At 37.3% G+C, this 72,089-nt stretch overlaps 1 protein-coding gene and 1 long non-coding RNA gene across 2 annotated transcripts; one reads left to right on the forward strand and one right to left on the reverse strand.

Annotated features, from left to right (window-relative positions):
* The first annotated feature begins 16,318 nt into the window (after positions 1-16,318).
* On the forward strand, positions 16,319-16,917 carry LOC135587580 (uncharacterized). Its single transcript, XR_010475916.1, has 3 exons — positions 16,319-16,418; positions 16,550-16,662; positions 16,787-16,917. It is a non-coding gene; the product is annotated as an uncharacterized LOC135587580 (long non-coding RNA).
* Positions 16,918-17,151: 234 nt separating this feature from the next.
* On the reverse strand, positions 17,152-25,731 carry LOC135677776 (vacuole membrane protein KMS1-like). The gene is made up of 8 exons (XM_065190169.1): positions 25,501-25,731; positions 23,694-23,905; positions 23,382-23,460; positions 22,588-22,893; positions 19,886-20,040; positions 19,486-19,602; positions 17,763-17,948; positions 17,152-17,631 (listed from the first exon to the last, which is right to left on the reverse strand). Exons 1-8 carry the CDS (start codon positions 25,550-25,552, stop codon positions 17,467-17,469), a joined length of 1,272 nt encoding a protein of 423 aa, XP_065046241.1. The 5' UTR covers positions 25,553-25,731; the 3' UTR covers positions 17,152-17,466.
* Between the last annotated feature and the right edge of the window lie 46,358 nt (positions 25,732-72,089).

The raw sequence follows: 72,089 nt of genomic DNA on the forward strand, positions 1-72,089 counted from the left end.
CATGGGTAGGGCAGCCCCAAATCTTAACAACCTAAAGATCAGGCTTCTTCCCTTACCATATCTCATATGGTGTAGACACTACCGACTTAGTTGGAACTCTGTTCAGAAGGTAAGCTGCGATTTCTATGGCATATCCCCAGAATGAGATGGATAGGTCAGCGAAACTAATCATATACCGTACTATATCTAATAGCGTACGATTTCTCCTTTCAGAGATACTATTGAGCTGAGGTGTATAAGGAGGTGTCCATTGGGATAATATCTCATGGTCCTTGAGGAACTGAGTAAACTCTGTACTTAAGTACTCACCTCCTCGATCTGATCGAAGGTAAGCTGTTCAGAAGGTAAGCTACGATTTCTAGGGCATATCCCTAGAATGAGATGGATAGGTCAGCGAAACTAATCATATACCATACTATATCTAATAGCGTACGATTTCTCCTTTCAGAGATACAATTGAGCTGAGGTGTATAAGGAGGTGTCCATTGGGATAATATCTCATGGTCCTTGAGGAACTGAGTAAACTCTGTATTTAAGTACTCACCTCCTCGATCTGATCGAAGAGTCTTGATACTCTTTCCAATCTAGTTCTCCACCTCATTCTTATACTCTTTGAATTCCTCAAAGGCCTCGGACTTGTACTTCATTAAGTACACATATCTATACCTTGAGAAATCATCAGTAAAGGTAATGAAGTAGGAGTAACTACCAATGGCATGAGTTGACATGGGTCCATATACATCACTATGTATGAGTTCCAATAACTAAGTGGCTCTCTCTCTAGTTCCACTAAATGGAGAGTTAGCCAGTTTCCCACGAAGGCAAGGCTCGCAAGTTGCATATGACATATAGTCGAATGGATCTAGATATCCATCATTTAACAACTTTTGAATCCTTCTTTCATGGATGTGACCTAGCCTACAATGCCACAAGTATGCACTGTTCATCTCATCTCGTTTCCTCTTGGACACATTTACATTCATGATATGTGGAGTAGTGTCTGGCATAAACAAACTCTTGGGCGCCCCCACGGGCGCCGCCGCCTCCGTGAGCGGTTCTACCGGCGGGGCAACTCCCGCAAGCGGTGCTGTCCTACCGGGCGGCAGCCCCTACGGGGGGGTTTTGCTTGCGGGAGTAGCGGCGATAGGCACCGCAGAACTGCGGCGCCTCACCCCGCCGGAGAAGCGGCCGTAGGTGCCTCTGCCCGCGGGCTGCCAGCTCCGTCGGACGCAAGACTACAGCAAGCAGGCCGTCGGCCGGCTGCTGCAGACGTAGCCCTTGTGCTGCCTGCCTGCGGCTACGCTACACGCACGCAGATCGAGGGTAGCAACTGTTACTACCCTTTCTCGCTTTTGCGTTAACGATTTTGACGTCAAAAGTTTCTTCAAAACACAACACACGCAGTTCAAAACCAATCTATCACACGAACAACCAAGCTCTAACACCACTGTTGGGAAATCTTGGGGGCAACATCACATGCGCAGCGGAAGAACAAGAAAACAAAATCCATGATTCTCAAAGAGATGTTCATCGTCGTGCGAAGATTGGTGCGCAAAATCCGCGAAACTGAAAAACTGCGTATAGAATAGATTATGTTACCTAGGGAGATTGTATATCCTAGTTTTCTTGCAGATCCTTAGGAGAGGGTGAAGGAGGTCAAGCGTCCTTCTCTCTAGCGGTAATCCAGACAGCAGGGCTACGACAACGCTCCTCAAAACTTCAGGCCTACTTTGAGGTGGGGAGGGGAAGGAGAATAGGAGAGGCAAGCAAAGGCTCTAGCCTATAAGGCTCTGAATCCCTCTTATTTATATAGGTCCCTTGTCAAACCCTAATGGATCCTCGCCTAGTGGATATTGGATCTGCATCCAATAACCCAAGCCTTTTAGACTAGTAGATCTCTATCCAATAATCTCTCATGGGCTCTTATTGGATCTCGTCCATAGGATCCAATAATTCAGGGGCTTATTGGATATCCAATAAAACAAGGGCTCCATCGGATATCTAATATCCGAACCTCTACTCATCGTAATGCCTACCATATGTGTGTGACCCTCTAGGCCCAATATCGAGCTAGCCATGAGTCATGCCTGTCAGAACTCCTTCTAACTCAGTGAATTATTATCTCTGTAATAATTCACTTGACTCATCGACTACGAACGTACTAGGCTACTACGCCGTAGTCCCCAGACGATACAGGGGAATTCAATCCATTGGACTTGTCTATCCTCAGTTACCATGTACCTATATTCCCTCATCCATCTAATATCCTAGAGACCGTGTATCGAGCATGGTGCAGTTAGACCCATATGGTTTCTACTCGAGTCTCGCTCTAATCGGATTCTCCTGGAGAACTCTTTCTCTCTCAACCCGAATGACCGTGGCCAGGGATTTGTCTGAGCAAGAACACATAGGATATTCCTCTCATGACGCCGAGAGTGGATGATCCTCTATCGACACTCAATAGCCCTCGTAAGGTCGACTATCACTTCCAATGACCAGTTGTACTAGATCTGGGACAGCCAAACCTATAAGTCTGGTATCAAAGAGTGGAGCACTCATACAGGACATCCTTGGTATCTCAAGTCTAAGGACCAGATACTCCACTAGGACTACGGAATCGCTGTTTGACAAAAAGGCATCATCAACCATCCAGCATTCCGAAAGCGGATCAATCAGTGAACTCATTCTCCAATGTGCACCTGTACTGTATCCCTAGTGTCTCTACACGAGCAGCTATGAGACCCGCTGCATCCATCATATGGACGGGTATATAGCACATCAGTCTATCCGGTTATAACAATGTCCCTCTCGAGTAACCTATGACCGGGATTATTTAGGATATGTGTTTAAAGGTAAATCGATCTCATTTTCGTGATCTCATCACGATCCGATTCCCATTGCACAAATCTAAGGACATCACAATATATATATATATATATATATATATATATATATATATATATATATATATATATATATATATATATATATATATATATGCAATAGTTATAAAGTGATATATGCCAAATTATAATAAGCAAAATGATTCTGTATTAAGTCACATGTGCCATCACTCACGTGATTGGCTTGCTAGGCGCCTATGACTAGCAATCTCCCACTTGACCTAAAGCCAATCACCTATGTGTCTGATCCCCATCAGACCCCTGTGACGCTAAAAGACAATCTGAGATAACGGCTTCTAGGACATATCCCCAGAATGAGATGGGTAGGTCAGCGAAACTCATCATGGACCGTACCATGTCTAATAGCGTACGATTTCTCCTTTCAGAGGCACCATTGAGCTGAGGTGTATAAGGAGGTGTCCATTGGGATAATATCCCATGGTCCTTGAGGAACTAAGTAAAATTTGTACTTAAGTACCCATCTCCTCGATCTGATCGAAGAGTTTTGATACTCTTTCCAGTCTCGTTCTCCACCTCATTCTTATACTCTTTGAATTTCTCAAAGGCCTCAGACTTATACTTCATTAATTACACATATCCATACCTTGAGAAATCATCAATAAAGGTAATAAAGTAGGAGTAACCACCGATGGCATAAGTTGACATGGGTCCACATATACATTACTATGTATGAGTTCCAACAGCTTAGTGGCTCTCTCTCTCCAGTTACACTAAATGGAGAGTTGGTCAGTTTTCCACGAAGGCAAGGCTCGCAAGTTGCATATGACACATAGTCGAATGGATCTAGATATCCATCATTTAGCAACTTTTGAATCCCTCTTTCATGGATGTGACCTAACCTACAATGCCATAGGTATGCACTGTTCATCTTATCTCGTTTCCTCTTGAACACATTTACATTCATGATATGTGGAGTAGTGTCTAACATAAATAAACCATTATGCAATGTTCTTTTCGTGATGATCTTATCATCTAATAATATCGAACAACCATTGTTCTTAAAAACTAATTTATATCCACTAACTGTCAAACACGAAATGGAGATAATGTTTTTGATAATAGAAGGAACAAAATAACATACATCTAATGTAATAAAAGCTCCACCAAGCAGATGTAGGGCGACCTCGCCAACAGCTACTACAGCAACTTTTGCTCCATTACCCATCTTGAGGTCTATCTCGCCTCTCTCTAGTCTCCTAGGCCTTGCCAGAACCTACAATGAATTGCATATATAATAAGCACTACCGGTATCTAATACCCATGTGTTATCATAAGAGTCTAACAAATGGAAACTGATCATGAATGTACCTAAAGCTTCATCAAGCTTTTGTTTCACCCTTTTTGTAAGGTACTCTTTGTAGTTCCTCTTCCAGTGCCCATCTTTACCACAGTGGAAGCACTGGCCTTTGTCCTTTGTTGGGTCTTTCTTAGCAACCTTTGCTTTACCTAGTCTGCCCTTGCCCTTTCCCTTCTTAAGGGACCTTTCTGCTTTTCTTTTCTTTCTGGTCTCACTAGTGTAGAGAACTGGCTTCTCTTTCTTAATAGTACTCTCTACCTCCCTCAACATATTGAGGAGCTCTTGGAGAGTCACCTCAAGCTTGTTTATATTAAAATTCATTATGAACTATGAAAAGGAATCTGGTAGGGACTAAAGCACGATGTCCATACACAAGTTATCCTCTAGGACCATTCCTAGACCTATGAGTTTCTCTATCCACTCAATCATCTTTAGGACATGGTTCTGAACCGGTGTCCCCTCAGTCATCCTAGCGCGGAAGAGGCTCTTAGATATCTCATATCGCTGAGTCCTTCCCTATTCCTCAAATAATTTACGGACAAGTAGGAGAATGGATCTGGCATCCATCTTTTCATATTGTCTCTGTAACTCAGGAGTCATAGAGCCCAACATATAGCACTGAGCAAGAGTGGAGTCATCAATGTACTTCACGTAGCGAGCGATCTCATCCTCGTTTGCCCCTTCTTCGGGCGTAGGCATCACTGTATTAAGGACGTACACGATTTTCTCCGCTGTGAGAACAATTCTCAAGTTACGGAGCCAATCCGTATAATTTGGACCAGTGAGGCGGTTGACATCAAGTATGCCTTGTAAGGGATTTGAAAGCGACATTTTCTGAAAATAAGGATGTAGCACAAATGAATAACATACAGATTTTGTAAGAAATAAACTATCAAGATATGGACTTCTATCTTAATATGCTCCCACTATTTTACTAACGAGTCACACGACACCCTCAGCACGTGAAACGAAAGTCTCCGGCAGACTTCTAGTGGGGATCAGGATCCAATCAGTGTCTTAGTGTAACCTCGAGGGACTCGACCAATCACACTAAGCCTAAAAGGTAGGCAACTCTTGCCGATCACAACTCCTTGTGATTCCCGTCCTGTTCGGCCTCCGAATCACCATGGCCTCGAGGGACTCGACCAACCATGATGCTCGGTTAAGTCAACACCTTCGTTACAAGATGAGTTTGATTTGATGATATACCCTCGAGGGACTCGACCAAGCATACCATGTCCTTATGTCACCGGTGACATCTCTATGTCATAAGCAAGATATCGAATCGTGATATAGGTGAGTCTCGAGGGACTCGACCAACTTAACCTACACCGGGAATCGGTTCCTACTTATAACGATGGAAGGCCATGTGGGTCAATCTAATTGCCTCATGTTTACAGACTTAATATTATCAAGAGAGATGTTTTTATGATTTGGTCTCCTAATATGACATGTCACACATATATATATTTAATATATATCTATATCGCATGTAAATATATATACATATCTAGTATGTGTATAAGCAATCACACTAGATGATCATAGACCACAACCTAATGTGATTAGGCCCGAGCCAGTAGGCCTAATCACTCACATCAAGATCTATGTGTGCAACGGTGCATCTCCATGCCCTGTGATCGTCCATCTTGTCCTCATCGGTTCCGTCGACATCTCGATGCATCTTCATGCATCACGATCGTCCGTCTTATGGGTCCTGCTATTGCATCCACACTCCTACTGCGCCTCCTCATGTGATTATAACTTAATAATAGGCACACAGGCCTAACAATAAACGAGAAATATAATGGAGGCTCGCAGACTCCAATAATAATAATCACAAATACATACATCACACGGTCCATGATCATCCGTCCACACATCATACATCACGTAGGACTACTAGATAATAATAAAAATAATAATCAACTAAACTTTTTAATTAATTAGTATTTTATGAAATCAGGGACATATAGGAAATTTCTTAATTCCTAGGGGTATTTTTATAATTTAGACAAAAGACAGAAACTGAAATTTCTAAAATTTCGAGGGGCAAACCTATCTTTTGCCCAGAAAACCCTAATGCCCCCATCCTCCCCTACTACTGCTGCTACCACCGCCTCCGCCACCCTACCGACGGCGAGCTGTGTGGTGGAGGGCGGGGTTGCTGCCCTCGCCTACAGGTGGCACGCCCACTGGCGACGCTGCCCCTGCAGCTGGGCGTCCCCACGAGCGTCGTCGCCTCGGCAGGCGGGCGCCCCTGTGGGTGCCGTCCTCTTCGCGGGCGGTTCTGCCTACTTTTGCATCAATGATTTTGACGTCAAAAGCTTCTCCAAAACACAACATATGCAGTTTAAAACCAATCTATCGCACGAACAACCTGGCTCTGATACCACTGTTGGGAAAATCTTTGGGGGTGACATCACATGCGCAGCGGAAGAACAAGAAAACAAAATCCCCGATTCCCAAAGAGATGTTCGTCGTCGTACAAAGATTGGTGCGCAAAATCCGCGAAATTGAAAAACTACGTATATAATATATTGTGTTACCTAGGGAGATCGTATATCCCTGTTTCCTTGCAGATCCTTAGGAGAGGGTGAAGGAGGTCAAGCGTCCTCCTCTCTAGCAGTGATCCACACAAAAGGGCTACGACGACTCTCCTCAAAACTCCAGGCCTGCTCTGAGGTGGAGAGGGGAAGGAGAATATGAGAGGCAAGCAAAGGCTCTAGCCTATGAGGCTCTGAATCCCTCCTATTTCTAGAGGTCCCCTGTCAAACCCTAATAGATCCTCGCCTAGTGGGTATTGGATCTGCATCCAATAACCCAAGCCTTTCAGATTAGTATATCTCTATCCAATAATCTCTCATGGGCTCTTATTAGATCTCGTCCATAGGATCCAATAATTCAGGGGCTTATTGGATATCCAATAAGACAAGGGCTCCGTCGGATATCTCATATCCGAATCTCTACTCATCACAATGCCTACCATATGTGTGTGACCCTCTAGGCCCAATATCGAACTGGCCGTGAGTAATGCTTGTCAGAACTCCTTCTAAGTCAGTGAATTATTATCTCTGTAATAATTTACTTGACTTATCAACTATAGACGTACTAGGCCACTACGCCGTAGTCCCTAGACGATACAGGGGAATCCAATCCATTGGACCTATCTGTCCTCAGTTATCGTGTACTTATAGTCCCTCATCTATCTAATATCCCAGAGACCGTATATCGAGCATGGTGTTGTCAGACCCATACGGTTTCTACTCGAGTCTCGCTCTAATCGGATTCTCCCGGAGAACTCTTTCTTGATTTGTTTGAGCAAGAATATATGAGATATTCCTCTCATGACACCAAGAGTGGATGATCCTCTATCGACACTCAATAGCCCTCGTAAGGTTGACTACCACTCCCAATGACCAATTGTACTAGATCTGGGACAGCCAAACCTATAAGTTTGGTATCAAAGAGTGGAGCACTCATACAGGACGTCCATGGTGTCTCAAGTCTAAGGACCAGATATACCATTAGGACTACGGAATCGCTGTATGACAATAAGGCATTATCAACCATCCAACATTCCGTAAGCGGATCAATTAGTGAACTCATTCTCCAATGAGCACCTATACTGTATCCCTCGTGTCCCTACACGAGCAACTATGAGACCCGCTGCATCCATTATATGGACGGGTATACAGCACATCAGTCTATCCGGTTATCACGATGTCCCTCTCGATTAACCTATGACTGGGTTTATTTAGGATATGTGTTTAAAGGTGAATTGATCTCATTTTCGTTATCTCATCACGATCCGATTTCCATTGCACAAATCCAATAACATCACAATATATATATATATATATATATATATGCAATAGTTATAAAGTGATATATGTCAAAATATAATAAGCAAAAAGATTCTGTATCAAGTCACACGTGCCATCACTCACGTGATTGGCTTGCTGGGCACCTATGACTAGCACTTTCGATATTTGGCACACTCTTGAAATCACACACGAAGGCACTAGTAGAGTAAAAGACTCTAAGATAAACCTTTTGATGCATGATTTTGAACTTTTTCGAATGAAGCCAAGCGAAACCATTGTTGACATGTACACCTATTTTACGAATGTCGTCAATGGTTTAAAAGCTCTTGGTAAATGCTTTTCTTATTTTGAACTCGTTAACAAGATTTTACAATCACTTTCTAAAAATTGGGATTTGAAAATAATGACAATATAAGAATAAAAGAACTTGAACCATTTTCCACTCAAAGAGCTAATTGGGTCTTTAATAACCTATGAAATGAGTTTTATGACATATGTGGTATAAAACGAACTTGAGAATAACCTTCCAAATAATAGGAAGGATTTCAGATTTAGAACAATCAAAGACCACTCGAGCATAAGCTCAAGTGATGGTGAACTTGAACTCCTCACTATAAAATTTAAAAAGTTCATGAAACAAAAATTAAAGAACAAAAAGAATGCAACTACTTGCTATGAATATAAGAAGAGGGAAGCACTTTAGGATGAATCGAGTTTTTCCGAAGACGAGGAGAAAATCAACAAAGGCAAGGTGGCAAACTACGCCTTAACGGCTTTCTACAATGAGGTAATCAACATCCCCTTAGTTTACTTTAAAATTACTTGATGTTCTTAATGAGTTATTTTTAATTTAGTTTTTTTAAAAATTATATAATTTTTTTTTTGAAAATTACATGTTTAATATTGAAAGTTTTAGGATCATGCTTATCTTTCTAGTAATTTTGAAAATTATAATGATAATTATATATTTTATGAAAATATAATAAAATGTAAATATGATGATTAATCCTATGTATGTTTTTAAGAGAAAAAAATGTGTATCTAAATTAATTATTTCTAAATATGATTAAAAAATACTTCATTTTTAATGAAATCATGCTTAATGGTTTAATAATGAAATAATGTAAGTATCATGCTTGACGATTTTATATTTAATTATGCATAATGATTTAAAGTAATTTTTGGGTAATTTATGGTTTATTGATCTTGATGACTTTCATGATGAGATTTGCTCTTTCGATGATGTATGGTTTTCATACGAAAAACATGAGCATGCTTATATGAAATCAATCACTTGAAATAAAACACAGAAAATATATTATCATTGGAATTAAAATGGTGAATCAAATCTCTTGTTTAAAGAAGCTTTATGTTTAATATGTTATACTTTTTTGGTCTCGATGAAATTTACTTTTCGATCCTAAACATGATGCATGGTTTTGACATAAGAACAAATATTTGGGCATGCTAATATAAAGTCAATCACACAATTGAAACTAAGGAAGTTTAGATATCTTTAAGAATCATTCAACATTATGTTCAACGAAACCATGCTTGATGTCTTAATGAAAATGTAATGATGATTTGAAAGCATGCTTAACAAGTTTATATTTTAAACTTATGCATGATAGTTTTTGCAATCTTTTGAAAGTTCTTTTTCGGTGTTAATGAATGATACATGGATTTGGCATAAAAGAAAAAAACATGCATGTATGAAATCAATCAATAAGTTGAAACAAAAAGAGGAAAGCATTTTTCTTGAAAACTTCTCAATCCCTACCTTATCGATTTTTCACTAAGAGATGATTAAAATTATTTATGCCATGTTGAATTTCTTGAAAGTAATGTTAAGATTTTGATGATTTTGACGATTTGAATTTGAATGAGTTTTATCAAAATTAAGATCTTGGTTTCTTAGAATTATTTGAGATTTTTTTCAAGATCTCTTCTTTGTACTCCTACGATTTTTTCTTGGTATTTTATTCAAAGAAGTGATAAACTATATGAATCATATCTTTTGTTATTCAAATGGTCTTATCTTTCATGACATGATTTATTTGTATTTATGACTTGTATACCTTATAATGATTGAAATATTTTATACCATTATGTTCTTCCCTTATTCTTTCTTGTTTACAATGATAAAAGGGGGAGAAGTTATGATTATGCATGGTAGGATGTACTTTGACAAATTAATACCATCATGATATGAAATATTTATGACTCGGAATGATGCTTGTAATACTTATAATTTTATTATGATGATGTATTTGATATATTGCATGTCATGTATGAGAATCATGATTAAAATTGCTTTGACTTGAATTCAATTTGAATTGAAGGTTTATCTCAATTATGGCATAATTTTAAAATTGATGGAATGGGAAAAGTTTTACACTATTATAACCACCCCTTCTTTTTGACATTGACAAAGGAAAACTTGCTAGCTTGCTCATCTCAAAAGAGAAACAAAGATTACTAACTTGTTTTGAAGAACCAAAAGTTGTTTTCTTGAACATCAAAAATACTGCTAGCTTACATTTTTTTAGAAATAATGTAAAAAATTTGCTAGCTTGAATGATATAAAACTTGCTATCTTGAATATTACCAAGACTTGCTAGCTTGCAAAAGAAGCAAAAGTACTATCTTGCCTATCTCAAGAAGATGCAAAACATGCTAAACTTGCACATCTAGCAAAATTTACAAACTTACAAAACTCAAAATAGTTGCTTACTTGCAATGATGATAAAACTTGATATTATGTTTATTATTCAATGATTTGAACTTGTATGTATAAACACTTCTCCTTTTTGTTGATGACAAAAGGGGAGAAGTATGATGTTATGCGTAAGTTTATGATAATATGTTGCTTGGATTTTTGAATCCAATAGTTCTATCAATATAGCATATTGATAGGGGGAGTTTGGTTAAACTCCAAGAGTTTGTTTAAACTCCATCATCAATTAGTTGTCATCATCAAAAAGGGGGAGATTATTGAATCTCGGATTTTGATGATGAAACCAATTGATAGTTTTTATGATTTGATATGCATTTTGAGTGATGCAGGAAGCTTCGATCAAAGAGAGACAATTGAAGTAGGAAGAATCATGTTGGGTCAGAGTAAAGATGTCAGAAGATTAGATCTCGGGCGGAGGATTGGTCGACGTATCAGTAGAAGGCTTCGGGCCGTGAATTCGAGTATCGGGCCAAGAAGAGTGGATATTACGCTAAGGATATCGGAGTTGCAAAGGTCAACTGGCTGATTGGGCAATAGGCCGCAAGAGAGGACGATGCGGCGAAAAATCGAACGAAGCGTTGATGAACCAATGATATATCGGACAACATGATTCAAGCTTTGTAATAATTATCTAGATCAAAGTTGGTTTTTATGTGTGCAGGATTAACTACGATAGCAAGGCATAAAGCAAAATGAAGTCCCGGAGTCAAGAACATGATTTTGTTGGGAGTTCGAGAGTTCGTCGGAAGTTCGGACGTTCGTTAGAAGTTTTACCAGAATTGACTAGGAAATCCTAGAGCTTGCCAAAGAAGCTCATCGAAACTCACTAAGAAGATCGTCGTGAAGTCCAGGAGCTTGCCGGGAGTCCGCCGAAACATTGCCGAGAGATCATTAGAAGTTCGTCGGAAGCTCGCGAGAAGAAACCTAGACTTACAGACTTATTTAGCTTAGTAAATATCTTAAATTTCATAGTTAGCACATAATTGGAGTTATGATTCAGAGGTAATCCTACTAACTTAATTAGGGGCCAATTGGGCCCTTAACAGGGCTAAATTGGGTCGGATTGAATAGCCCATTCAGCACGCCCAATCGACGGTGGCATTGCCTAGGAGACAGTGTCTCAGGTTGTTTGGGCGGTGGTACTGCCCAGACTAGGCGATAGTATCACCGACAGTAAATGTTGCCAGCAATGGTACCGCCCTTGTCAGACGATGGTACCGCCTAGTGTCAGATCACTAGTAGTAGTACTACCCAATAATGACAGTGGTACTGCTAGTACCCCGAAATCCATCGATGTGACACTTTGTCTCCAATTTTGAAGTCATTGGGGCCTACAAAAACCCCATCATTTTCTGTCTGAAAGGGAATAAAAAAGGGATAGACATAATCTTGAGTTATTGGGGTGTAAAAGTGTTAGAGTCTTCCTCCTCCGTTTCTAAGTTTTGTGATCATTCAAGAGAGGTATGAGACTTGTAAGGGTTCTCTCATAAGCCTGCAAAAGGATAATAGAGTTGTAAGAAGGAGGTTGGTCTTCGCCTATTGAAGAAAAACCGTTAGTGAATGCCGATGGCCTCGACGGAAGAGGAATCGGTAGAGTGGATGTAGGTCACAACGATCGAATCACTATAAATCGGTTTGCATTTCATTTGTGCAATTTACAACAAATCTCCTTAATTTTCTCTTTACACTTTTACGAAAACTTTCAAATTCAATTTCTTACAAAATGGATTAAAAATCATATTTTATCATACGAAGATTTTTCAAACCAACGTTTTTACCACTACACTAATTCACACCCCCTTCCTCCCTTTATTGCTGCTCTTGATCCTAACAGTTCTCTAGTTTACATTTTGAGTAAATTATATATTTTATCTCAATTTTACGTCAAATCAGATTTAGCAAAAACAGTGACATTCAAATCATAAATTTTGTTCTTTAAACAATAAAATCTTATAATTAGATGATTCTCCTGCAACCAAAACTGGTGCTGGGAATGGCCCTAAGGGGACCGGACTGCTTGGTGCCATGAGCCCAGACTTTACTACAAGTATTAATGAAGGCTGGAACTTGATGCGTTACCATAATCATTTAGATCAAGCTAATGATGCTTGACTCATCGAGGTATTGTGAAATTTCTTAAATTCACGATTAACAGATTCTTCTGCGAAAAATCTTGTTAGAAGTCGTGAGAAATTGTTTTTTTCCGTCTCGGAAAAGTAGACGAAGCAAGCCGTTGTCATCTACAAACCCAGTTGGAAAGAAGCTCGTAGGATATTGTGGCTTTTTACAAAGAAAGAGAAAATATATGTGATCACATTTAACTCCTTGAAGGCTGGGAACATTCACGGAGGATCATTGTGCTACTCGTTATATGATGAATCTGCAACTATTGCTTGTTATTTCCTAGAGGGTTGGTGGAATATAGCTTCCTTAGCTGCCCAAAACTGGCAAATGTTTTCTAAATAGTTTAACAACAATCTGCCAATTGCTAAATAATATTAATCCTCAATTGAAAGTTATACACTAACCATATGAATATAGACAAAAATAAAATTGCAAGCCCCAATTACCAACTGTCGTTCCCTCCTCTGTAATATATATATATATATATATATATATATATATATATATATATATATATATATATATATATATATATATATATATATATATATATATATATATATATATATATGTATATATATATATATATATACATATATATATATATGTATATATATATATGTATATATGTATATATATATATGTATATATACATATATATACATATATATATATGTATATATATATATATATATATGTATATATATATATATATATATATATATATATATATATATATATATATATATATATATATATTACAGAGGAGGGAACGACAGTTGGTAATTGGGGCTTGCAATTTTATTTTTGTCTATATTCATATGGTTAGTGTATATATATATATATATATATATATATATATATATATATAATGCCCTTGCCGTTCTCTCGAAAACCGTTTCAAAACTCGTCGTCTCCGATCCCTAGCAAACAAAACACCCTCTCTTTCTCTCATGGCGATCCGATTCCTGATGGCTGCCACGGCCAGCCCTCCCTTCGAACTCTCGAAGCCCTCGCTCTGCGCCGTATCCACGGTCTTCTCTCGGTTTCTGGGAGCGCGACAGAGGTCGGCGCCAATGATATGCGAATGTGCCAAGCTGGATCTCTCCAGCACCAAGTTCCCCTTCTTGGAACCGCCGCCACCCGTCCGCACTTCCCATTGTGTGGAATCTTTAGCAGATGGTGATCTTTCATCCTTTCTTGGTCCTACTTTTTTTTTTATCTTTCTGGCATTCTTCTCTTCGGTCTTTAGCTTTCTCGAAGTGAAGTTGATGTCCAGTTTTTGCTGATTCGGCGATGATAATGTGGTTGTTGTGATTGACCATGTTACCACTTGTCCTGGTGTTGATCTGCTGATGTTTCGCAGATTAACAGGAACTCGAGAGCATCTCACCATCGTAACATTTGCCATCTTTGAAGTAGTAGACTATTAAAAGCTGATGGTTTCTTTGATTGGTTTTGTCTATCGGCTTTGTTCCTCCTCCAAACCTAGCAGATGGTGTTATCTAATTCTTTCTCTACGATCTTTAGCTTTGTTGAAGCGATGATAGAGTCCGTTTGTTGGTTTTGTAAGGGCCTTTGTAAACTAACAGAAGTTAGGAGCAGTTATTTATCTTAGGATTAGCAATCTTTAACAAGTAAACAGTTAATGCTGATGGTTTGTCCACCAAGTTTGACTGAAATTAGTGAATAAGAAATCATCTATAATTTGAAAATTGCTTTCATGTTTAAATCTCTCTCTCTCTCTCTCTCTCTCGTATTGCCACTTTGAGTGATTCTGTCAAAAATGACAATTGATTTACCGTTTATCATGTTTCTGCCTTCACCGTGTGCATTAAAATAAAATGTGCTTTGTTGATCAAAGGATTTTTGAACACTGACTAAAAGCTGTCTGATGTACACACACAGATGCCAAAGTTGTTGTCCTATTCTACAAAAGTGATTGTCAAAAATGACAATTGATTTACCATTTGTCATGTTTCTGTGCACTAAAATAAAAATGTACTTTGTTGACCAAAGGATTTTTGAACACTGACTAAAAGCTGTCTGATATACACACACACATATGCCGAAGTTCTTGTCCTATTCTACGTTTTGTACTTGGAGTTAAATTGAGGCATGACAAAAAACAGTGCGAAGGTATTTTACTTTGACTGACTTTTGAAAAGTATTGAAAATCAAACTTAAGTTTTAATTAGGAGGGTTAGCTAAATGAAATATAGTTAATCATTTTTGTGTTTGTTATTTATATAGATAAGGTGTGTCGGTGACTTATTTATGGAATTTCTTAGGAATTCTTGAAACCTAATTGGAGGAAATCCTGTGTCCTTCCTAGGTACTTTTTGAAACTTGTGGAATTGCTTAGGAGCTATTTATTTAATCCTGTAGTTTTTTCTACAATAACCTGTTATCTTTCAGTTCCTTGGAAGTAAATCTGCACTGAAACTCTTCAGCACAAACCAATACATTAGATGTAGCACAAGGAAATGGTTGATGTTGTTTAATTTTTCTTTTCCTGAATAGATCTTGATATGTTTACACATTCCCATGCTTTTTAAGATCCAGTACATTTTTTGTGTCCAACATATGATAAAATCTTTTACTTTTTTGTGCTCGGCATTAGTTGCACTGTTCTATGGTTACATCCTTCTAATCAGCTCCACCTAGTGCCTAAGTCATAATGGCCATTCGCTTGATTGCTGAAACGCCCTATTATCGATCGCTTTATTCCTGAAAAACAAAGAAAACAAAATGTCTACCACAATCTGCCATCAAGTGTGTTTTCTCAGTAAGTTTTTTTTCAAATACTTTAAATATGCAAAAAAAAATTCACTCTATGATTTAAAGGATTGTAAAGAACTTAATCATCATCTTAAAGTTGTCCCTTCTATGTTAGTCGTTATTGATTTGCTTCTTGATGATGTACTAGAACAGGCATGATATATGGGTGTGTGTGTAGAAGGATGAATTTAGTAGAGCTTGTTATACATTAAGAGTCCAATTATCACTTTGTTATGTGAAAAAAAGACAATATAATGCACAAATCCCATTAATTTCAGAATTTGGGGAGGACTAATATATGTTGTCTTACCTTGCAAACAAAAAATATTATTTTTGGGACTCCAATAATGATCACTCAATATGGATCAATTTAATTCTCATTTTCCCCATGTTGTTCTTGTAATGTTTGCTCTCACACAGAATGATTTTTTTGCATTTGGTTCGAGAATGACTAATGCATGCGAGTTAAATCAGTGTGAGTTAATTTCTTAATAGCTGCGACTGATTGCACATGGCAATTCATGAAACAACATATTCTATTTGTCTTCTCTGGCCTTAGCATCCAGTGGTCTGTCAACAGAACTGATTGATCATCATGATAACCTCCTGACCTTGATTTGATTCTCTAGGTGGTCATGAGCGAGGGCATAGGAAAAGGATAGCAAATCACCATGGAAATTTCTACAATATTTTGTTGATCAGCGACGATCGCCATAATGAAGTGCTTGGTAATGAAGCACAGATGGTTCATAGCCTGTAACTTTCTTTTCCATTGGTAGATTGCATTAGTCCAAAATTCCCTATGAGCATTATCTAATTTGCAGTCACATATAATGAATGGTCGACATCTTGTGTGCAGTGGCGAAGGCCTTGCCAGAAATTTTTCCATCACTCACCACCAGCGATGCCAAAAAACTGTTCTGGAAGTCACAGGAGAACTGCTATGCAATCATCTTTGTCACGCATTCCAAAGTAATCCGTATCTCATACAAATTTCCAGATATAGTTTCTTATACGGATCGAAGTCTCAGATATTTACTAAATGATGAGTTTAGGGTGCAATTAGAAGTCGGTCGATTAACTTTCTGATGCACAGGAGCTTGCTGAGATCTACGTGCGGAGAATGATGTCATGGGGACTGCACGCGGCGATGGAGCCAGAACTTTTCATACGGGCCAAGTGAGTTGAAGGTACTGCAGTCATGCTAAATTTTGTTCCACACGTTGACGTTTCTGTTCTGGAATTTGTTTCGAACAGCCATGCATGAAGTTTCCACCAATTAAAAACAAAAACGAGAAAAAAAAAAAGTGACATTCGAGCCAAATGTCCCAATTATAAACAGAGTGTAAAAGCAACAAAGGCATGAGCATCGATACCCATTACCCGTATCAGCACATCAGTTTTCTGCTTCATTAAATTTCTGTGGTAAACAATAAACTCACAGCAAAAGAAGCACCGACAAAAATAATGGGTACTGATCCTTCGATCTCTTATGAAAACAATCAATGGTCAGATAACTTGAGAATTAGCTGCTGCTGCTGCTATTGCTAAATTCTCACGTTTCAAAAATTAAAAGGAGCGGAATTGAATGCACAACGTGCTCAGGCAGGTGATAAAAAAGGACCTGCCATCTAATAATACCGACCCTGTACAACTTATAATTTTCTTGTAAGACAGTGAGCTTCACTGAGGACATGGAACAAAAAGCAGCTGTTGAATCTTAACATAATGTTGCTTGACCGGAAAGAAATTGGTGAGAAAAACCCCATGCTTGACTCAGGTAGATTTTAGTGCCAGTTTCTTTTTGGTCATTTCCAATTCTTGCTGCTCCTTGAGGTATCCTTTTGCTGTAGCAGTCACTATTTTCACAAAGAAGCTCATGAGCATAAGCCATATGACAATATTCCATATCATAGTGACGGAAAGGTTCCACTGCTTTGCCTAAAGGATAAGAAAGATCAGATCAATATGGTATCCTGATGAAAGTGCTTATTTGTGTTGAAATAGAATAACAAGAAGGCAAACAAGTGTGATGGCTGGGACAAGGTAACTCCTATCCTAAATCGGCTTACCCTTCCATCTGTGAGAGTTGGTTCTGGGACTGGAGTTGACAAATACTTCTGCTGAACCATGTGCAATTTGGCAATTAAATTGGGCAGCACAGAAGGGAGACCCGGGATGAGACCAAGCACCCATATCAACTCATTCTCCAACCATTCCAAGAGTTGATTATTGCACAAAGAAATAATAAAAAGTGTCTGCAAAAGCATATAAAAGCTTTGTACATCCAAACAATACAGTACAGGGCAATGCTAAAAAATTATCTACAAAATCAATTACGAATGCTGATTAAAAAAAGCATATAGCCTATAGTTATAAAAATTGTGCAACTCATGCTGCCATAAATTTAGGTGCGTAAGCTCTCCCATGACTTTAAGCTTTGAACAATTATGAGCTTGTTTGGATCACCTAGAATTTGCTTGGGATCAGGCCTGCTGGGGACAAAAAACAAATAGCTAGGAAATAATTGATTGGATAAAACAGGGTTACTATGGGAAAAAAGACCTCTGGCCTCTTTTTCTGTATTTCTGGGTAGCAAGTTAATGTAGGACTAGTTTCACAATAAGGTCGCTCCTCTACAATCCAAGTTATTGGGATTGAGTCTAAGAAATAACCTGTTTTTTGTGACAGGATAAAGCTGCATATATTGACCCACTTAAAATCCAGCATTGTGGAAGCCTTAGCCACCAGGCAGCTGCCTTCGAGAATACCATGTTGAGTGTTCATCAAGGATTTTCAAAGTTGCCTTCATCTTTGGTCACCTTCCATAGACATTGCTCCAACACTACTCTGTTGATCTGTCACTCCATCACTGCCATTCAACTTCTTTGGAAAGATTGCAAGGCAGTGACATAGGGGACAGGCAAGGTGTCGGAGCACATCTGGATGAGTTTTCCTTCATTAGGTTATGCATTTTGTGACGCTTGATGTAACTCTTGTTGTTGGAGGAAGATGTTGTTGAGAAAGGGGAGGGAGGTGGTGATGAAAGGAGGTGGATGGAGAGTACACATTGGTAAGGGATTAGGAAGAAGAAGAGTTTGGCACATCAGATGTCAGAGCACATCTGAAGCAGGTGTCAGGCCCAACACCATCATTAGTGTTCATGGCATAGGAGGCAGCACTGATGACAGTGCTGCAACATTGGACCATGGAGCAGCATGCAATGGAGACGGCGTAGTAGGTGGCTGAGATGATCGGCAGCCGTAGAAGGGGAAAGATGGTTTGTATGGAGCAGAGCTCAAACAGGCAATGAACAAAATGCTCAAGCAAGGATAAATGGAGTACACCTCTTCTCCACTCTTGAGGCTGTGGCCAGCCAAGGTACATATCATCGTGCCTCTGAGACCGCAGGTCATGTCTTAAAAATTTTCTCTTTTTTTAATTTAAATACATTATACATGGATCGGGTTAACATGTTCGATTAAATTTCTGCGAGATGCATTTGCATCCCATGGACTGATGATGAAATTCCATCGAAAATGTTCTCAATTGAAAGTTCTCCCTAAGTAGTCAACCATACCCTAAAAATACATCATAATATATGGTGAATGAGAGAAAACTATTTCACTGTTCTTGATAAATATTAAACAGAAAGTTCATGAAACAAAGGATAAAAAGTGAATGAAGCATGAATGTCATCAAAGGAAGAAAATGTTCACATATTTTATATGAAGAGTGCAACTACACTCCACAAAATGCTTGACAATTCAAAATGATCAAGGGTCAACGACTTACCTGAATGTGAGTCTTTATCAATGCTTTTCCGATCAAGGTAGCCAGGAAGAATTTCCAAAATGGGATTCCAAATTGCCCACACATTATACCAGCAAGATCAAAAAGTGGGTTTGGTACCTGAGTTGCATTGAGCACCGATCATGAAATAGTGATGCAATATTCACATAATAATTATGTCTACAAATTGAGCAGCTACATTTATAAATACTAAATTTAAAATTTGAACTAACAGAAGTAGCAGAAGAAAAGAAGAAAATTTATCCTCGATGGAAATAAAATGAGACCACAAGTTACATATTCAAGATCTAAAAGAAACAAAAATTCAAATTAGCATTGAGGAGAATATGCAACAGATGAAATATTATACTTATATTATATATGAAAAAGGAAGAAAGCTTACTGAAGCAAGCACTAATATTGTTAAAAAGTTAAGATACTGGGAGTGAGTGAGGAGCCAGCATTTAATTTGATTCACATAAGCAGACAGAAAACCATCTTCTTCTGATGAAGCTGCATTAAATTCCTCCATTTCCAATTTGTTTCCAGACAAGCTTGCTGCATTGCATTTTGTGTTATACAAACAAATATCAAACTGACTAGTCTAAAATTGGAAAGAAAAAAGAAATCAGTAGAAAAATACCCAAAAAAATTAATGTCAAATAACTTCTAAATACTTAAATGACCATAAAACTAGATCATAGAATATAACAATAAAAATGAAGATTTTGTTTAATGTAAACTAGTAAACTAGAAAGAGAAAAGCAATGGTGTAATCATGGAAAGATGCAACAGATCAGATATTCAACTACTAAATATCACCCATTCAGCCCCAATTTTGCTGGTTCAGGTCTGGACAACATACTTGCATTTTCCACTACTTCAAAGTCATGCTTAAGCTACTATCATATCAATCCATGACAACAGCACCTAATACGACATCAACACATAACGATATGATTTGTGATGAATAGTCTCTGATGGTTCATTAAATAATCATTTAATCCATGCATCTATTATAACTTTGTCTAAAACAAGATTTGCACTTTCGTGTACCGATATTGTATTGTTCAGGGCACAGACCAGTACCCTACAGGTCCTTACCAATGTACAGCATGTCAATATGCTAGTATGCACCCCCAGTTTCGGAAAAATGACTGAAAAAAACTGAAAAACCAAAAACAAGGCAAGTATAGGGCTTGTACCATACTGTACTAGGCGGCATAGGCCTTGTACCAAGCATACCAATCAGTACAAGTCCTGTACTGGATGTATTGTCTACCCTGGTCCTTGGACTGCTAAATGTCGTTAGTACCATGCCATATTAAATTGCAAACCTTGGTCTAAAGACCATGCTATGAGGCCAATCTCACCACCAATGCCAAGAAAAAAGGAATTCATTGGAGAAAAAATTGTTGGCTGTCAGAAACAAGATAGAGTCTCACTTTCCTATCGCAAAGTGGCAAATTCATTTTTTTTGTATTCTTACAAGTGTAAAAAGATGAATCATCCCAGTGCACAAGGCTCCTGCCGATGCCAATGCAAGGTCTGGGAGGATCAATGACATAAAGATACATGATACTTGACAATAATATATTTCAGTCTAGTGAAAACCAAAGTAGATGCTCAAAAGGATTCCCATTAGTCTTGTGTTAAAATCAATTCCAATAGTGTTACGCTGAGGGTGTTGGTGAAGCTAGCATGGAGACCATTTTGGCAGAGATCTTTTGGAGAAGATGTTCTCTGATAGCATGTGAACATGAAGATGAATTGAGGGATCTTTGTGAAGGACTCTTATTGTTTTTAAGATTTTCACGGCTCTTTAAATTGAAGGTGATTCTTCAGACTAAAGAGATTATTTCTGTTGGAGACAAAGGTGGTTTCTGCAGAAATATCCTCAAGGATGTTCACCTTCTTCTCAAAGCATCCTCTTCTAAAGGTGCTTTATTTGGTCTTCATGAATCAGAACCATGCTGCAGATTGGTTTTAGCAGGCTGCCCTCTCTACTAGAGGAGGTGGGTTCTGGACAACTGACTAACCTGAAGTATTAATGCAAACTGTATCTCTTCAAATATGTTGCATTTTGTTTTTAGAGATATTTCTCTTTAGGCTTATAGTCATTTGTATCAAACAACATAACAAAAAAGGACAAATATAACAACAATATGAATAAGCCTTTGCACCTTTTTCTAAGGCATAGTGCATTGGATCCTCACCCAAAATTTAGTTATTTAGAATTTATGCATCTAGCATAAAACATATATAACAAAAACAATAACAAAGCCATAAGTCCCAATTAATTGGGATCTTTTACTGCCATTAGAATATGTAAAAAGTCATATGTTTAGTTAAGTTTACAGTACTTCAATCCTTATTTATAATTTCTATTAAGGTCCTTTTAGGTCTTCCTTTACCTCTTCTTGTACCACAACCAACTAACACTAATCATTTTGTCTCTTCTGATTACCGTATTCGGAAGTCTTTTAAGCACATGCCTATACCATCTTAAACGATTTTCTCCCGTCTTATTCTCTATCAAAGCGATACTTAATTATTCACGAATAAAAGTATTTTTTTTCCTATCCTTCCTAGTAACTTCATATATTCATCTCATCATTCACATCTCGGTAACACAAACTTTTTGTATATGATATTTCTTCACTATCTAACACTTCGATTCATTAAATATTGTTGATCTCATAACTGTCTTATAAAATTTTTCTTTTAATCTCAAAAGTATCCGATGATCACATAAGACTTCTGATGCCCCTTGCCATTTTAATCATCATGTTTTTATTCTACGAATAATATTTTTATCAATCTCTCCATCTTGTTGAATAGAAGTCAAAGAGAAAGCAAGTGTCTTAAAATAATGATAGAAAGACAGATATTAAAAGGACAACTAGCTGATAAGGACAAAATATAAATGTTCAGAAGCCATGTTATAAGAGAACCTAAATTGTAGAAAAACTATATCCTCCTCTCAAAACCTTGTGAAATTAAATGTTAATTGCTTTAGCTTAATAATTACAACTAAAATTGCTGACAGAAGGTTTTTCAAGAACCCAAATTGAGGTTTATGTATTGAAAAATATCAAAAGATACCTGCTCTTGAAATGAAATAAGGAGGAAGCTCTCCAAGGGCAGTACCCAACCCCCAAAGAATGGCCTCTAGCTGAACCTGAGGTAGAATACTGCTGATGGGAACCCTGACTAGGGAACCAGGTAATGATTCATATAATGGTGGTCCAAACTCAGAACAGTCCTTTTCAAGCCATGAAGGTCGCTTTTTCAACTGTATAGTGTCATATAAAGCAGTTTTGAGATCAACTCGACCACAATTCATGGCCTTGATTGTAAAAAATGCAATATGGGGACCCAAATACAACACAAATGTGTGCAATCCAGACCCTGTCAAAAAGCAAGGAAAGTTGATGAGCATTTCATTATGAACTGGTTCCATACTTCATCAGCAGATAAACACAAAATTAGCCTAGGAATAATTTAATTACAGTAAAATAGTGCATCGATTTTGGTACATGCAGATGGCTCTGATAGAACCAATAAATTTAATGAATACAAAAATTTAATAATTATATATTGGACTTGTGCAAAAGGAAGCTTACATGGCAGTTGTTGATGTTATTTTGTTTAGTTGATAATTCATAAACTGTTCCATTATGTATTAGCCCTGCAAGATAACTTGATAAGTGTTTCTCACTCTACTTAATCACATACAAAAGGCTATATGCCATTAGACAGAGAAAAGCTCTATTGTGAACCAAGATGATACTTAAGATGCTTCTTATAAATCTTCTTTGCAGATGTTTATCAGCCCAAATTAATGAACAGGTTGAATAATCAAATTCACTCAACTCCTAAATGCAACATACACTTACCCAGCCCAATTGATGATGTCACCCCAAGTGCTATCCACCACAAACCAAATGTTGTGTAGTTTAGGAACTCTTGAACATGCTGGAATCAATAATATCACCATGGTCAAAAACAAATTCAATAAAACGATTATTTGAACAATATCATCTAGTTAGCAAAAATCTCTATATTATTTAAGTTTCTCGACGTCCAAAAAAACAACAATTATTGTTCCATACAGTCATAATCCTTGTGTATCCAAGTGAGTGAACATAATCATAAAAAATATTTAGAAAATTGTTCTTCTAAGAAGCTTATAATAATTTAACAAATACCTTTTCGTTGGAAACATCACCATTCACAAGAAAGAGACCAAGAGCTGTTACCAAGATAGTCAATGCCACAAGCCAATCACCTTTCCTTAAAACATATAGAAGCGTCTGCCTAAGATATTGCAATGTGGCAAACAAGAAAAGCCACATTGTCTTCAAGGGTTGAGTTGTCAATGTTAAGTTCTGCAAATCCCTTTGATGTCTTTTCTTGAGTTCTGCAACAGAAAATTACAAACTTAAGATACAAATTATCTAAGAACATTACTAGATATTTAGAAATAGTTAATAATTTTCAACAAAACAACAGAAAATCATTTTCATCAATATATATGCTATTGTTGTTCCATAATAAAATTTTGCTCTGATGTGGACACATCCTAGACTGGCAACCATTGCCAAGATTGGCAAGAGTATGTGGCCACCTGCATAACATGTCACATCCCATCATGCATGGCCGAAATAAGATAATTGTCTTAACTTCTAGCACGAGTTCTTTTCCTCACAAAGAACTAAAATCAGGATGATTACTCCTGCCACAATCACATTGATGGTCAATCCAAGATGCTGAATAGAGGGCAGGAGATGTAATTGAGATGTTATGCTGGGAGGAAACCAAAGGCATATTTACAGTTTCTTCCATAAGCAAAAGTGTCATATCAATATCTTATCTGGTCTATATGTACTAATTGATGTAATACATCTAACCATATCAATAGATAATAATAATTTATCCAAGATGTCAATCTCGACGACTATAGTCAAAGATGAGACCACTAGTGGTATGGTCCTGGACTTTTTTAATATTGTCTTAAAAACCATATCCATGAATATTCAAATGATATTTAAGAGCAACAATGGAACTCGATCACAAGTTATCAGTCAGTCAATCATAAGTTCAATCTTTTTTGTTTCGACTTAAAAATTGACATTATCAAATTAAAATTCTAATCTAGTATACAGCTAAGCTCCTGGAAATATATAATCAATTCTAAGAATTTGTGTTATCCAGCTTCCAATAACAAAAACTATAATGACCTCCAAAGTAAAAACAATCTTTCTTCTGCATAATGGGAAAAGAGTAAGAGTTAGTTCTTAAATTGGTACGAAGATAATTCATAAATGTCTAGCTACTTATCTATCAGATTAAAAACCATATCCATTTACTTAAAAGACCATCAAATTCATGATATAATTCAATTTAAACAATTATATCCAAACATTGTTCAGGGACCACCAATGGAAACTAGAAGTAGTATTTTGTGGATAAGATTCATGAGAACTGCAGATCCATATTTTTAGTCCAAATTAGTCTTACAGAAAAGGAAAATGTGCCCTCGATGTTGCATGAAACAAGAGGATAGATCCATGAGGACTAATTAATGCAGGATTGATAATGAATTAGGTCTCTTACCAACCTGCCCAACTTTCCAAACATCTCTCAAAAATTCAACAAGTTGAGTTTTACATGTTATGTTTAGCATTTTAATCAAATCAAATGTCAAATGATTCCCTTCTATCCATCAGCAAAAAGACAATGCTGCTAATGTAAATAAAAATCTTTAACCATCTCAATGAAATTTCTTGCCCATTCCACCAGGATGAAATATCTATACACAGTGCCAACAGTGTTAGCACTTGGCTGACGACGAAGATATCATTCAAAATGAAAGAAAGGGATAAAAAAAAAAATCGAAGCATCGCCGATTCTAAATCAATACAAATTCACCACCCCCAGACAAAACCCTTCGCCAAAACAGCAACTTTAAGCCAACTGTAAAAGACAAGTGAATTTGGTTACACAAATGCTTACCTTCGATCAACAGGCCTAAATCTTCGCCCGCTGTCGCCTGCTTGGAACCCATCTCCGTCGAACCCTAAGGAACAAATCTGGGACGCCGAAACACGCGGGCACGCAGCGGGAATCCAATAGGGCCCGAGGGTTGCGAAAATTAGGATCGCAACTCGCAAGGGGCAAAGACACAAGCAAACCAAAGGCAAAGTTAAAAAGAGATTGTTGACGCATCAATCGTGTCACAACGGATGCGACAAAAAAAGGACTCGTTTCTTTCTCGGCTACGCGGAGATCCAAAGTATATAAATATAGATAAATAAATACGTATATATATTATTTTATATTTATATTCGAAAAACAAATCGTTTTAAAAATTCCTTAAGAACTTTCGAACCTTAATTTCTCGAAATGACAAAATAATCCTTTAATAATATTTATTTTTTTTCTTTAAAAGTTGGATCGTTTCTTTATCTCTTTTAATGAACCATGAACCGATTCAATTAACCTAAAATTAGATTGATTTTAAATAAAATTATATTCGATAATTTACTGATATATATATCAATTTATATTATTAAAAATATATTAAATTATAAAAAAATTCAAATTATAAATTTAAAACTATTTTTTAACTATAAAGTAAAGAGTAATATAATAACAATATTTGTGTATTTTAAAAATAAAAATAAAAATATTTAAAAATTAAAAATTAAAAATAATTTTGAATGGTCTATTTTTTTATTTTTTATGTTTTTAAAAATAGTATATTTTCTGATTTTGATACTTAAAAAGTTCAAAATTTATCCAGAAAATATATATATATATATATATATATATATATATATATATGATATTTTCTGGATAAATTTTGAACTTTTTAAGTATCAAAATCAGTAAATTCAACTTAATATCAACAATAAATTATATTAAATAATATACTGATATATTTATATATTAAATTATATTAAATAATATACTAATATACTAATATCAACTTAATTATATTTATATATTGTAGAAATAAAAAACTAAATTATTTAAATTATTTAGAAAAACATAAAAATAAATTTGAAAGGTCTATATGGCCATTATTTTTATTTTAAAATTTATTTATTAATTTTGACCCTTAAAAAGTTAAATTTATCTTGAAAATATCAAAAAATTATTTCACAGTATTTTGATCGATTGTTATATTAGACATACTATTTTTTGATTTCACCCTACAAATAGTGTTTCTAATATTAGGGCTTGGGTATTCTGGATTGAATTTTTAACATAAGTTTCTCACCTATTTGAAAACTCAAATGTCAAAACACATTGCATAGATTCATCATATTTTGATGGAAATAAACAAAAACTTAGAGAATTTTTTTTAAAAAAGATAGACTTTTCACATGTTGAATATTTTGAAAAATATCAAAAATTTCCTAAAATAGAAAAAATATCATAAATATCTATCTGGGTGTTAGGTGTTATTCAAAGGTTTCATGAAAATTTTATATCATTTTGACTACTCCTTATATTAGATATATTATTTTTTTTATTTCACCCATAAAAAGTATTATATCTGATACCAATTTGCTTGGGTTTTCTTGAATCAATTTTTTACCATAGGTTTCTTACCTATTTAGAAGCTTAAGGGTTAAAAAAATAATTATATGGATCTATCACATTTTTGTGAAAATAAAAAAATAGAGAAATTAGAAAAAAGATAAACTATTTAGATGTTGAATAACTAGGAAAATAACAAAAAACCTCTAAAATAAATAATATTATAAATGTTCATCTGGGTGTCATCCAAAGGTTTTATACAAAGTTCATAATATTTCATCAGTCCTTGTATCATATATACTATTTTTTATTTCACCCAAAAATGTTATATTTGATATTAGGGTTTGGGTTTTTTCGATCAAATTTTTATCATAGGTTTTCACCTATTTTGAGGCTCAAGTATTTAAAAACATTGCATGGATCCATTACATTTTTGATAGAAATAAAAAAAAATGAAAAAAAAGCAAAAAAAAAGATTGTTCAAATGCTGAATAACCTAGAAAAAATAAAAAAAACTTTATAATAGAAAAAAAAATCATAAATGTCTCTCTGGATGTCATTCAAAAGTTTCAAAAAAAATTAATAGCATTTTGACGAATCCTTGCATCAGTTATTCTATTTTTGAAATGGACCTAGAAATAGTGTAATTGATATTAGGGCTTGAGTTTTGTGGATCAAATTTGTATCATAAATTTTTTCACCTATTTAGAAGCTCTAGTATAAAAAAACATTACATAGATCCATCACATTATGCTGAAAATTAAAAAAAGGGAAAAATTAGAAAAAGATAGATGGTTCAAATGTTGAATAATCTAGTAAATATAAAAAATCTCTAAAAACAAAAAATTTTCTCATATATCCCCATCATATGGGTGTCTAGAAAATTTCATCCTAAAAATTTCAGCTTATTTTGACCAAGCTTTGTATTCATTAAATTTTTTTTTAGATATTTAAATATTAAATTTTTTAGATAAAAATTTAACCAAAATTGTCTCTGTTTGGAAATTTAAATAATAATTTTTTGATATTTTTGAATAAATAACTTTCTAAGAGTCAAAATCAGCAAATATATATATATTTTTTAGTTATATGAGTTGGTTCTTTTAACGAGAAGATACAGACGAAAAGATAAAAAATTATTGAATGTTAGTTTTGCCAATCTAAAAAATTAGAGGTCTCTGCAGGAAGAACAGAAGAGAGAATCTTAATGATGCACGCCAGAGAGCTTTACCATTAGCACTACATGGCATTTTCACATGCAGAGGAAAGGAGACAAAGAAGACGGTGCATCGTGTTTGCCACCTTTTGACAGTGATTTCCAAGATATATACGACAGGTACAACAAAATGCTACACGAGCATTCGGGAGAGAGATGAGAGAAAGAGTTTTACAGTGATTACAAACGCAGGTACGACAAAATGCTACACAGTAATTACAAAGATATGCACAACATACAAGAAAATGCCCATTTCCGATGAACAACGAATGGTTGGTCCAGTTTCATTGTAATCTGCCTTCTCCTTCGTCGCATGCTGGTTCCGAGGGAAAGCAACTTCGGCCAAATATGTGGGCTGAATTCTTTGATATGTTCTCTGGCTTGTATTCTCGGCGGCTGTAACGAAGGATTGCCTCATCAGAAAAATGGGCACAAATATGTGGCTGCTACTTCGTGCCGGAAAAAGAGCCTCAAAAAGTTACATAAAATGGTGAAAATTAAATGTCTGCAATTTCTGCATCCATGAATGACGAATGTCTTCTGTCTTTCTCTAACTTGCTTGACTAAACCGGCGGGGAAAGTTAAGGATTCTAACATGCACATGGATCCCAAAAACACATTTAATCTCCCCTTGTCAGATGCAATGCCTACTTCACAAGGTCTCTAGTTCAGATAATCTTATATATATATATATATATATATATATATATATATATATATATATGAATTGTTTAATTAGCACAGGAGTATATATGGCATGCAGGGACAAGCTGGTTCAGATAAAAGCACTGGGAACAATGAATATTCAGCACCTAACGATGACAATGAATGGTGACAGCAGTAAAAATACTTAGTTATAAAACTTCATCATTATGGAGAGACACTTACACTGCAGATAGTATTGAATAGTTAACATAGTTCTCCAGCCAGTTCTATTCTTAAGCAACCAAGAATGTGTCTCGTATGGGCTAATTGTTTGTAGTAATGGTGAATGAAAAGAAAATACGTCAGTGTTTGCGGAAAAATAATATGATAAAAAATAAATTTATCATATATTTTTTTAGAGTCTAATTGAATTAGTTTTGGATCGTAATCATGCAAACTTAATTAGAAATCCATTCGACTTGAACTATGATCAAATTGGATCTATTGAAATATCAAATCAGAGGCCTGAGATTGACTAAGATGGTGGTGTCTTTTTTCGTTTGAGAGTCAGAAAGCACGAGAGTTTCGACGGTAATATCGCTATTGTCAACCGTGGTACCACCAAATGCCAGATAAATTCTTCAAATATACAAAATTGAGAAAGGATGAAAGGTAATCATAATTCTGTATGGATCTTATATATGTTACACACAGAAAAAGAAGTTATATGTATAACTATTTTTTTCTAATAAAATTATAAATATATGAAGCTGTGCACCACGCAACATGGTATTTTCAAGTAGTTGACGACGGTTCTCGGAAGAAATGGTTGAGATGCTACAAAGCAGCTGTTCTACCAGACCATACTCCTCTAGACCCCAAGATAGATGGTTGAAATAGAGCTTCACCAACAGTATAGCCCCTCCTTTTCGTTAGTTCAACCCTGAAAACATGGTCCGAATAGTTACTTCAGATATCCAAACAAGAAGAAGCACATTCAGAACATCACGACCGGTTATGTTGTATGCTACTGCGAGACTTCATGGAACATGCAATTTTGTGGATATGCACTAATGTGGGTGCATTTGTGGACATAAATGTGGAGTCTATTCTTGCTGCGGTACACAGGTGCATATTTGGACATGCATGTGAAATCCGTTTAAAACAATACAAAAATAATTTAATTAAAATATAAAAACTTTAAGATTATATTCCCCATCTCATCACAAACTCCAAATCATAAAATTTACTCATGATTGCAACCTTCCATCATTGTTTCATGTGCCACACAATATGATGTTAACAATTGATTCCAATTTGCCAAATCTGAGACCTTGAATGGTTCATAGTGATAATGTAGTGATGGCTATTCTACTTCTCGGTAGTCATCATGGTTGCACTATACAATGAATTCGAATTGTGTTCTCACATCATGTGCGAGTGATGCAACGTGATCGTTATGTTTCCGATGGTAAGTTTTCTATCATTCATGTGCAAGATGTACGGAATTACAAGTACTACGTGTTTTCTTGAGATAAAGAGAGTCTGATAGTTTTTCTTTTATTTTTCAATTATCTTCTCATTATTATCTTCCTCTTCCTCGTTTCTATTTCTTTATCATCAAAAGAAATCTAACTATTACTTATCCTACGTCACCAATATTAGTGTCGAATATAAGAACTATGCTTAAATCTAACTATTACTTGTCCTACGTCACCAATATTAGTGTCGAATATAAGAACTACGCTTAATTATCAAGATGCCACAAATATGATTTGTCATGCCGATTAATACCAGGTGGTATGGGCACATGTATCAGTGAGACAGGAGACCAGAACATAGACCACCCCGTATCAAGTGATCCATAACCTTGTATTGCTCGATATAAGATCTATACTAGTCGGAATAATCAAAATCCGATCATCACCAACCCATACCGATCGATAACTTTCAGATTTCAACTAATATAGATCAATAGCTAGGATTTGTTGAATTCAATGGTGTTTTTAATTGTTTAAATCAAATCTAAGGATTTTTAAACCCTTTCTATTCTTTCATTCTCTTCTCTTTTACTCTTTCTAGCTCATATACTCACTCAATCATTTTCGTACTCACATATTTATCTTATTTTCTCATTTACACTCTTTTGAATTCTATAAAACTAAGATTCAATCAAGCTTGGGAGGCTAATTAGAAAGGATTAATACCTAGGTTAGAGAAAGAACTATCTAACAAAAATATATATATTTTTTCTCAATTTTTGATGATTTATGAGATGATTAAACCAGTTCTATATTCTCAATATCTAATATATTGATTGAGGTCGTTATGATGGTAGCATAGTTTTAATTAGGGAGTAATTAAGATTTTTAAAGGTGCAATTAGTATATTAAATAATGATTTTTTAAACTTAGATATTTAATGGGTAAAATCTTTATATTTCATGCATACTTAAGTGATTTACATATTTATGAGAGTGAAATAGGTTTAATTATGTTTTAATTAAACTTTTTTAATATTATGATTAGTGGTTTTAATGATGATTTAATAAAAATTGATCTATATCGGATTAATTCAATATCTTTAATACTTATTAAGGTGTTTGACATATTTATAATAATAAAAAATGATCAATTAAATATTAATTAACTATATTAATACTATGATTAGTATTTTTAATATATTTGATTAAAATTTGATCCGTGGTGAAAGAGGAATAATTAAGGAGTAATTAACTATGTTAAAGGTGGATCGATATATTTAATAATACTTTTATGGTAATTTGGCCTATAGTAGATTAAATTTATATATTTAATGCCCCTTAGGATGTTTGACATATTTATAATGATAAAATTAGTTAATTAGGGTTTAATTAGATTTTTAAATACTATAATTAGTATATTTAATGATAAATTATCATTATTTGACCTTTTATTTATGTATTTAGTAATTATTAGAGTATTTGACATGTTTATCATAATAAAAGAGAGCTAATTAAGGAGTCATTAGTGTTTCAAATGTTATGATTAGTGTATTTAATTATGAATTCATACCTATATTGAGTCAATTTTATATATTTAATTTTGAATAGGTTAATTGACATATTTATAATGGTAAAGTAGGATTTATTATATAGAATCACACCTTGTTATTTCTAATTAGGGTTAAACATAACTTTATTTATTTAATTCAATTTTGGTAGTAATATGACACTAAAGTAATAGGCACATGATAAAGCTTGAGATTATACCCAAAAGATAAACATGAATTATCATATTAGCAATTCATTTGGTTGACGGGTATCCAAATATTGCAAAATGTAAGAAGATTCTGATAGAGATCCACAAATTATTTCAATACAAGTTATAACAAGTAAGGGAAGATACAATTAAAAAAAAGGAAAGAACTGAGGAAGATGTTATATTCTTAATGGCACTAAAAGGGGGGTGTTGAATCTCAGATTTTGATGATAAAATCAATTGTTGAGTCTATGAACTAATATGCTTTTGAGATAAGTGATGCTGAAAATCTTTCAATCACGGACTCAAACCATTAAAGGACAAATTGTCGACGTAGGAGAATCAGATGTTGTGTCGGGAAAAATATCATGTCGGAAATTGAATATTGAGCTAGAGGATTGGTCGACATACCGAAGATTAGACATTATACTATAAGTTCGGGCATCATATTGGAACGATCGAGTATTGCACCAAAAGATAGGATGTCATGAGAAAGTCGACATGACGATAGATCGAGCGATATGTTGATAGATCGGATGTCATGATATGCCGAAGGAAAGGACAATGTGTTGAAGGAAAGGATGATGTGCCAAAAAATCAGACAACATGACGAAATAGTGTGAAACATGTTAAAAGCTTTGTAATTATGCTCGATATGTGATTGGATTGTTAAAGTCTTAATCGAGGTCTCTTTAGGTCAAATCAAGTTGGTATTAGGCCGAAACTATGCCAACTTATCGAGAAAGTCAATGGGCTTGAACCTAGGCTAAATTAGGCTCGTTAAAAGGCCAAACCAATGGCCTGATGTGGGCTTGGGTGGTGGTACTGCTAGGCCCAAGCGGTGGTACCGCTTGAGTCAGTCAACAAGCACAAATAATGTTTGCTAGTGCTGCAGGTGGTGGTGTTATTGAATCTTGGATTTTGATGATAAAATCAATTGATGAATTTATGGACTAATATGATTTTAAGATAAGTAACGTAGGAAAACTTCGATCATGGACTCGAACCATCGAAGGTCAAATTGTCGAAGTAGGAGAATCAGACATTGGGCTAGAAAGCATCATGTAAAGATTAGATGTTAGGTCAGAGGATTGGTTGAAATGCCGAAGAATAGACTTCGTGCTATGAGTTCGGACATCGGGCTGGAAGGATTGAGTATTGCTCCAAGAAGATCGGATGTTGTGAGAGGTCAATATACTAATAGATCGAGCAATATGTTGAAGGAAAAGATGATCCACTAGAGATTCGAACGAAGTGTCGAATGAGTAGATGATATGTTGGACAACGTGCTGAAGGCTTCATGATTATAATTAGAGTGGTTAAGTCTTGATCGAAGTCGTTTGGAGTCTAATTGAGTTTGTTTTGGGTCGTAACCATACCAACTTAATTAGAAGCCCATTAGGCCTAAATCAGGGCCGAATTGGGCCTATTAGGAGGCTAATTCAGTGGCCTGAGATTGGCCTAGGCGGTGGTATCGCTTGAGAGCCAAAAAGCATAGGTTGTGCTTTTCTAGGAGTTTCGACGGTAGTTCTGCCAGTGCTAATAGTTGTCCCACTCAAGGTGATGGTAGTACTGCTAGTACCCCGAAAACTCAAGGATTTAAAATTTTGACCCATTTTTGAAGTCATTTGGGGTCTATAAATACCCCACTCATGCTTGCTTAGTGCATGAATAAAAACTTATGATTTGAAGTGTGTAAACTCTCTTGAAAAGTATTGAGTCTCTTCTTTCTTAAATTTAGAGGTTATCTCCTAAGTATGGAGGTTCTCTCCTAAGCTTGTGAAAAGAAGAAAGTGTTGTAACAATCAAGAGGTTTTCTCCTTGCTAAGGTTCTCTCCTTAGCAAGTTATGTTTTAAACCATCTACTAATAAAACATCTTTAATCAAAATGTTTGACTTATTACCTATATTTCTTTTTTAATAAATTTTCTCTTATTGTTGTCTCTGAAGGTGACATATCCTTCATCTTTCCTAGTAAGCTTAGAAAAATATTTTGGATCTCCGGTCATCTGCCTTGAGCATCCACTATCAATATACCATCTCTTGCTTGTATTTTTTATTGTAGACATATCTACAAGAAAGGGGGTTTACTCTTAGGAACCCATTTAACTTTGGGTCCCTCATGATTAGATCTATCTATATTAACTTTTGTCATTGAGTCATTTATGGTTCCTTTAGGAACCCAAATTAATTTGTGTGAACTATATCTTTTAAATGAACATTTATAGGTATAATGTCTGTATCTACCATAAAAATTATATTTATTTTTAGGGAAAACATGTAATGTGAGTCATAGTTAGCTTTTGTTGTGTGTTGCTACTCACAAAACCAATTCTTACTTTTCTATGTATATAATATTTGTTAACAAAGATCATGTTTAAATATTTGTTATAAATTTTAAAATTTTCTAATATTTGTTGTAGTAATATATTTTCCTTCTTAAGTAAATTTAACTCTTCACACTTAGTGCAAGGAGTTAACATGCAATTATCATGTTGATTTTTTAATTTTTTTTAATTTTTTAAATTTACTAGAAAGAGAAGCATGATCCCTTTTTAACAATTTATGTTTTTACCAACTAATTTAAATTCATCAAACAAGTCATGAAATGTATTATGTAATTCATCGTAAGATAAAAAAGATTCATTTAAGTTACATACCTCATTGCCAAATGTCATTAATGCATAGCTTGCCACTTCGTCTTTGTTGGTTTGCTCCTCTTCTTTGGATGTACTCGATTCATCCCAAGTCACCTTGAGTGTTTTTTTTTTTCTTTGGTAGCTTCTTCGGACATTCACTTTTGAAGTACCATAGATTTTTACATTCATAACAGATGACCATGTCCTTTTTGAGTTCATTTTTATTCCTAGTATCTTGTTTTACAAGACTTGTTTTATTTTTTTAATGAATTTTTTAAATTTTCTTGTAAGGAGTGCCAAAGTCATCATCATCATTACTTGAGTTTTCACCTAAGTGGTCTTCTTTAGTTCTAAGTATCATATCATTCCTGTTCTTTGGAAGATTGTTCTCATGTTCATCATGTATCATATAAGTTATTTCATTGGTCATTAAAGACTCGATAAGTTCTTCAAGAGGAAAATTGTTCAAGTCCTTTGCTTCTTGTATTGCTGTCACTTTTGGATCCCAGTTTTTTTGGAAAGGATCGTAGAATTTTATTAACAAGTTCAAAATTAGTAAGACATTTACCAAGAGCTTTTAAACTATTGACGATATCTATAAAATGGGGGTACATGTCACCAATAGTTTCGCTTAGTTTCATTCTAAATAATTCATAACTATGTACCAAAAGATTAATTTTTTATTCTTTAACTCTACTTGTGCCTTCATATGTAACTTTGAGTGTATGCCAAATATCATGTGCAGTTTTGCATATAGAAACACAATTAAACTCATTCTTGTCTAAAGCACAAAACAAAGCATTTATCGCCTTAACATTCAAGGAAAAAGTTTTCTTCTCTAAATCATTTTATTCGTTCATTGGTTTAAAAAACTTTTGAAAATCACTTTCAACGACATTCCATAAATTAAAATTCATGGAAATAAAAAAAATCTGCATTCGTATTTTCTAATAAGTGTAGTCTGTCCCATTGAACATTGGAGGACGAGTAATAAAGTGACCCTTTTGATTGCTGGAAAAAGCCATTTAGTCTCTCTTAAGTGTTAAACCAATTGAAAAAAACTTGGCTTTGATACCAACTGTTACGATCGTGAATGACACTAAGAGGGGGGGAGGGGTGAATTAGTGCTATAAAAAACTTTCGATGATTTTAAAATTTTCGTTCGATGAAAACCGATATCGAAAGTGAGCTTGACTTAAAGTAAGTATAAAGTGGAGTGAGAAATAAAATCAGTAAACAATAAAAGTAAATAATAAAGGAAAATAACACACCGAATTTATAGTGGTTCAGTCGTCACGACCTACGTCTACTATTGATTCCTCCTCCTTTGAGGCCACCGACTTTCACTAATGATCTTCTTTCAATAGGTGAAGATCAACTAACATTTTACAACTCTTTATCCTTTTCACAGATTTAGGAGAGAACCTTTACAAGTCTCACACCTCCCTTAGACAGAATTCTAAGCTTTTAAAAAAGATAAGGGGAACTCTTAAAAGATTACAATAGAGTTTTCTTGTAAGAAATCACTGAAACCAACTTGTGTTTCTAAATCATTATAATAGAAACACAATAAAAACTGATGCGGAAACAAAATAGCGTACATCCAGCCATTGTTGTCAAAAAATTTCTATAGAGGTTTCTTCTTGAACTTTGGCACTTCTCATCTCAGAACTCTCGCTTTAGATGGTGTAAGAAAGCCTTTTTGCTTCAAAGAGATGATTGAGCCCAAGGACCAAAATCCTCATATATATATATATAGATGTTCTCCCATCAAGAACATTTATCATCACCAATTCATAACATTCAAGAATTAATTCAAATTTGTAACGTTTGGACCATAATAAAGAACTTTAATGATATTAAATATTTAATTTAATAATAACAGTTTCATGTATAAAGAATAAAAAACTGAAATCAATTAAATCATAATAAATGAAAAAATTCATGATAATAAATTATGAATCTTAATGAGAACAGTTATATTATTATTAAATTAGATATTTAATAATAACGATTACATTCACCTACTTGGTCCATATGTTTATCTTAATAATTTGAATTAATCTTTCTCGAACAACTTTCTTAAGAAATAAATACATGAATCATAGTGATAAGTCCTTTAAGAGTGAGTATTATCATTCATGTATCACGATGTATTTAGTTTCTTAATCTTAATGTGGCAATATTACTTAATGAATAAACCTTATGTTTATTCTTGGTCCAGTAACAATATATTTTCTCAAAATAATATGCACATGAATGAGAAAATTTTACAATATATAAGAGTTTCAATATCATTACAAAGTGGAACCAAGTCCTATTTTCTCTACATGATCCTTGAATTTCAGAGGTGGCATGCCTTTAGTTAAAGGATCAGCAATCATTAATTCAGTGCTAATATGCTCAATGACCACTTTCTTTTCTTTTACACGTTCTCTTATGGCTAAATACTTAATGTCGATATGTTTACTTCGACTTCCACTTTTATTGTTTTTAGTCATAAAGACAGCAGCTGAATTGTCACAGAAAATTCTTAATGGCCTAGAAATAGAATCCATGATTCTAAGCCCAGAAATGAAACTCTTAATCCATACACCATGCGAAGTAGCCTCAAAACATGAGACAAACTCAGCTTCTATGGTAGAAGTAGTAGTCAAGGTTTGCTTAGCGCTTCTCCAAGAAATAGCTCCACCGGCCATCATAAAAATATATCCTGATGTTGATTTACGAGAATCAACACAACCGGCGAAGTCTGAATCTGAGTAACCAATCACATCCAGATTGTTTGTATGTCTATACATAAGCATGTAATCTTTGGTTCCTTGTAGATACCTCATCACTTTCTTTGCAGCTCTCCAGTGGTCCATACCTGGATTACTCTGATATCGACCTAGCATCCCCACAATAAATGCAATATCAGGTCTAGTACAAACCTGTGCATACAAAAGGCTTCCTACGATAGAAGCATATGAGATGTTTTTCATTGATTCCCTTTCAAAGTTGTTCTTTGAGCATTGGTTCAAATTGAACCTATCACCTTTCACAATGGGAGCAACACTTGGTGAACAATCCTTCATCCGAAATCTTTCTAAAAGTTTATCAATATAGGTTTCTTGTGACAGACCTAAAATATCTCGAGGTCTATCTCTATAGATCTTAATGCCAATGACATAAGATGCATCACCCATATCCTTCATATCAAAATTTTTAGAAAGGAATTGTTTCACCTCATGCAGCAAACCCTTATCGTTGGTTGCAAGCAAAATATCATCTACGTATAAAACAAGGAAACAAATTTTACTCCCACTAACCTTCTGGTATATGCATTGATCCATGGGATTTTCAACAAATCCGAATAAAGAAATCACTTCATGAAATTTAAAATATCATTGGCGGGAGGCTTGTTTTAAGCCGTATATAGACTTCCTAAGCGTACAAACCAAGTGTTCACCAACACTAGAGGAGAAACCTTCAGGTTGTTTCATATAAACCTCTTCCCCTAGATCTCCATTAAGAAATGTCGTTTTCACATCCATTTGTTGCAATTCAAGGTCAAAATGAGCAACCAATGCCAAAATTATACGTAGAGAATCTTTCTTAGATACAGGATAAAACGTCTCCATATAATCGATTCCCTCTTTTTGAGTAAATCCCTTTGCAACAAGTCTTGCCTTGTACCTCTTAATGTTACCTAACGAATCTTTCTTAGTTTTAAAGACCCATTTGCAACCAATAGCCTTTGCTTCATTAGGCAACTCTACAAGATCTCAGTCTCCATTGCTCATCATGGAATTCATCTCTTCTTTCATGGCATCATGTCATAAATTTGACTTTTTGCAATTCATGGCTTGTGAAAATATTTCAGGATCATTTTTGGCTCCAATATTATAATCAGATTCTTGTAGATATACAACATTATCACTAGGAATTACTGATCTTTTATTTCTAGTAGATCTTCTTAATGTTGTACCAATGGTTCCTTGAGGAACTTGTGGTTCAACTAGTTATTCAGGAGCTTGTTGTAATTCCTGAACTGCTTGATATATTAGAATACTATCAACAACTTGTGGAATTTCAATAATTAGTTGTTCAGCACTAGTTTGTACTTGAGGAGTGCTATGAACTATAACCAATCTATCATTTGATGTGGAAGATTGAGATTCTATATGATCATGTGCGGAAACTATGTTCTTGAAATGATCGCTCCCACTAATCACATCATCCTCAAGAAATTTAGCGTTTCTTGATTCCACAATCCTAGTTGTGTGAGATGGACAATAGAATCTATAACCTTTAGACTTTTCGGCATATCTAATGAAATACCCACTAATAGTCCTCGGGTCCAGTTTCTTCTCTTATGGATTATATATCCTGACTTCAGACAGACATCCCTAAATGCGCATATGTCGCAAACTCGGTTTCCAACCTTTCCATAATTCAAATGGTGTCTTTTGGACAGCCTTGGTTGGAACTCAGTTTAATATATACACAGTCGTCTTTAGTGCTTCAGTCCACAAGAACTTAGGAAGATTGGAGTTGCTAAGCATACTCCGCACCATGTCTAATAATGTTCGATTTCTTCTTTCTGTAACACCATTCTGGTCTGGAGAACCAGGCATAGTGTATTGGGCAACAATCTCATGTTCTTGAAGAAACTTAATAAAAGAACCAGGTGCTTATCCATTTTCAATATATCTACCATAATATTCTCCACCCCTATCTGATCTCACAATTTTAATTTGCTTATCACATTAGTTCTCAACTTCAGCCTTAAAGACTTTGAAGGCATCCAATGCTTCATTTTTGTTATGAAGCAAATATATATACATATATCATGAGTAATCATCTATAAAGGAGATGAAGTATTTTTGACCATGAATGTCCATGTCTAGACAACATATATTAGTATGAATTGTCTCTAATAAGTCTGAACTCCTATTAGCACCCTTTTTGGACTTATTGGTCTGCTTTCCCTTAATACAGTCCACACAAATCTTAAAATTAGTAAAATCAAGAGTACTAAGTACCCCATCTTTAACTAATCTCTTAATTCTCTCTATGGAGATATGTTCTAATCTCCGATGCCATAATATAGAGGAGTCCTCATTAATATTACACCTCTTAATGCCAGCGTGAACATGCATTGAACTTTGAGTATTATCATTTTGTAATAAAATACGATAAAGACCATCAGACAAAATATCATTCCCAACACAATCAAATTTATGTAATAAACAAAATGATATGTCTTTAAAATTAAAGGAATACCCAAATGGTATGAGTCTGGAAACAGAAATTAAGTTTCATGAGAAACTTGGTAAATAAAAGGTTCTTTCCAATTTTAAAACAAAACCACTACTGAAAGTTAAAATGCATGTTCCAATTGCCTCCACATGTGAGCCCATCTTATTTTCTGATAAGATGCTTTGCTCACTTCCCACTGGCTTTCTTAGGTTTTGCATACCCTACAAAGAGTTTGCAATATGGATTGTTGATCCAGAGTCAATCCACCAGGTGTTAATATTAACATTGACCATATTAGATTCATAACACACATATGAGGTTGGTTTACCTTTCTTTTCAAGCTACCGTTGGAATTTCATGCATTTCTTCTTCATGTGTCCCTTTCTTTTACAAAAGAAACACTTTGCTTCTTTCTTGATATCAGCTTGGGTTGGTATTTTACCTTTTCCCTACTGATGAGCTTTCTGATTGGCTTGATGTTTATCAGTTTTGTTCTTCCCACGAGTGGTTACTACCAATGCACTCTTACCTAATTCTATCACTAGCCTCTCTTCTTCTTGAACACACATGGTCATTAATTCATTGATTGACCATTTATCCTTATGTGTATTGTATGAAATTTTAAAAGGGCCATATTGAGGTGGAAGGGTGTTCAGAATATAGTGCACCAGGAAGGATTCTGACATATTAACCTCAAGTTTCTTAAGTTGCGCCGCAATATCTTGCATTTGCATTATGTGCTCGTGCATACCCTTTATGTTGGTGAGTCTAAGGGATGAGAATTTCATTATTAGGGTACTTGCTAATGCCTTATCCAAAGTGACGAATTGTTCATCAATAGCTTTTAGCAAGTCTCGGACATTTTCATGCTGGTCAACAGAACCACATATGCCAGCAGTCATCTTAGTTTTGATAAACATCACACTGAGCCGATTGGATCGCTCCCATCGCTCATATAACGTGATCTCAGTTGGAGTGCTGGTATTAATGACTATAAGTGGTTCGTATTTCCTGATAGCATAATCGATATCCATCCACCCTAAATGGAGAAGAACCCTCTCCTTCCATATCTTATAGTTATCACCATTAAGTTCAGGAATATTACATCGAATATCAGAGAAATTAACAGTTTGAGAAACTGCATAAAATCAAACATGCTTATGTTAAAATTTAAAGCTTAATAGACTAAATTACATGTTTTACCAATGTGAAACGTGCCAAAAATATAAATCTCATGACATAAAAATTGCCTATGGGCTAAATTCTTAAGTCAAATAGATTCATATGGTCTTTATGATAAAACTATCAAATTATATTCCAATTCATAATCCTTATGGGTAAATTATGAAAATAATCTGATATTTTATCCTGATTAATTATATTAAATATAATAAAAGATCCTGTGGGATAACAATTATTATATAAAATATAATCAGTCACAATATGATGTCCAATTACTTATGTGATCCTTATTTTAACTTTATATATAATTTTAATTAATTAAGGATGTTGTGGCTAATTCTTAATTAATTAAGATTATATGGATCACTAGACATTTTAAACATAAAAAATTTGCTCATAAGCATAATTTAATATAACTAAATATGCATACATAATATGAGCATTTTACTGACTAAAATGTTGAAAATGATATTTTCTCATGATTTTCAATAAAATATACCAAGAAGTTTCCAAGAAGAAACCAAAATCAAATCATTTTCATGGCATAAAAATGAAAACTATTTCGTATCAAGGTAGAGGTCAAAAGGCTTTGATACCAAATGTAAGAAACCATTGAAACCAACTTGTGTTTCTAAATCATTAAAATAGAAACACAATAAAAACTGATGCGGAAACAAAATAGTGTACCTCCAGCCATTGTTGTCAAAAAATTTCTATAGAGGTTTCTTCTTGAACTTTGGCACTTCTCGGCTTAGAACTCTCGCTTTAGATGGTGTAGGAAAGTCTTTTTACTTCAAAGAGATGATTGAGCTAAAAGACTAAAATTCTCATATATATAGATATTCTCCCATCAAGAACATTTATCATCACCAATTCATAACGTTCAAGAATTAATTCAAATTTATAACGTTTGGACCATAATGAAGAACTTTAATGATATTAAATATTTAATTTAATAATAACAGTTTCATGCATAAAGAATAAAAAACTAAAATCATTTAAATCATAATAAATGAAAAAATTCATGATAATGAATTATAAATCTTAATGAGAATAGTTATATTATTATTAAATTAGATATTTAATAATAACGGTTATATTTCTCACTTAGAGTCACAAGTTTTTGTTTACAGTTCTTTTGTAAACTAAGTAGGGATGAGTGGAGTAGACTTCAAAAATGGAGTAAAAATTGGTCTCATCTTAGGTTTTCGGGGTACTAGCGGTACTACCACTAGTACTGGGTAGTACTATCGCCTAACACCCTTATACTAGCAGTACTACTGCTAGTATGAGTGGTATGACCGCTTGACATAACCTAGAAGACTATGTCTGGGCGGTACCACCACCTAAAACTAGGCGATACTACTGCCAGTTTGGGTGGTACCACCGTCTAGTCAATGCCTAAAAGACCGAGCCTTTGGTGGTTCCACCACTTCGTCTAGCGGTGCCACCGCCTAACCTAGCTATAGGTCATTGAATGAGCCAACCAACAAGCTCAATTCAGCCTTGATTCAGCCCAATTGGCCCCTAATTGAGTTGGCATGGTTATACTTGAATCTAACTCAATTAAGACCTAAAACTATGATGATCATGACAAACGATTACAAAATATTGAATCTTGTGTTGTCCTACATGTCATTGGTTCATCCGAACTCTCAATGCATCATGCTCTCCTTCGGCGTATTGCTCGACCCATCAGCATATTAACTCCCACAACGTCTGATCTTGACGCAATGTCCGATTCTTCCAACGCTATACCCAAAATTTGACTCCGGCTCAACGTTTGATTCTTTTGCTTCAATCGTTTTGCCTTTTCATGATTGAAGATAGTTCTGCATCACTTTTCTTGAATACAGATTAGATCATAAACTTATCAATTGATTTTATTATCAAAATCCGAGATTCAACACTTGGCTATCTAGACATTTCTCCATGAAAGACTTAGGGGAAGCATTATATATTTTAAGGATTTGGATCTATAGAGATATATCTAAAAGGATGCTTGGCTTGTCCCAATCCAAGTACATAGACACCATTATTAAAAGGTTTGGCATATAAAATTCTAAGAGGGGGTCTCATGCCGATGAGACATGGGATATCGTTTTCTAGGAGTATGTCCCCAAAGACTCCTGAAGAAAGGGCAGATATGGATAGGATACCCTATGCCTCAATAATAGTGTCTATCATATATGTTATACTATATACTAGGCCTGATATAGCACATGCTCTGAGTGTCACGAGTAGGTATCGGGAGGATCTAGGCTTGGAGCATTGAAAAGCAGTAAAATGTATCCTTAAGTATATGAGAAGGACTATGGATCTTTTATTGGTATATAGAGGTAGTAGCCTCAAGGTTGAGGGCTACATGGACTTGAGTTTTCAGTCCGATATCGGTGATAACAAGTCTAATTCGGGGTATATGTTAACCCTGAATAGAGGATCAGTATGCTGGAAGAGTTCCAAGCAAGATATTACTGACTCGACCATAAGGCAGATTATATTATTGCGATAAAGGCAGCAAAGGAGAGAGTTTGAGTGAAATAGTTTATCACATATCTAGGAGTCGTGTTGAGCAGTGAGGAGTTGATTCTCTTATATTACGATAACAGTGGGGCGATTGCTCAAGCAAAGGAACTCAGGTCTCATCAAAAGTCTAAGCACGTTTTAATAAGGTTCCACCTGATTAGAGTGATCGTGGCCCGAGGAGATGTAGCAGTGGAAGGAGTTCCATCCAAAAATAACATTATAGATCCACTAACGAAGCCATTGTCTCAGATTGTCTTTGAGCGTCGTAGGGGGTCTGATGGGGATCTGACATGTAGGCGATTGGCTATAGGTCAAGTGGGAGATTGCTAGTCATAGGTGCCCTATAAGCCAATCACGTGAGTGATGACACATGTGATATGATATACATTCTTTTTTCTTATTATATTATTTGGTATTTTATCACTTTATCTTATATGCTACATATATTGTAATGTTCATGGATCTGCGCAAAAGGAATCGGATCGTAATGAGATCACGATAATGAGACTGATTCGTCTTTAAACATAGATCTTAAATAATCATAGTCATAGGTCACTCAAGAGGAATATCGAGATGACCGGATATACTAGTATGCCCCATCTATATGGTGGAGGAGAGTGTTCTCATAGCTACTCATTGGAGAATAAGTTCATTGATTGATCCGCTCACGAAATGCTGGATGGTTATTGATACCTCATTGTTAGACAGCAATTCGGTCATCCTAGTGGTGTATTTGGTCCTTGGACTTGAGACACCAAGGATGTCCTATAATGAGTACTCTACTCTGTTGAATCTTGGATTTTGATGATGAAATCAATTGATGAGTTTGTGATCTAATCTGCATTTTGAATAACACAGGACTAGCTTCGATCAAGGAGAGGCAAATTGATTAAAGCAAGCGGAATGAGACATTGGGCCGGAGTGAACATGTCAGAAGATTAGATGTCAGGCCAGAGGATTAGTTGACGTGTCGGCAGAAGGCTCGTGTTGTGAATTCGGGCATCAGGCCAAAAGATTGGACATTGCGCCAAGGAGATCGGAAGTTACGGGAGTAAACATACCGATTGGGTAATATATCGAAGGAGAAGACGATGCATCAAAGGATCGGACGAGCGTCGGATGAACCAATGATATGTCGGACAAAGGATTCATGCTTTATAACCATTTGTCTAAGATCGAAGTAATTTAGGGGGCTAATTGAGTTAGCTTTTGGTGTAATCATGCTAACTCAATTAGGGGCCAATTGACCTTAATTGGGATTGATTTAGGCTCATTGGGAGTCTCATTTAGTGACCCAAAAGTTGGGTCAAGCGGTGGCATCGCCAGAATAGGTGGTGGAATCGCCTATGAGTTAGAAAACTCGAAAAATTCGATCTCCGAGGTTGTCAGGCGGTGGGACCACCAGACTGGGCGGTGGTGCTAGTCATAGGTGCCCAGCAAGCCAATCACGTGAGTGATGGCACGTGTGACTTGATACAGAATCTTTTTTGCTTATTATATTTTGGCGTATATCACTTTATAACTATTGCATATGTGCATATATATATTGTGATGTCCTTGGATTTGTGTAATGGGAATCGGATCGTGATGAGATCACGATAATGAGATCGATTCACCTTTAAACACATATCCTAAATAATCCCGATCATAGGTTACTCGAGAGGGACATCGTGATAACCGGACAGACTGGTGTGCTGTATACCCGTCCATATGATGGATACAACTGGTTTCATAGCTGCTCGTGTAGGGACACTAGGGATACAGTACAAGTGCTCATTGGAGAATGAGTTCACTAATTGATCCGCTTACGGAATGCTGGATGGTTGATGATGCCTTATTGTCAGACAGCGATTCCGTAGTCCTAGTGGTGTATTTGGTCCTTAGACTTGAGACACCAAGGATGTCCTGTATGAGTGCTCCACTCTTTGATACCAGACTTATAGGTTTGGCTGTCCCAGATCCAGTACAGTTGGTCATTGGGAGTGGTAGTCGACCTTACGAGGGCTATTGAGTGTCGATAAAGGATCATCCACTCTCGGCGTCATGAGAGGAATATCCCATGTGTTCTTGCTCAGACAAATCCCTGGCTAGGGTCATTCGGGTTGAGAGAGAAAGAGTTCTCCGGGATAATCCGATTAGAGCGAGACTCGAGTAGAAACTGTATGGGTCTGACAGCACCATGCTCGATATACGGTCTCTGGGATATTAGATGGATGAGGGACTATAGGTACACGGTAACTGAGGACAAACAGGTCCAATGGATTGGATTCCCCTATATCGTCTAGGGACTACGGCGTAGTGGCCTAGTACTTCTGTAGTCGATGAGTCAAGTGAATTATTATAGAGATAATAATTCACTGAGTTAGAAGGAGTTCTGACATGTATGACTCACGGCCAGCTCGATATTGGGCCTAGAGGGTCACACACATATGGTAGGCATTGTGAAGAGTAGAGGTTCAGATATGAGATATCCGACGGAGCCCTTGTCTTATTGGATGCAGATCCAATACCCACTAGGGGAGGACCCATTAGGGTTTGACAGGGGATCTCTATAAATAGGAGGGATTCAGAGCCTCATAGGCTAGAGCCTTTGCTTGCCTTTCCTATTCTCCTCTTCCTCTCCACCTTAGAGCAGGCCTAGAGTTTTGAGGAGCGTCGTCGCAACCCTGCTGTGTGGATCACCACTAGAGAGGAGGACGCTTGACGTCCTTCACCCTCTCCTAAGGATCTGCAAGGAAATAGGGATATACGATCTCCCTAGGTAACACAACCTACTCTATACGCAGTTTTAAGTTTCGCGGATTTTACGCACTAATCTTCACACAACGACGAACATCTCTTTGGTAATCGGGGATTTTGTTTTCTTGTTCTTCCGCTGCGCATGTGATGTCGCCCCTAAGATTTCTCAACAGTGGTATCAGAGCTAGGTTGTTCGTGCGAATGATTGGTTTTGAACTACGTGTGTTGTGTTTAGGAAGAATTTTGACGTTAAAATCGTTGACGCAAAAACAACGAAGGGCAGCAATAGTTGCTGCCCTCGATCTGCGTGCATGCAGCGCAGCCGAAGGCGGGCAGCATAAGGGCTGCGTCTGCAGCAACCGGCCGGTGACCTGCTTGTAGTAGGCTTGCGTCCGGCAGGGTGGCAGCGACGACAGCAGTAAGAGGGAATTAGGGTTTTGGGCAAAAAGATAGTTTTGCCCCTATGAATTTAAGAAATTCTAGTTTCTATCTTTTATCCAAATTATGAAAATACCCTTAGGAATTGAGAAATTCCCTACATGTCCCTGATTTCAAAAAATATTAATTAATTAAAAGGTTTAGTTGATTATTATTTTTATTATTATCTAGTAGTCCTACATGATGATGATTATTTATACATGTGATGTATGATGTGTGGACGGATTATCATGGACCGTATGATGTGTGTACTCATGATTATTTTTATTGAGGTCTGCGTGCCTCCATTATATTTCTCGTTTATTGTCGGGCCTGCGTGCCTATGATTAAGTTGTAATCACATGAGGAGGCACAGCAGGAGCGTGGATGCGATAGCGGGACCCACGAGACGGACGATCGTGATGCATGAAGATGCATCAAGATGTCGACGGAACCGACGAGGACGAGATGGACGATCGCAGGGCATGGAGATGCACCGTTGCACACATAGATCTTGATGTGAGTGATTAGGCCTACTAGCTTAGGCCTAATCATATTAGGTTGTGCTCCATGATCATCTGGTGTGATTGCTTATACACATACTAGATATGTATATATATTTACATGCGATGTAGATATATATTAAATATGTATATGTGTGACATGTCATATTAGGAGACCAAATCATAGAAACATCTCTCGATAATATTAAGTCGGTAAACGTGAGGCAATTAGATTGATCCACGTGGCCTTCCATCGTTATAAGTAGGAACCGATTCCCGTTGTAGGTTGAGTTGGTCGAGTCCCTCGAGACTCACCTATATCGCGATTCGCTATCTTGCTTACGAATAGAGATGTCATCGGTGACCTGAGGGCATGGTATGCTTGGTCGAGTCCCTCGAGGGTATATCATCAAATCAGACTCATCTTGTAACGAAGGTGTTGACTTAACCGAGCATCATGGTTGGTCGAGTCCCTCGAGGCCATGGTGATTCGGAGGCCGAACAGGACGGGAATCACAAGGAGTTGTGATCGGCAAGAGTTGCCTACCTTTTAGGCTTAGTGTGATTGGTCGAGTCCCTCGAGGTTACACTAAGACACTGATTGGATCCTGATCCCCACTAGAAGTCTGCCGGAGACTTTCGTTTCACGTGCTGAGGGTGTCGTGTGACTCGTTAGTAAAATAGTGGGAGCATATTAAGATAGAAGTCCATATCTTGATAGTTTATTTCTTGCAAAATCTGTATGTTATTCATTTGTGCTACATCCTTATTTTCAGAAAATGTCGCTTTCAAATCCCTTACAAGGCATACTTGATGTCAACCGCCTCACTGGTCCAAATTATACGGATTGGCTCCGTAACTTGAGAATTGTTCTCACAGCGGAGAAAATCGTGTACGTCCTTAATACAGTGATGCCTACGCCCGAAGAAGGGGCAAACGAGGATGAGATCGCTCGCTACGTGAAGTACATTGATGACTCCACTCTTGCTCAGTGCTATATGTTGGGCTCTATGACTCCTAAGTTACAAAGACAACATGAAAAGATGGATGCCAGATCCATTCTCCTACATGTCCGCAAATTGTTTAAGGAACAGGGAAGGACTCAGCGATATGAGATATCCAAGAGCCTCTTCCGCACTAGAATGACTGAGGGGACACCGGTTCAGAACCATGTCCTAAAGATGATTGAGTGGATAGAGAAACTCACAGGTCTAGGAATAGTCCTAGAGGATAACTTGTGTGTGGACATTGTGCTTCAGTCCCTACTAGATTCCTTTTCACAGTTCATAATGAATTTTAATATGAATAAGCTTGAGGTGACTCTCCCAGAGCTCCTCAATATGTTGAGGGAGGCAGAGAGTACTATTAAGAAAGAGAAGCCAGTTCTCTACACTAGTGAGACCAAAAACAAAAGGAAAGCAGAAAGGTCCCTTAAGAAGGGAAAGGGCAAGGGCAAACCAGGTAAAGCAAAGGTTGCTAAGAAAGACCTAGCAAAGGACAAAGGCCAGTACTTCCACTGTGGTAAAGATGGGCACTGGAAGAGAAACTGCAAAGAGTATCTTACAGAAAGGGCGAAACAAAAGCTTGATGAAGCTTTAGGTACATTCATGATCAGTCTCCATTTGTCAGACTCTTATGATAACACATGGGTATTGGATACCGATAGTGCTTATCATATATGCAATTCGTTGCAGGTTCTGGCAAGGCCTAGGAGACTAGAGAGAGGCGAGATGGACCTCAAGATGGGTAATAGAGCAAAAGTTGCGGTAGTAGCTGTTGGCGAGGTTGCCCTACATCTGCGTAGTGGAGCTTTTATTGCATTAGATGCATGTTATTTTGTTCCTTCTATTATCAAAAATATTATCTCCACTTTATGTTTAACAGTTAGTGGATATAAATTTGTTTTTGAGAACAATGGTTGTTCGATATTATTAGATGATAAGATCATCACGAAAGGAACATTGCATAATGGTTTATTTATGTTAGACACTACTCCACATATCATTAATGTAAATGTGTCCAAAAGGAAACGAGATGAGTTGAACCGTGCATACCTGTGGCATTGTAGGCTAGGTCACATCCATGAAAGAAGGATTCAAAAGTTACTAAATGATGGATATCTAGATCCATTCGACTATGTGTCATATTCAACTTGTGAGCCTTACATTCGTGAAAAACTGACCAACTCTCCATTTAGTGGAACTGGAGAGAGAGCCACTGAGTTGTTGGAACTCATACATAGTGATGTATGTGGACCCATGTCAACTCATGCCATTGGAGGTTACTCCTACTTCATTACATTTACTGATGATTTCTCAAGGTATGGATATGTGTACTTAATGAAGTATAAGTCCGAGGCCTTTGAGAAATTCAGAGAGTATAAGAATGAGGTGGAGAACCAGACTGGAAAGAGTATCAAAACTCTTCGATTAGATCAAGGAGGTGAATACTTAAGTACATAGTTTACTCAGTTCCTCAAGGACCATGGGATATTATCCCAATGGACACCTCCTTATACACCTCAGCTAAATGGTGTCTCTGAAAGGAGAAATCGTACGTTATTAGATATGGTACGGTTCATGATGAGTTTCGCTGACCTACCCATCTCATTCTGGGGATATGCCCTAGAAACCGCAGCTTACCTTCTGAACAGAGTTCCAACTAAGTCGGTAGTGTCTACACCATATGAGATATGGAAAGGGAAGAAGCCTGATCTTAAGATTGTTAAGATTTGGGGCTGCCCTGCCCATGTTAAAAGACACAACCCCGATAAGTTAGAATCAAAGACAGAGCGATGCAAATTTGTGGGATACCCCAAGGAAACTTATTAGTATTATTTCTATCATCTCGAGGACCAAAAGGTCTTTGTAGCTAAGAGAGCAGTGTTCCTTGAGAAGGAACACATTCTTGGCGGAGATAGTGGGAGAATGATAGAGTTGAGCGAGGTTGGAGAACCAAGCTCAAGCACCACTCTACAGCCCGAGTCTGTTCAGGTACCTAATACACAAGTTTCAACTTTACGTAGGTCTGATAGAGTATCCCATCCTCCTGAGAGATATGTGGGACATATTAGAGGAGAGGATGTTGAGGATATTGATCCTCAGACCTACGAGGAGGCTATTATGAGTATAGACTCCGGGAAGTGGCAAGAATCCATGAATTTTGAGATGGATTCTATGTACTCTAATAAGGTTTGGAACCTAGTTGATGCGCACAAAGGTATTGTACCCATCGGTTGCAAGTGGATCTTTAAGAAAAAGATCGGAGTAGATGGAAAGGTAGAGACCTATAAAGCAAGGCTAGTGGCTAAGGGGTATCGTCAAAGGCAAGGTGTTGACTATGACGAAACCTTCTCACCCGTAGCAATGCTAAAATCCATCAGAATTCTATTGGCTATTGTAGCACACTATGATTATGAGATCTGGCAGATGGATGTGAAAAATGCATTCCTCAATGGGAACCTCGAGGAGGAGGTGTATATGATGCAACCTAAGGGATTCGTATCCAAGAACTGCCCAAATAAGGTGTGTAGGTTGCTTAGATCCATTTATAGACTAAAGCAAGCTTTCCGAAGTTGGAACATAAGATTTGATGAGGCAATCAGATCTTATGACTTCGTTAAGAACGAAGATGAGCCTTGTGTGTACAGGAAGGTAAGTGGGAGCGCTATCACCTTTTTGGTGTTATATGTGGATGACATCCTGATCATTGGGAATGACGTAGGAATGCTATCCAAAGTAAAGGCTTGGTTATCTAGACACTTCTCCATGAAGGACTTAGGGGAAGCATCCTATATCTTGGGGATTAGAATCTATAGAGATAAATCCAAGAGGATGCTTGGCTTGTCCCAGTCCAGGTACATAGAAACCATTGTCAAAAGGTTTGGCATGGACAATTCCAAGAGAGGTCTCATACCGATGAGACATGGGATATCGCTTTCTACGAGTATGTCTCCAAGGACTCCAAAAGAAAGGGCAAACATGGATATGATACCTTATGCCTCAGCAATAGGGTCTATCATGTATGTCATACTATGTACTAGGCCTGATATAGCGAATGCTCTGAGTGTCATGAGCAGGTATCAGGCGGATCTAGGCTTGGAGCATTGGAAAGCAGTAAAGTGTATCCTTAAGTACTTGAGAAGGACTAAGGATCTTTTACTAGTAAATGGAGGTAATAGCCTTAAGGTTAAAGGCTACACTGACTCAAGTTTTCAGTCTGATGTCGATGATATCAAGTCGAATTCAGGGTATGTGTACACCTTGAATGGAGGAGCAGTGTGCTGGAAGAGTTCCAAGCAAGATACCACTACTGACTCGACCATAGAGGCGGAGTACATTGCTGCATCAGATGCAGCAAAGGAGGGAGTCTGGTTGAAGAAGTTCATTACAGATTTGGGAGTCGTTCCGGATAGCGAGAAGTCGACTTCCTTATATTGTGACAACTATGGGGCGATTACTCAAATAAGGGAACCCGGGTCTCATCAGAAGTGTTCTGAGGAGGTTCCAACTTATCAGAGAGATCGTAACCCGAGGAGATGTAGTAGTGGAAAGAGTTCCATCCGAAGATAACATTGTAGATCCACTGACAAAGCCGTTGTCACAGATTGTCTTTGAGCGTCACAGGGGTCTGATGGGGATCAGACACATAGGTGATTGGCTTTAGGTCAAGTGGGAGATTGCTAGTCATAGGTGCCCAGCAAGCCAATCACGTGAGTGATGGCATGTGTGACTTGATACAGAATCTTTTTTGCTTATTATATTTTGGCGTATATCACTTTATAACTATTGCATATGTGCATATATATATTGTGATGTCCTTGGATTTGTGCAATGGGAATCGGATCGTGATGAGATCACGATAATGAGATCGATTCACCTTTAAACACATATCCTAAATAATCCCGGTCATAGGTTACTCGAGAGGGACATCGTGATAACCGGACAGATTGGTGTGCTGTATACCCGTCCATATGATGGATGCAGCTGGTCTCATAGCTACTCGTGTAGGGATACTAGGGATACAGTACAGGTGCTCATTGGAGAATGAGTTCACTGATTGATCCGCTTACGGAATGCTAGATGGTTGATGATGCCTTATTGTCAGACAACGATTGCGTAGTCCTAGTGGTGTATTTGGTCCTTAGACTTGAGACACCAAGGATGTCCTGTATGAGTGCTCCACTCTTTGATACCAGACTTATAGGTTTGGCTGTCCCAGATCTAGTACAGCTGGTCATTGGGAGTGGTAGTCGACCTTACGAGGGCTATTGAGTGTCGATAGAGGATCATCCACTCTCGGCGTCATGAGAGAAATATCCCATGTGTTCTTGCTCAGACAAATCCCTGGCTAGGGTCATTCGGGTTGAGAGAGAAAGAGTTCTCCGGGATAATCCGATTAGAGCGAGACTCGAGTAGAAACTGTATGGGTCTGACAGCACCATGCTCGATATACGATCTCTGGGATATTAGATGGATGAGGGACTATAGGTACACGGTAACTGAGGACAAACAGGTCCAATGGATTGGATTCCCCTGTATCGTCTGGGGACTACGGCATAGTGGCCTAGTACTTCCGTAGTCGATGAGTCAAGTGAATTATTACAGAGATAATAATTCACTGAGTTAGAAGGAGTTCTGACAGGTATGACTCACGGTCAACTCGATATTGGGCCTAGAGGGTCACACACATATGGTAGGCATTGCGATGAGTAGAGGTTCAGATATGAGATATCCGACGGAGCCCTTTATTGGATGCAAATCCAATACCCACTAGGGGAGGACCCATTAGGGTTTGATAGGGGATCTCTATAAATAGGAGGGATTCATAGCCGCATAGGCTAGAGCCTTTGCTTGCCTTTCCTATTCTCCTCTTCCTCTCTGCCTTAGAGCAGGCCTGTAATTTTGAGGAGCATCGTCGCAACCCTGCTGTGTAGATCACCGCTAGAGAGGAGGACGCTTGACCTACTTCACCCTCTCCTAAGGATCTGCAAGGAAACAAGGTTATACGATCTCCCTAGGTAACATAACCTACTCTATACGCAGTTTTAAGTTTCACGGATTTTACGCACCAATCTTCGCACGACGACGAACATCTCTTTGGGAATCGGGGATTTTGTTTTCTTGTTCTTCCGCTGCGCATGTGATGTCGCCCCCATGATTTCCCAACAGGTGATACCGCCCTGTGACAGTGTGTCAAGCAGTGGTACCACCAGACTAGGCGGTCGTACCGCCTAGTGTCAGGCTGTAGGTGGTGGTACCGCCCATACTCGGAAGACTCGAAAGTTTAAATTTTTGGCTCCATTTTTTAAACCACTTGGGGCCTATAAATATCCTACTATAGCAGCAAGAAACTAGTAAGAATTATAGAGGAAAAAACTGAGTAAACTTTGCCAAAACTTTGAGTTCCCACCTCCTAGTGCTTTGAGTTAGTCCTAAGGGAGGTGTATGAGGGAATATTTGTAAAAGAGTGACTTGTAAATATTATCTCCTAAACCTATGAAATGGAGATAGTATTGTAAGAGGGTAATTGGTCTTCACCTATTAAAGGAATACTGATAGTGGATGTCGGTGGCCTCAACATAGGAGGAATCGGGAGTGAATATAGGTCACGACGACCAAACCACTATAAACTCAGTTTGCATTTCTACTTTTCTATTTATATTTATTGCAAACTACCATACTTCCTCATTACTTTAGCTGCATACTCTTATGAACGTGTTTCAAGTTAACATCTTTTCCAAAATCAATTTTAATCGAACGAAAGATTTTTTAACCGACGTAATTTTATCCGCTATACTAATTCACCCCCCCTCTTAGTGCTGACTTGTTCCTAATAGTTGGTATCAGAGCCACGTTATTTTTCATTTGGTTTAACACCCAAGAAAAATGGCTCTTTTCGGCTTTCAAGAGGGTCAATCTCTTATTCGTCCTCCCATGTTCAATGGGACGGACTACACATATTGAAAAACTCGAATGAGAGTTTTCTTGCTTTCGTTGAATCTTGATTTATGGAATATAGTCGAATTTGATTTTCAAAAGTCTTCTCTTCCAATGAACGATTGGAATGAGTTGGAGAAGAAGACTTTCTTTTTAAATGCAAATGTTATGAATGCCTTGTTTTGCACTTTAGATAAAAATGAATTCAATCGAGTGTCTATTTGTGAAATCACTTTCGATATTTGATACACTCTTGAAACCACACACAAAGGCACCAGTAGAGTTGTTTCGAAGATTAATCTTTTGATGCATGATTTTGAGTTGTTTCGAATGGAACCAAGCGAGACTATTAGAGACATATATACTCATTTTACGAATGTCATCAATAGTCTAAAAGTACTTGACAAATATTTTTTGAATTTTGAACTCGTTAATAAAATATTGAGATCCCTTCCAAAGAGTTGGGACCCTAAAGTAATGGTCATTCAAGAGGCCAAGTATTTGAACTATTTTCCACTTGAAAAACTTATTGAATCTTTAATGACCTATGAAATGAGTTGTACGACATAAAATGAACTTGAGAACAACCTTCCAAAGAACATAAAGGATTTTGCACTTAAAACAAAAGAAGACCACTCGAGCGAAATCTCAAGTGATGGTGAACTTGAACTTCTAATAAAGCTTAAAAAAAATTTAAAACATGAAACTAAAAGTAAAAGTAAACTTAAAAAAAAAAAATTGTCAAAGAACATGAAAGCACTCAAGGTGACTTGGGACGAAATGAGTGCATCCAAAGACGAGGAGCAAACCGATAAAGATAAAGTGGCGAACTTCACTTTGGTGACTCTCGACAATGAGGTAAACAACTCAAATAAAACTTTTTTACTTTATTCTGAAATTACTTGATATTTTTTCATAAGTTATTTTTAAATTAGTTAGTAAAATAAAAAATGTAAAAAAAAAATCATGCTTCTCTTTCTAAGTGATTTTTTTAAAAAAATTAAAATTTGAGCATGATAATTGCATGTTAATTCCTAGCACTAAGCATGAAAAGTTAGATTCACTACTATAACAAACAAAATAATTTTGATTAGAAATGCTTCATGTTTAATGAAATCATGCTTGATGATTTAATGATACATAATGATGTAATGATGTAATTGAAATGTTAAAAAGTCTTGGTATCATGTTTGACGATTTTATAATTATGCATGGTGATTCGAAATAATGATGATTTTTGGGTAATTTATAGTTTATTGAGCTTGATGGTTTCTATGATTTCCGTATTGCTTTTCGATTATAAATAATGAAGCATGACTTTTGTATAAAAGACTTGAACATGAAATCAATCACAAAATTTGAAATTAAAAGAACTTGAGCTATCTTTAATCTTATAGGAATCTATCTACATTGCTTTTATTGAATTTTATTGAATTTTCAAAAAGTGACTTTGATGATGATTTTGGATTCTTTTTCATATGATTCGTTTTAATAATAAGATTATATATCCAATCGAATCATTTATCAATGTTTGTGACTTGAGATGTATTTTATATGACATATTTTTTCTTGATTCACGTATGATTTACTTGTCTAAGAGAAGATTTATTCAAACGAATCTTGATTCTTGACATTAATAATTTGAGATTTATTTAAATCAAAATATCTTATTTGATCTCCTATGATTCTAGTCGTTATTTACTAAAAAGAAGATTTATCAAAATGAATCATACATGAATTGATCTTTCAAATTAATATTCTTTATGTCATAATTTTTTATATGACTCCTTTATAAGTATGATTTGTATATCTCATAATATAAATAAATCATTAATAAAAAAAGGGAGAGATTAATAAATTTATCTACGTCTTTTTTATGAATCTCTTGAAAATGATTTTGATTTGACGATTTAAATTTGAATGAGTTTTATCTTGATTTTTTGAGATTTATAACTTGAAATTTCTTATGCATGAATCAAGATATTATATCATTTAATCTCCTATGTTTCTTTTTGCTATTCACTAAAGAGAATATTTATCAAAATGAATCATGTCTTTTAGTATTCACATGATCTTATCTTTCATGATATGATTTTTATAATTCTTTATATTCATTAAGTATATCTCATCACCAAAATTTTCTTGTTATCCTTCATGTGATGATATGAAATTATGTAATACTCATGATATTATGTTGATGCATGCAAATGAGAAGCTATGATCATGCTTAGTAGGATGCAATATAATTTGACAAATTGATACCATCATGATGTGAAATATTTATGATTTGAAATGATGCATGCAATACTTATGATTTTATTATGAGTATATGATGTATTGCATATGATGTGAGTCATGAGTAAAATTGCTTTGACTTGAATTCAATTTGAATTCAAGATTTATCTCAATTATGGCATATTAGAATGAGAATGACACTTTATCTTTGTCATAATTCGAAAATTGATATGAAGGGAAATAAATTACACCATTGTTTTATTATTCCCCTCTTTTTGCCAATGACAAAGGGGGAGAAAAAAAATTGCTAGTGTGCACATCTCAAAAGAGAAAGATTTGCTAGCTTGCACAATTTAAGAATATGCAAAAACAAGCTAGCTTGCTTATCTCAAAAGAGAAGCAAAGATTGCTAACTTGCATATTTCAAGAAGCAAAAGTTGCTTTTTTGAACATTTCAAATATTACTAGCTTACATTTTCTAAAATGATGTAAAAATTTGCTAGCTTGCATAATGTAAAACTTGCTAGAATTGCTAGCTTAAACATTACAAAGGAAGCAAAAATTGCTACATTGCATATCTCAAACGAGAAGCAAAAAGTGCTATCTTGCCTATCTTTAAATTTTCTCATCTCAAGAAGCAAAGAATTGCTAAACTTGAACATCTCTAAAACTTGCTAGCTTATATGTTCTAACTTGCTATCTTACTAGCTTGCAATTTGCTAGTTGCACTTCTCCTTTTTGTTGATAACAAAGGGGGAGAAGGTATGACAATAATCATGCATATTATGCCTAAAATGATAATATAAAATTATGTATGATGATCATGCATGTAATGATGATTTTGAAGGAGAGGACGATGCGCCGAAGGATCGGATGAGCACCGGATGAACCAATGACATGCTGGACAAATGATTCATGCTTTGTAACCATTTGTCTAATATCAAAGTAGTTTAGGGGGCTAATTGAGTTAGCTTTTGGTGTAATCATGCTAACTCAATTAGGGGCCAATTAGGCCTTAATTGGGATTGATTTGGGCTCATTGGGAGGTCCATTTAGTGACCCAAAAGTTGGGTCAGGCGATGGCACCGCCAAAACAAGTAGTAGAACCGCTTGTGAGTTGGAAAACTCAAAAAACCTAGTCTCCGAGGCTATTAGGCGGTGATACCGCTAAATTGGGCGGTGGTACCGCTCAGTGATAGTGTGTCAGGTGATGGTACCACCTAGTGTCAGGCTATAGGCAATGGTACCGCCCAGTGCAAGCGGTGGTATCGCTTGTACTCGGAAGACCTGAAAGTTTAAATTTTTGGCTCTATTTTTTAAACCATTTGAGGCCTATAAATACCCCACTTGTACAATAAGAAAGTAGCAAGAATTATAGAGGAAAAAACTGAGTAAACTCTGCCAAAACTTTGAGTTCCCTCCTTCTGGTGATTAGAGTTAGTCATAAGGGAGGTGTGTGAGGGAATACTTGTAAAAGAGTGACTTATAAAGATTATCTCCTAAACCTGTGAAAAGGATAAAGTGTTGTAAGAGGGTAGTTGGTCTTCACCCATTGAAGGAAGACCGATAGTGGATGCCAATGGCCTCAACGGAGGAGGAATCAAGAGTGGATGTAGATCATGATGACCGAACCACTATAAACTCGGTTTGCATTTCTACTTTGCTATTTACATTTATTACAAACTGCCATACTTCCTCATTACTTTAGCTACACACTCTTACAAATGTGTTTCAAGTTAATATCTTTTTCGAAATCGATTTTAATCGAACGAAAGATTTTCGAACCGACGTAATTTTATCCACTGCACTAATTCACCCGTGCCCCCCCCTCCCCCCTCTTAGTGCCAACTCGTTCCTAACACACTCTTTGATACCAAACTTATAGATCCGGATGTTCCAGATCTAACACATTTGGTCATTGGGAGTGGTAGCCAATCTTATGAGGGTTATTAAGTATCGATAGAGGATCATCCGCTCTTGGTGTCATGAGAGAAATATCACATGTATTCTTACTCAAACAAATCCCTGGCTAGGGTCATTCGGATTGAGAGAGAGAGAGTTCTCATGGAGAATTTGATTAGAGCAAGACTCAAGTAGAAACTATATGAGCTTGACAGCACTATGCCCATAATATGGTCTCTAGGATATTAAATAGATGAGGGACTATATATATATGGTAACTAAGGACATATATGTCTAATGAATTGGATTCCCCTGTATTGTTTAGGGGCTATGGCGTAGTGGCCTAGTACATCCGCAATCGATGAGTCGAGTAAATTATTACGGAGATAATAATTTTGCTGAGCCCGAAGGAGTTCTGACAAGTATGACTCACGGTCAACTCGATATTGGGCCTAGAGGGTCACACACATATGGTAGGTATTGCGATGAGTAGAGGTTCAGATATAAGATATCCGTTAGAGCCACTATCTAATTGGATATCAAATAAGCCCTTGAATTATTGGATCTCATGGATGAGATCTAATAAGAGCCAGTGAGAGATTATTGGATAGAGACCCACTAATCTAAGAGGCTTGGGTAGTTGGATGAAAATCTAGCACTCAATAGGGCAAGATCCATTATGATTAAGTTAACAAGGGGCCTCTATAAATAGGAGGGAACCAAAGGGCCATAGTGTCATGGATAAACTTCTAAACAAGATGTTTGATGTAATACTTATGTATGTCCGTGTCTTTTGGTATGTTCATGCTTTGCACAGCATGTAGAGGGACGGTCGAAGGCTTAATAGTTCCATTTTAGTTGGGTTGGTGGCCGCTTTAGGCTTGTAAATAAAGGTTATGTCATGTGGAAACTTGTGAGAGATTTTTTGGTCTGTAATGGATTATTTTGACCCTTTGTTGTGCAATTGTTCAGAGCTTGTAAAGTATGTTTATAATTTGCATTGTCTATGAAGTGTTTCTTGGAATGTTTTCTTGTAGATCCTGAATGAGGCGTTTTCTTTAACCCGTTCTCTCTTTTGTGAGTCCTAAGGGACCGTGGGAGGCTTTGGGGAGGCTGACTTTTGCGGACGGACACGCAAAGGTGCCGCACGACTTAGGCAAAACCAGCTAAGTCTGTGACAGATGGTATTAGAGCGGGACAAACACTTATAGAAACACATAGCATGCAAACGTGGGGGACCTAGCTAGGCTGCGTTGAGGGCAGTCAGCACACGCGTGACCGTTTGGGGAAAAATGGGCATGGAGATGTAGGGAAAAGGAGTCGCTCGGAGGAGCGAGCATCTGAGATTGGCATTAAGAGGAATGGCCAACCCTTCTCGTAAGAGGCACCACGAGAACAGGCAAGCTTGGAAGAATGTGGAGTGCACAAAGGGTGGGATGGCTGAGTTTGAGCTATGGCTCAATGTTGATAACTATACTTTATGGTGCTCAAGGCAAGCGAGACACTTGGTAAAAGATGAGACCATGCAAGGTGGAATGAGTTGCTCAGTGACCGAAAAAGTTGTGCAAAGCTCACAGAGGTTAGGGGAATTGTTAACTCAAAGAATTCAGTACTCATGCATGGGTTTGTATGCGGACGATGGAATGTTCGCGGTCATCCCAATGTGACCAAAACTCGGCGCCATAGAGCATTGAAACTTTCTCTTCGGCATATGAAGGATACGTTCGTAGGAGGTTGAAGTGTGCAATGAGTTCAGCATGTTGCTAGGCCTTAAGTGGTGCAGCGGGGGTTGTATTGACGTGGAGTCGCAATCTAGCAAGTGCGTTTGTAGGAGGCAGAACAATGCATAGTTTGTTCAGCAGATTGGAGTAGTCCAAGGGGATGGTGGTCTCTGAAACAAAGAGAGATGTTGCTCCAACGGGATAGTTATCCAGGAGGGATAAGTCCCGGCTCTCCAGAGGGAGAATCATGTGGGACGAACCTCACATGAGGAGGAGTACCTCAATAAACAACAACTCCACGAAGATCAATGGACTGAGCAAGCGGCGAGGAGTCGTTGCATGATCTCGCTCGAGAGAATGCATTGGTGGATGCATTGCGAGATCAAGTGGGGGAGCGACCCAAAAGGAACACAAATGAAGGCACACTTGGAGTCGATATGGAGATCGGACTCAAGGGAGGGCTGACCCGTGGAATGGTGGGCGCGAGGGCCACCATCAACTCAATGCAAAAACGAGGAGCGGAGCAACTTGGGTGTAACTTGGCGAAGTACCCAAGCCGCATGAAGGGAGCCAGCATAGAAGATGGAACATGGAGCGGAGGCACAGTACTTTCCTTGGATAGAGGTCAAGGACATGAACTCTTGCAGAAGTAAGAGCAGGATCATGTTGTTCCATGGGTCCTTTATTCTGATGGAGCAGACTCATCTTGCATGGTGCCAAAGACGAAGGGAGCTTCTGGGCACATGCACCTTATCTCGGAAAAGCATTTGATGGAGGAACTAAGGCGACTCAATTTGCGGAGGCGAAGTTGGGTTCAAAAGGCCTTAGCATGAGGCAAGAGGACATAGAGGCAAGTCCTCTTGAAGAATATGCCACAGTGTTGCCATTCAAGTTGTCATGAAGGAAGCAGTGCGCAGCAAAGATTGTGCTGGTTGGGGCAGAGGCCCAGGATCCAGACAATGGTGCACTAATTGCAGCGAAGTCAGGGGACTTTGGGAGCTACTAGGCGACAGACTGTCCTAGAGCGGTGCTTCATCTAGGTGTGACCCAAGAGTGGGTGAATGAAGGTCGATTGCCAAAAGAGTGAACAAAATCGAAGGTGGAAAAGACCTTGTGATGTATTGGCAAAGGCCACATATAGAGGGATCACAATTCGAGTTCATCCCACAAGGATTATAATGCAATAGAGATGTCACCAGGAGGCGACATGGTGCAGCGGATCGTGGTGGAACAATTCGTGGCAATGCGATACACACGACATAGTCCTATGAGGGACTAGATCATATGAAGGTATGATCGGGAGCTACTAGAAGCTCCACTTCGGTGAACAACACGACTGCAAGAAGGGCTATGGATTCAAGGAGTGAAGGCCATGGTACCGCAGAGGCGGGTCTTTCGTGCGTGCAACGAATTTTGCATTGGATGAAAGCCTTGGTCATCAGCATATGGGGGCTGTGTTCCATCAAGGGAAAAGTTCGAATGCAAGTACTAGTGAGTCCCATGGGAGGGGCTTGATCATATAGAGGTATGATCGAAGCAATTGAAGAGTTGGACTACTCTAGAGCTCATATTCGCTTAAGGGAGCCCGGCAAGTCAGAGGACAAGATCGAGTAAGCGAACGTTGCTACCAAGGAAGCTAAGGAGAACAGAATCGGTATAAACCCTATAATGCGATGGCCGAGGCCATGCATGGGAGTTGCAGTCTGTCTTTCCATCGACCAAAGGGAGCTGCTTGGAGAACACATAGGTGTTGAAGCAAGGGGTTGAAAGAGGCGAGGAAGTGACGACGAGTCCAGAGGGACTTAACTACCTAAAATCAAGCATCAGTTAGAATGGAGGTGGACTCAAAGGAGTGCCACGAAGACATATCTACCGATCGTGAAGAAAAGAGATGCAGATGCGAGGCGACGAATAGTAGGGCCATGGGCATGGCAGTGCCATGGTACCGCAGAGGTGGGACTTCCGTGAAAGTCATTGATCCCTTGCTCTCATGGAGGGAGAGCGCTTGGTCGTGAAAGGGGCTGAGGAGGCGGAGCATATAGAGGCAAACTCCAAGTACCGAGACAAGGCTAAAGGGCAAAGGCCAATTAACTTCGTAAGACCGGTGTCAACGAGCTTCTCATCAAGATAGCCGAAAGTGAAGGACTTCGGGTCATGCAAGAGTGCACGACCAAGGAACGAAGTAGGCAGTACGTGGTGTTGTACCTTTGCTACTCAGGGGAGTAGGCAGCAAGGTTGATGGAGAAGACGGTACAATCCTAGAGGCGACCAAATCTATTAGAGAATTACTCCAAGTTGGGGTGAAAACTTCCTACATTCCAGAAGTTCGATGGTATTGAGAAGGTGAATCATAATAACTAACTCAACGCAAGGAGTGCAAACACTTCGAGTGCTTCAGAAGTGTGAGCAAAGAGCAGGCGAAGGCTAGTAACCAGCTCGATGGATGGAGTACAACCTCGAGGAGGCGGGCGAAGTCAAGTAACCTTTGCCTTCTTAACCCTTAAGAGAATGGGCGAAACCGAGTACCCCAATTCTCTTATCTATCCAATAGAGGAGCTCTGCGCAGGTTCAAAGACCCTTCGAAGATAATGGAAGATAATAGTTGTCAAATCCTCACCAATGATGATCAGTGCTACTGAGAGTAGATTGTCCGCTTCATTTCCCAACGAAATGTCAATCGAATGCGGAAGTGATGCAAACCTACTTGGAAGTGACAACTAAGTGAAAGAAGAGTCAATAGGCAAATTTTGTGGAGGAAGGACCCAAAACTTCAGAAGTTTACGAGACAATACTCGTTAAAGCTCCAATAAGCATCCACCTAGTTCAAGCAGCATGAGACATTTGAGAGACTAGCGTAGTAAGGATGGTCTTTCCCTTCATCTGGAGGATCTACAAGAACCAATAGGGATCAACACAGCTCAGCCAACCCCACACTAGAGTCAGAGTCATTGGCGAGTTGAAACAACATAGCGGATCAAAGGTTCGACTACTCAAAAACAGCAGCGGAGAGCAGTTTGGAGCCAAGAGGTGCATTGCAGCTGGAGCAAGAGATTGAAGACTTAGCAAAAGCGAGGAGTTACAGTGTTCACAAAGGCTTCGACGAGGACGTCAAAGGAATAAGTGGGGGAGAATATCACGGACAAACTTCTAAATAAGATGTTTGATGTAATGCTTATGTATGTCCATGTCTTTTGGTATGTTCATGCTTTGCACAACATGTAGAGGGACGACCGAAGGCTTAATAGTCCCATTTTAGTTGGGTTGGTGACCGCTTTAGGCTTGTAAATAAAGGTTGTGTCATGTGGACACTTGTGAGAGATTTTCGATCTGTAATGGACCATTTTGACCCTTTGTTGTGCAACTGTTCAAAGCTTGTAAAGTCTGTTTGTAATTTACATTGTCTATGAAGTGTTTCCTGGAATGTTTGCTTGTGGATCCCGAATGAAGCATTTTCTCTAACCCATTCTCTCTTTTGTGGGTCCTAAGGGACCGTGGGAGGCTTTGGGGAGGCTGACCTTTGCGGACGGACACGCAAGGGTGCCGCACGACTTAGGCAAAACCAACTAAGTCCATGACAATAGGCTAGACCCTTTCGGCTGCCACCTCCTATTCTCCTCTCCCCATCTCCTCTTAAACCTATAGCCCCTATTTAGGGAGTGTGGATAGCAAGAAGGTCCGCCCCTTCTTGATTACATGTTGTGCGCAATGATAAGGATTGTGCAGCGATTTGAGGAGCATCTTCATAGCCCTTGCCATGTGGATCATTGCTAGAGAGGAGGATAGTTGACCTCCTTCATCCTCTCCCATAGATTTGTAGGAATTCAGGGATATATGATCTCCCTAGGTAACACAATCTTTTTATATACGTAGTTTTTTAGTTTCGTAGGTTTTTACGCAGCAATCTTTGCACGACGATAAGAGACTAATTTTTCCTGTAGAAATTTGAGATTTTTATTTTTTTGTTCTTCCACTACGCATGTGATGTCGCCTCAGATTTCCCAACACCTAGTGTTCCAACACAAGTAACTATGAGACCAACTACCTCCATCATATGGACGGGTATATAGTACACTAGTATTTTCGGTTATCTCGATATCCCTCTCAAGTAACCTATAATCGAAAATATTTAGGGTTTATGTTTATAGGTGAATTGGTCTAATTATCATGATCTTATCATGACCCAATTCCTATTATACAGATCTAAGGACATCATAATATATGTAATAGACAAAATAAAGTGAGAAAATGCCAATAATAATAATAAGCAAAAAGATTGTGTAGGGCACATATAACTAGCAATCTCTTACTTGACCTAAAGCCAATCTCCTATGTGCCTGATCCCCATCAGACTCTTGTGACGCTCATAAACAATATGAGACAATGACCTTTTTAGTGGATCTATGATGTTATCTTCAGATGGAACTCTTTTCACTACTACATCTCCTTGGGCCACGATCTATCTGATAAGGTAGAACTTACTTAGAATGTACTTAGACTTCTGATGAGACCTAGGTTCCTTCGCTTGAGCAATTGCCACGTTATTATCACAATATAAGGGAATTGACTCCTCGTTACTCGGCACGATTCCTAGATCTATGATAAACGTCTTCATCCAAACTCCCTCCTTTATTGCTTCTGCTATAGTAATGTACTCCGCTTTTGTGGTCGAGTCAATAGTAATAGACTTTATTGCCTTCTAATGTTCCAAACCCAGATCCGCCTAATACTTGTGCATAACACTTAGAGCATATGCTATTTCAGGCCTAGTACATAGCATAACATACATGATATATCCTATCGTTGAGACATAGGGTATCCTATCCATGTCTGTCTTTTCTTTAGGAGTCTTTAGAGACATACTCTAAGAAAGTGATATTTCATGTCTCATCGGTATGAGACTTCTCTTGAAAATTTTCAAGCTAAACCTTTTGACAATGGTATCTATGTACTTGGACTGGGATAAGCCAAGTATCCTCTTGGATTTTTCTCTATAGATCCGAATCCTCAAGATGTAGAATGCTTCTCCTAAGTCCTTCATAAAGAAGTGTCCAGATAGCCAAGTCTTTATTGTGGAGAGCATTCCTACATAATTTCCAATTATTAAGATATCATCCACATATAGCACCAAGAAGGTGAGAGCGCTCCCACTTATCTTTCTGTACACACAAGGCTTATCTTTGTTCATAACAAAGTCATAAGATCTGAACACCTCATCAAATCTTATGTTCCAACTTTAGGAAGCTTGTTTTAATTCATATATGGATCTAAACAATCTGCACACCTTATCTGGACTCTACTTGAACATGAATCCCTTAGGCTATATCATATATACCTACTCTTCGAGGTTGTCATTGAAGAATGTGGTTTTTACATCCATTTGTTAAATTTTATAATCATGGTTTCCTACAATGGCCAATAGAATTTGAATAGATTTTAGCATGGCTAAAAGTGAGAATGTTTCTTCAAAGTCAACACCTTACATTTAACGATACCCCTTAGCCACTAACCTTGCCTTACAGGTATCCACCTTTTTATCCACTCTGATCTTCTTCTTGAAAGTCCACCTGCAATCAATGGGTACGATACCCTCAGGTGCATCAACTAGGTTTCAAAACTTGTTAAAGTACATATAATCCATCTTAAAATTCATGGCTTCTTGCTACTTCCTAGAGTCTATGCTCATAATAGCCTCCATGAAAGTTTGAGGATCAACATCCTCAATATCCTCTCCTTTGATATATCCCACATATCTCTCAAGAGGGTGAGACACTCTATCAGACCTACGCAAAGTTGAAACTTGTGTGCTAGGTATCCGAACAGACTCGGCTTGCGAAATGGTGCTTGAGCTAAGTTCTCCATGCTAGTCATATATGTCCTGCAAGCCAATCACATGAGTGGTAACATGTGTGACTTGACACGCAGTCGTTTTGCTTATTATATTTTAATATTTTATCACTTTATATTGACTATTGCATATATGCATGTATATATTGTGATGTTCTTGGATCTGTGCAATAGGAATCATATCATGATGAGATCACGATAATGAGATCAATTTGCCTTTAAATACAGATCCTAAATAATCCTGGTCATAGGTTACTCGAGAGGGACATCGAGATAACCGAAAAGACTGGTGTGTTGTATACCCATCCATATGATGGATGCAGCTGGTCTCATAGCTGCTTGTGTAGGAACACTAAGGATATAATACAGGTGCTCATTGGGGAATGAGTTCACTAATTGATCTACTTACAGAATGTTGGATGGTTGATGATGTCTTATTGTCAAACAACGATTCGGTGATCACAGTGGTGTATCTGGTCCTTAGACATGAGACACCAAAGATGTCCTGTATGAGTGTTCTACTCTTTGATACTGGACTTATAGGTTTGGATATCCCAAATCTAGCACAATCGATCTTTGGAAGTGGTAATCAACCTTACGATAGCTATTAAGTGTCGAAAGAGGATCATCCACTCTCGGTGTCATAAGAGGAATGTCCCATGTGTTCTAACTCAAACAAATCCCTGGCTAGGGTCATTCAGATTGAGAGAGAAAGAGTTCTCCGTGAAAATCCAATTAGAGAGAGACTCGAGTAGAAATCGTATGGGTCTGACAGCACCATATCCGGTATACAATCTTTGGGATATTAGATTGATAAGGGACTATAGGTACATGATAATTGAGGATAAATATGTCCAATAGATTAGATTCTCCTATATCATCTAGGGGTTGCAACGCAGTGGCCTAGTACGTGCACAGTCGATGAGTCGAGTGAATTATTATAGAGATAATAATTCACTGGGCCAGAAGGAATTCTGATAGGTATGACTCACGACCAGCTCGATATTGGGCATAGAGAGTTACACACATATGGTAGGTGTGATGATGAGTAGAGGTTCGGATATGAGATATCCACCGGAGCCCCTATCTTATTGAATATCCAATAAGCCCCTGAATTATTGGATTCAATGGATGAGATCTAATAAGCACTCATGAGAGATTATTGGATAGAGATCCACTAATCTAAGAGGCTTGGGTAGTTAGATGAAGATCCAATACCCAATATGAGAGGATCTAATAGGGTTAAGTTGATAGGGGACCTCTATAAATAGGAGGGAATTAGTGGTTCATAGGCTAGAGCCTTTGCTTGCCTCTCCTATTCTCCTCCCCCTCTCCACCTCAGAGCAGCCCTGGAGTTTTGAGGAGCATCGTCGCAGCCCTACTATGTGGATCACCGCTAGAGAGGAGGGTGCTTGACCTCCTTCACCCTCTCCTAGAGATCTGCAGGGATACAGGGATATACGATCTCCCTAGGTAACACAATCTATTCTATACGCAGTTTTAAGTTTTGTAGATTTTTGCACACTAATCTTCGCATGACAACGAACATATCTTTGGGAATTGGGGATTTTGTTTTTTGTTCATCCGCTGCGTATGTGATGTTGCCCCCAAGATTTTCCAATGGTGGTATCATAGCCAGATTGTTCATGCGTATGTGATGTTGCCCCCGCGGAGGCAGCTGCGTATGTCATATTGGGTGGCTACGAGGCGTCTGCGGGCGCTGCCTCGCGGGTAGAACCGCCCGCGGAGGCTACGAGGCGTTTGCGGGCGCTGCCTCGCGGGTAGAACCGCCCGCGAAGGCGACGACGCCCGTAGGGGCGCCCACCCGTGGGGGCAACGCCACCCGTAAAGGGGGCGCCGGCTCACTTGCGGGCACTAGCCCAACAAGGGCGCCCGCTCACGGTGGCAGCGCCACCCGTGGGCAAAACCACCCGCAAGCGGGGGCAGCGTGCCCCTGCCCCCCACCGCACAAGCTGCCGCCGGTAGGGTGGCGGTGGCGGCAGCATCAGCAGGGGAGAAAGAGAAGGGTATTAGGGTTTTTTAGCAAAAAGATAATTTTGCCCTTATGAATTTGAGTAATTATAATGCTATCTTTTTATCCAAATTATGAAAATACCCCTTAGAAGTCGAAAATTTTCCTACATGTCCCTGATTTCAGAATATATTAATTAATTAAAATATTTAATTGATTTTTATTTTTATTATTATCTAGTAGTCCTAAATAATAATGATTTATATATGTAATGTATGATATATGGACGGATGATCATGGACCATATGATGTGTGTACTTGTGATTATTATTATTGGGGCTTGCGAGCCTCCATTTTATTTCTCATTTATTGTCGAGTCTGCATACCTATGATTAAGTTGTAATCACATAAGGAGGCGCAGTAGGAGCATGGATGCGATAACGGGACCCACGAGACGGACGATCTCGATGCATGGAGATGCGTCGAGATGCCGACAGAACCGACAAGAACGAGATGGATGATCATAGGGCATGAAGATGCACCGCTACACACATAGATCATGATGTGAGTGATTAGGCCCACTGGCTCGGGCCTGATCACATTAGGCTGTGGTCCATCATCGTCTAGTGTAATTGCTCATGTGATGTGTGATTGTTTATACAACTACTATATATGTATATATATATATATTTGTATGCGATGTAGATATATATTAAATATGTATGTGTGTGACATGTCATATTAGGAGACCAAATCAAAGAAACCCCTCTCTCGACAATATTAAGACAGTAAATGTGAGGCAGTAAGATTGACCCACGTGGCCTTCGATCGTTATAGGTAGGGACCGATTCCCAATGTAGGTTGAGTTGGTCGAGTCCCTTGAGGCTCACCTATATCGTGATTTACTATCTTGCCTACGATATAGAGATGTCACCGGTGACCTGAGGACATGGTATGCTTGGTCGAGTCCATCGAGGGTATATTATCGAATCAGACTCATCTTTTAACGATGGCGTTGACTTACTCAAACATCATGGTTGGTCGAGTCCCTCGAGATCATGGTGATTCGGAGGTCGAACAGGATGGGAATTACAAGGAATGCCAAAATATAATAAGCAAAACGACTGTGTGTCAAGTCACACATGTCATCACTCACGTGATTGGCTCGCTAGGCACCTATGACTAGCAATAATGATGATGATGACTTGGCACTTGTAACAAAAAATTTTAAAAAATTCATAAAAAGGAACAAAACTAAACATGACATTAAAAACAAAAATAAACTTAAAAATGATCAAATAATTTGCTACGAATGTAAGAAGCTATGAATGTAAGAAGCCAAGGCACTTGAAAAATGAATATCAACAAAAGAAGAAGAAAACGCTAAAAGCTACTTGGGACGATTAGAGCCCATTCGAAGACGAGAAGCCAACCAATAAAGAAGTCACAAATTATAATCTAATGTTGCTCAATGACGAGGTAAGTGACCTAAACTAATCTTATTTATCTTATGATGAATTACTTAATGTTTTTAATGTTTTGCTTGATGAATGTAAATTAGTTAGTAAAAAGTATAAATTATTAAAAAATAAGTATGCTTCTCTTGTTAGTGAATTAAATAGATTGAACATTGAGCATGATAATGTAATATTACCTCCTTGTACAAAATGTGGAGAATTAGATATACTTAAAAAGGAGAATTTGCTACTACATGAAACCTTAGAAAAATTTGAAATAGGAAACAAATCCTTAAACATGATCCTTGCAAAAAGGGATCATGTTCATAGAAGAGATGGAATCGGCTTTGTGAGTAACACTCCCCAAAAGCCAACCATCTTTATTAAAGGCCCAACTTTGCACGTTTCACCCTAAAACAAATATAATTTTTGTTGTAAATATGGACATTATGCTCATGTCCATTTAAAAGATATAGTCCATAAAAGTTAATTTGAGTCCCTAAAGAAACCTTAAATGACTCAATGCAAAATGATAAGTTAGGTAGATCTATCTATAAGGAACCTAAAAGAAAACCTCCTTTCTTGTAGATATATCTACAATCACAAGCTAGAAGCAAGAATGATATTTTGATAGTGGATGTTTAAGGCTTATGACCAGAGATCCAAAATACTTCATAAAGCTCTTTAGTCAAAACAATAAAAGAAAGAACATTAGAATTATAACTATCGGTAACAAAATTGAAGATGCTTTATATCCAATGAAATCATGCTTGATGATTTAATGATTATTTGAAATCTTATATTTTGAAATTATGTGTTACACATTTGATCTTGATGATTTTTGTAAAATCTTGGTTTTCAGTTTTAAATAATGATGCATATTTTTATTTGACATAAAAAGATAAAAGCATGCTTGTATAAAATAAATCATATAAATTGAAACACATAAAAAAAGAGAATGTATTATTCTTAAAAATGTCTCTATCCTAAAATCTTATTAAGTTTTTCAATTAGGGATTAATGAGTCTAACCATGTCACTTTGAATCTTTTGAAAGTGATTTTGATGATTTGACGATTTGAATTTAAGTAAATTTGTATCTTAATCATGATCTAAATTTCTCGACATTTGAAACTTGAGAATTCTTATGCATAAGTTCCTCTCTTATAGTTTTTGGATTTCTTGACTTTTTGAGTCTTCTTTTTCAAGATCATTTACTTTTATTTCTTTTCTTTATAATTCACAAAAGATGAGATCTGAACTATGGATCATTGGTATGTTTAATCTTTTATGAACTGATCATTTCTATAAGAATCCTTCCTTCTTACGAAATTAGAATTTCATTTCATGAAATGATGATATGATATTTACGCAAATGAGTGCTTGCACCACATAATTATAATTTTGCTTGTTTCAAAAGAAAAGAAGGCAAGAGTACTTGCTTGTTGCGTCTCAAGAGAAGAGCTATAATGCTAGACAAAGAAAACAAATAATGATAACTTGAGAAAAATAATGTACCAACAATGGCACCGCTGGGTTAGCGATAGCACTGCTAGTACACACTAGTTGTAGGTGATAGCACCACCCAGCTAGCGGTACCACCGCTCGCAACTCTCCCCTATAAAATTCCTTTTAGGGCTAGCGGTAGAACAGTCCCCAACACTCACTACACCCCTCTAAACTGCTTCACAACCCCTCATTCCTCATGCTCTTCCTTTAGAAACTTAAGAAAACCCTCATCCTTTGTAAATCTAAGGATCAATCTCAACTTTCCAAGAGACCACTACAAGGGTAATCCTCAAAACATTTCTCTCAATTCATTAATAGATCTTGATTCTTATATGTAGTTCTCTCATTGATAATATGTGTAATTTCATAGCATCTAGAAGATCCTCAATGGACATAGTAAAGAGGAGATTAGATGAAACCTATGTTACCATACTCTTTGATTCCCCTCCACATGCCCTTAAATTCCCAACCTTTGAGTCTAGAAATATTCATAAAGGAAAACATGTATATCTAGAAGAATTGAGTAATTTAGAACCAATTCAATAGTTTGCCAACTTAGATGTCCTTCTAATTCTTCAAATAAGTGGACCCATTTATCCTAGACTTGTTCACTTGTTTTACAACAACTTGCATGTGGATGAAAATGATAGCGTATCTATTTATCTCTTAGGGCATCACATACCCATTACGGATAGTGTAATTTACAATCTTATAGGAATTCCTGAAAAAAAAATAGGTTGCTACTTTAGAGGACAATGAGATATTGAATCAGTTGGGGTTACATATTCTGAGGCGTTAGGCACTATCTTTGGTAATCCAAATTTGTCCATCGTTCCAAAAAGTTATGAACATTTGCTACCCTTCAACACAAAATTGCTTCATTACATAGTAATAAGTATCCTACTTCCAAAACAACACCATCACGATGAAATTAGTAAAATGAAACTAGGAACAATGTATTAGATTATGGTAGGACACAACAACTGTTTTGGATATCTAATACAACAAAATATGATTGAACTCTTAACAAAAGATATGATGCTTCCATATGGTGGTTTAATTACTAGACTAATGTGTGCACATGACATAGTTATTTTACCTGATGAAGAAACCTTAAAACTAGATTGAT

This window comes from Musa acuminata, chromosome BXJ1-1 (genome assembly GCF_036884655.1).
Source record: "Musa acuminata AAA Group cultivar baxijiao chromosome BXJ1-1, Cavendish_Baxijiao_AAA, whole genome shotgun sequence".
NCBI classification, from domain to species: Eukaryota; Viridiplantae; Streptophyta; class Magnoliopsida; order Zingiberales; family Musaceae; genus Musa; species Musa acuminata.

Coding starts and splice junctions, on each gene's coding strand:
- LOC135677776 (XM_065190169.1), bottom strand. CDS start 25,552: ATGGGTTCCAAGCAGGCGACAGCGGGCGAAGATTTAGGCCTGTTGATC. Junction 23,906..25,500: donor TTTAGGCCTGTTGATCGAAG/GTAAGCATTTGT, acceptor TTTCTGTTGCAG/AACTCAAGAAAAGACATCAA. Junction 23,461..23,693: donor GTGATGTTTCCAACGAAAAG/GTATTTGTTAAA, acceptor TATTGATTCCAG/CATGTTCAAGAGTTCCTAAA.